The sequence below is a fragment of the Pinus tabuliformis genome, chromosome 1_2, assembly GCF_031772625.1.
Source record: "Pinus tabuliformis cultivar Carrire ecotype Pingquan chromosome 1_2, CPIR1, whole genome shotgun sequence".
In the NCBI taxonomy this organism is placed as follows: Eukaryota; Viridiplantae; Streptophyta; class Pinopsida; order Pinales; family Pinaceae; genus Pinus; species Pinus tabuliformis.
In genome coordinates, this window is record NC_142298.1 from 211,404,607 (window position 1) to 211,476,695 (window position 72,089).

Below are 72,089 nucleotides of genomic sequence, written 5' to 3' on the forward strand. Positions count from 1 at the left end.
GTGCGTACCCCTGTAAAAGTCAAAAGGCGCAAGTTTTACTTCAAAAAACTTACTTATGGTCGATTCTAGAGCATTCTAGAAGATGGTTTGACGTGGATTGAGCGCCTCCAGATGGTTCATGCATCCCAATGAAAGAGGAACTTATCCCATGAAGAGAGGAGCTATCCCTTTGAAAGAGGAGCTTATCCCATTGATGTTGGACCTAATTAACTTCCTCCAAAGCATTATAAATACAGGCATTGGGCCAGAGGGAGGGGAGGTTGAAAGCTGAACATTCCTAAGGGTAGATGCTGCTGAAATTAGGACTCCCTTATAGAGCTTGAGAGGAGAGATTCCAATCCTTTCTTAGCTTCATTTGGAAGTGGGTGAGCTGATCAAAGTAGAGGAGAACTCTTGCTGGACCCTAGGAGGGACCTGCACAACACCAAGGCACTGGTTGTAAGGTTTCTTTTGTTTCCAATTAATACAATTAAGTTCATTTTTCTCAACAAGTTGTTATATATAATTTGTTTCATAAACTCCTTGGTCTTTATGATGAATATGTTTTATTATATGAGTTATTCAGGTGCTATGTAATCATTTGCTTGTTAGTGAATGCAGGCTTCAAGGAGAAGAAGCTCATCTGGATCGGAGAGGCTTGGCTGCTACAAACAACGTTGGACTAAAGGTAAGACTTGAACACCTGGTTGCTTTTATTTTAAATGCATATTTAGGGAAAGATAGTGCTTGATTGTTTTGTTTGTCACTAGAAAAGCCTTGTTTTCTAGGGAGGTCGGTTTTGTCCGCAAAATTGACTCTTTCCGCATGACAAAATGGCGACTCCACTGGGGAATCCATGGATTTGACTGATTTCTCTTTTGATTGATACTTTGATTTGAGAAACCTTGATTTCTTTCTGGTTTTTGATTGATTTACTGTGAATTTGGGTGGAATAGCTTAGGATTGAGTTAGTTTTTATTTTTCTTGTTTTTGAGAGTAGTACGCACCTTCTGCGTTAAGCACAGTGCGTACCTGTACGCACTTCTTCTTTGTACACAGAGCGTGGACGCACCTGTGCAAACAGGCTACCTACGTACCCTGTCAAAAGTTTAGAAAATTTCCATTTTTTCCTTTTTACCTATTAGATTTTGTTTATAGTTTATTTATTGCTGCCCAGATCCACTGGTTACCTGTCAAAAGTTTTCATCTAAGCTTGATTCATTAGCATCAAGGGTTTTAGTGAAGTTCATAGAAATTCTAGCCCTAGGTTTGATTTTTGCATTGGTCTTGTAGTGACTTTGGCTTTAGAAGTTGTAAAAACCTTGGATATCCCTGGTCTTTTCAGTCTTCTTAGGAGTCGGACCATTCGTAAAATCCACCTTTGTGAGAAACCTACCGTTGTGTTGTCTCTTTGCAGAATTTCGAGAAGGCTTGTTTGTTAAGCTGTGAATTTCATTCTTAAGAAAAAGAACAAAAGATTTTTATTTTTGTTTTTGACTGATTTATGAGTCTGCATGAATTAGTCCTTGGTTGAATTGTAACTGAGTAAAACAACCTGGAATTATATTTTGTAGGCTTTTACCTCATTAGATTTGCTTTTAGGTAAATTTCTCTTAGATTTGATTTTAGGTAAAATTCTCTTAGATTTTCATAGATCTTAAAATTGATTTTTGTTAAGTAGTTTTACATGCTTTGTTAAAATAGGAAAAAATACAAAATCTCTTTTGGAAAAAAAGTTTGTTTTAGTTGCGTTTGAAGTCTTTGAAAAGAGAAAGGAAGTTTTCGTGAAATAATTAGTGGTCTTGTGTTGTGTGCTTTGGAAAAGATAAAGAGAGTTTTTCTTTGATTTTCATTGTTAAGAAAGTTGTCTTTATAAATTTTGCATTCTCCAACTCTCTTAGCTAGGAAATTCATTGAAAAGGAAAGATAGTTTAAATCATCTTAGGTGCATCTTTTTAGTGGATTTGAGTCGAGTCTACACATCATCAATTTCATCTCCGCTACCTATTGTCCTAAAGAAAAGCCATAAAATTAATGCTTAAAGTAAAATTAACTTAGTAACTTTTTATTTACTAGGGCTCTGATACACCAACATAGATCAGGCTAGTGTCTTGGAGTAGGAGAGTAATTAACTCTCCAAGACAGTAAAAACAAACAAGTAGCTTATCTTGCGGTAGGATAAATCCAATTGTTACATTTATGCTCTGGGAAAGCTCCTCTTAAAGGAGAAGCACGAGATCGTGTCCGAACCAGTGAGTGGATCAATCCTCCTTCATTGGGAACGACGCCAGATATTCACGTACTACAAATGGTAAACCTCGAATTAACCATTGTCGAGGAGCCTGGGGTCACTTGTCGGTAAACCTTGGATTATTGTCAAGGAGCCGACAAGGGGATTGAGCTTGTTACTCTGCCCTTGCATGTGTATTGGATCGTAGATTGTTCCCCCAGGTATATTTGTTGCTATTGGTGACCTTAGTGACTATTATCTTTAGGATTCTTCCTAAGGTGACGGTGGAGGGAAGATCCCACTGTACCTGGAGCAGACATCGGCTAGACTCACTTGGATTTTCTGGGGGGTTCACTTCACTCGAGATGGTTAAAGTGGAGGAACTTGTGTCAGTCTATTCATTAAGCAGGTTGTCGGGGTAACTGTTCCACCCGCCACTTCTGTACTAAATTTTACGATGTTGGATTTCATCACCAACTAGTGTTTTCAGTCCGGAAGGTTACTGCTTGTGTGTGGTTTGATGCCCTAGATTATTTAGGCGTGTGATTTGAATTTGTTTGGTTCTTTAGAGACTCTAGGTGGTTTGCTTTGAGATTTTACTTTGTTTGCGTGTGCAGTAGTTAAAAGTTTTAACTGTGGCTGAATTACCGAGACAGTCCCGTAGACTTCGAGGCCAGTCTCCTGAGGTTGTAACCATGGCCGATTTGTTGAGGAAGTCCCGTAGACTTCGGGGCCAACCTCCTGAAGACGTCTCGGGTCATTACGATGGTTTGAAAGTCCTCATAACTCCTAGTGGCAGTAAAGTAGGGTCACTTGAAGAAGGAGAATCTTCGTTGGTTGTTCATCCTGATTACCAAACTCTAGAAACAGGTTATAATCCTGAAGCTATTTCGGTTTCTGAACTTGTTGGTAGTTTTTCATCTACTAGTGATATAGGCGAAGAACCTGAGATATCTGAACCTGTTGCTCCAACATCAGGGTTAGTCTCTCCAACTTCTACTGCTCCTAATTCACCTAGGGTAGAAAGAGTCATCACCGAAAATCTTCCTTCTGGTTTGATAGCTATTGAAGAACTTGCTCCAGAAGAAGAAATAGGCATCCCTATCCCTGAAAATCAACCTATTATTGATCTAAGGGAGCGTGAATCCATTTTTTACAGTCCACCTAGAAGTACTACTTGGTATCTTTCTTTAACTAATTATTTGGACAACTCAGGGTTAAGTTTTTCTCCACCTCGTGCTCCTTATCCACGTAGAGGTCTTTATACTCCTGTAAATATGTCTGGTCAGTCGTCCATGTTTACTCAATCGCCTGAATCCTTTTTGTACGACGGTCCTTCTGTTCCCTCTGGGTATCAGTCACTTTCTGGTACTTTTGCGGGAGCATCTCCTCAACCCATTGAACATGGGTTATTAACTGGAAACAATGGTAATAAACCGTTGAGCGTAGAAAACATTCTCATGATGTCAAGTTCTATTCCCAATTCTCAACCTCAAGGTGGCCAGTTACCACCTGGGGGGCAGCGTCAATTAACGCCTGGGGGGCAACCTCAAGGTACACAAATTGTGTCTGGGGGGCAACCTCAAGGATAGTATGTACCCATGGTGCAGTACATTCCTCAAGGTCAACCCCAGCCTCAATATGTACCCCAAGGTCAACCTCAGTATCAATTTATATCTCAAGGTCAACCCCAGTATCAGTACATGCCTCAAGGGTATCTACCCCAAGGTCAGTACTCGAACCAAAGTTTCCAACCACCCCAAGGTCAATCTTATGTTCAAGGAATGGGAAATGTACCTTTCAATTATCAATCCTACCCTCAATCCGGTTATGGATCTCAATATCCTCAACCTGTTATGGGTCAATACCCCGGAATAAACATAGTGTGGGATCCATCGCAAATTCAATAGGTGTTGCAGCAAAATGTACAGTTGTCATCTCAAACTGGACAACCCTTAGTTTCTGGTTCACCCCACCAACCAGTCCAGTCTAATATTCAAACTTCTGCACCTTCGGTAGTTTCTCAGTCTGGGCCTGTTTCGCCTCGTACTCCATCTCAAACGACTGTTGCAACTGCCACAACATCTGTTCAATCTACCCCACCTACTTCTGAGTATCGATAGCTCCGGTTTCTACTGTCTCTGTATCTACTCCTCAGACATCTTTACCATCGTCTGGATCCACGATTCAAACTACGGTTCAGATGCATGTAGGACAACCTGGTTTAAGTACGGTTGTCACAAGTCAACCACAATTCACTTATCAACTGTACTAGGGACAGTACCAATTTGGTCCTGCTATCCAGCAGCCAGTTTACCAGTATCAATCGTGTCCTAGGTACACTTATCAACAACCACAACAACCCCAGTACGGTCTTGTTAATCCTGGTTTTCCGGGAGGATACAATATCCTGAACGCGATTCTTATTCCAAGTTATCCCGGATATCCTCCTCCTAGGGCTGGTCTCGTGACCCAGAGTTTTAGGGATCCTAATCGGCAGTTACCATTTATCGCAACTTTGGACATACTAGACTTGTCACGCCTAACGAACGATCCAATTAATTATCTTCCGTTTTGGCCGCCAATGCCGAACAAGTTGCCCAGTGACATTCCCAAGTTCGAAGGTAAATCTGGAGAGGACCCGTCGAATCATGTGATGACTTAACACCTCTGGTGTGCCTCTAATTCCATCTCGGATGATTCGATCCGCTTACGTCTTTTCCAGCGAACTCTCATTGGTCTTGCGGCCAAGTGGTACATTGAGTTACCACTTGCCTCTTTTTATAATTTTAGCCAGTTAGCTACCTCGTTTTTAACTCATTTTCAGTTGCCGGTCAGATATGATAATGGCACGAAGTTACTAACTTCATTAAATCAATCGACGTCCACTTATATTTCCGATCATATTCATGAATGGAGACGTCGAAGGTGATTAGTGAAAGTTTTTATCCCGGACCAGATCTTAGCTGAATGGTTTGTTAAATCATTGTTACCGAAGATTATTGAAGACGTAGCTAAGGCTGGAGTAGTTACTGAGGAGCAAGTGATTGCTCAAGCCCAGTACCTTGACTTAGTTTATACTCAGTCAGGTACGCTACACGAAAAGATCCCCGATCTTCCCAAGTCAAATCAAATCGTTGCTGCTCCGTCAGGGTCTCATGCTGCTGATGGCATGATTGGTACGGTGAACACTAAAAGCAAGAAGAAATCCTCCAAGAATTCTTCTCCTATCATAACCTTGCCTGATTCCCCGACAGGAGATTCTTCTGCAGAGGTTTCCGCCGATGTTCACGTTGTAGAGTCATCTACAGCTAAATCAAAATCCGGTGGAAAGAAGAAAGGAAAGAAGAAGAATAAAGCAGAAAAAACTCCAAAGGAGAAAACTGAAAAATCGGAAACCAATGACGAAAAGCACAAACCTCGTTATCCATGTCTTATTTGTGAAGAGGAACACTTTACAAGAGACTGCCCTCATCCAGCAGAGGTTGCAAAGATTGTCAAAGGTTCCCAAACTCCTGCTGTTTTGAAGGATCCATTTCCAAAGCAGGATAGTAAAATGATAGGTTCTTCCTCGAGTGCTAGTGAAGAACCCATATTGAAGATGTCCCATGTAAGGATTGTGACTCAATCGCAAGATTATGGTAGTAAAAGTCCTGTTGATGGCAAAGAAGCAGAATCTTCTCATTCTAATCCATCAACCTTAGCTCCTGGTTCCGATCCACTAGAGATCGAGAAGCTTAATCCAGACTTAGTAATCAAACCGCCCGCCAAGGGTATACTTCGAAAGTCTGCTTTCAATCCACATGTGAGAGCGGCCCAGAATTATAACATTGTTGAGGACTTAGCTGTTTCACCCTCAGCAATGTCGGCTTTGGAAGTGCTGCAATCATGCCCAACACAGCGTAAATTACTTTTGTCGGCTATAGGAGCTGTTGATGTTCAGGACCCGAACCTAATAATCTTCGATCTAGAAAATAGTACACCGCGTTTGCCTCATCAAATGGCTTTCCAGATCCCAGTGATAGTAAAAAACAAGCCTATTCATCGGACTGTAATTGATGAGGGAGCTTCCACGTGTATTATGTCAATACAATGTTGGAGATCGCTTGGTTCTCCTTCACTAAATCAATCCCTGACAATTCTTAAGGCCTTCGATGGCCGTGGGTTTCATCCTTTTGGCATTCTACAGGATTTGCCTATAGGGGTTGAAGGAAAAATCGTTAGTCTAGATGTGGAGGTGGTTGATGCCCCTCTAGACTACAACCTTCTCTTGGGTCGAAGTTGGTCTTACGCTATGACAGCGGTCGTTTCATTGGTATTTCGAGTAATCAAGTTTCCACATAATGGAAAGATCGTAACAATAGACCAGCTGGCTTACTTTTCATCTAACCTAGCCTCTTCAGAGAGTATTCAGCATGTCGGTAAAACGACTATCCCATATAAGGATGTTGGAGTAGGATTAGTTAAAGATGCCGGTTTACTGGGAACTTTTCCTTTTCCTCCTATCAACGCATTGTCTTCGTTTGCATCCATTCATATGATTACATTAGAAACCATTGTTTATGATGATCCTTGGATCGTTCCTTCTGAATCTGAGATAGACTCATTTAGTGATGCTATGCCTTTGAGTCCATATGAAATTTCCTATGAAGCCGTGCAGTCTTTTACCAACCCGCATTCAACCAAAAAAGACTTAATGAATTTGGTCTGTGAGGAATCACTTTTCACATCAACCTCGGAGTTAATAGCATTTCCCGAAGTTGTTTCATCTGACGAGAAACTTCGTGAAGTCCTGTGTGTAGGCAATTTACCATGGGGAGATCTTCATCACAGATCTTCGTTTTTACCTGAGGATGATCGTTTTGAAAATGATTTCTCATCAATTTTTATAACTGAATATGTCAAGGAAGCTCAGAATCCCATGAAACATCCTGATTTAGAGCTGAATTTGGGAAACATCTCTTGAACTATTCCCATTGACATTTCAGTTAAGCCTGGAATTGTTGAGAACATTCATATAGGTGCCTCGTGTACAGATGACGAAATTCAGACATACAAGGCCCTATTTCAAGAATTCCGCGACGTGTTTGCCTGGTCCTATGAGGAAATGCCAGGAATTGATCCCGCGATTGTTGTTCATGAGATCAAGACTTACCTGGATGCTAAACCCGTCTGGCAACGTTTGCGTCAGATTCACCCACGAAAAGTGGCTGCAATTAAAGCAGAAGTTAAAAAACTATTGAAAGCAGGTTTCATTTATCCGATCCCGTTAACGGATTGGGTATCGAATATTGTTTCGGTTAACAAAAAGCAGGAAACAATAAGAATATGCATCGATTATAAGGACATTAATCGAGCTTGTCCAAAGGACAACTACCCAACACCCTATATCGATCAAATAATTGATGATTGTGCCGGCAGTGAAATATTTTCCTTTATGGACGGTTTTTCCGGTTACAATCAAATCAATATTCTACCTGCTGATCAACAAAAAACGACTTTCATTTGTCCATGGGGGACATTTGCTTATTGCAAATTACCTTTTGGGCTCAAGAATGCCGGAGAAAATTTTCAAAGGGTGATGTCTTATGCGTTTCATGACATCAAGCACATTGTGCAACCCTATCTCGATGATTTTCCTGCTCATTCCTTACACCGAGCTGATCACCTTGTCCATTTACGAGCAATATTTATGAGGTGTAGGCATTATCGAATTCGGTTGAACCCACACAAATGTGTCTTCTGTATCGAAACAGGTCGATTGCTGGGGTTTGTAGTTTCAAAAGCCGGCATTCGTGTTGATCCCTCGAAGGTCGAAGCTATCATCAAATTGCCTCCTCCTTCAAGTCTTCACCAACTCCAAAGTTTGCAGGGGAAAGCAAACTTTTTACGACGATTCATTCCTAACTACGCCGAGGTTACAAAAGGTTTTACACGGTTGTTGAAACAGAACGCTCAATTCTCTTGGGATGAGATAGCTTAGAAATCTTTTGATGCACTCAAGCACGCGTTGACCCATGCACCGTTGCTGCATCCTCCCAACTACAACCAGGATTACTTTTTGTATCTCGCCGCGTCCCATTCCACCATTGGAATGGTATTAGTTCAGGAAGATGAATTCGGAACGGAACATGTGATATATTACCTTAGACGGTTTTTCCGGTTACAATCAAATCAATATTCTACCTGCCGATCAACAAAAAACGACTTTCATTTGTCCATGGGGGACATTTGCTTATTGCAAATTACCTTTTGGGCTCAAGAATGCCGGAGCAAATTTTCAAAGGGCGATGTCTTATGCGTTTCATGACATCAAGCACATTGTGCAACCCTATCTCGATGATTTTCCTGCTCATTCCTTACACCGAGCTGATCACCTTGTCCATTTACGAGCAATATTTATGAGGTGTAGGCATTATCGAATTCGGTTGAACCCACACAAATGTGTCTTCTGTATCGAAACAGGTCGATTGCTGGGGTTTGTAGTTTCAAAAGCCGGCATTCGTGTTGATCCCTTGAAGGTCGAAGCTATCATCAAATTGCCTCCTCCTTCAAGTCTTCACCAACTCCAAAGTTTGCAGGGGAAAGCAAAATTTTTACGACGATTCATTCCTAACTACGACGAGGTTACAAAAGGTTTTACATGGTTGTTGAAACAGAACGCTCAATTCTCTTGGGATGAGATAGCTTAGAAATCTTTTGATGCACTCAAGCACGCGTTGACCCATGCACCGTTGCTGCATCCTCCCAACTACAACCAGGATTACTTTTTGTATCTCACCGCGTCCCATTCCACCATTGGAATGGTCTTAGTTCAGGAAGATGAATTCGGAATGGAACATGTGATATATTACCTTAGTTGGACGTTAAACCCAACTGAGCTAAAATACTCACATGTGGAGAAATTGGCATTGGCGGCCGTTCAAGCTGTCCAACGTTTTCGTCACTACATTTTACTCTGTAAAACTATAGTCATTTCCGATTGCAACCCTATGATCTACATTTTGACTAAACAATTGCTAGGGGCCAAGTACTATAAATGGATTGTTATCCTGCAAGAGTTCGACTTGGAGTTTGAGAAATCTAAGTCTAAGAAATCTTTAGTTTTCACGGAGTTAATGTGTGACTTCCCGCTTGCTGACACGGAAACTGTGGCAGAGGAGCCCATTGTGGACAAATCTTTGTTTCTAATCAGCACTTTAGATCCATGGTATGGGGATATCATCGTCTATCTCCAGACCCAATCCTTTCGGCCCGAAGTTTCAAAGTCGGAACGTCGGAAAATTCGATTCCAGTCCCAACAGTACAAAATTATTGGAGATACTCTTTATCGCCGTGGGGCGGACTTGGTTTTTCGACGTTGCTTAACACATGAGGAAGCTGAAAGGGTTTTGAATGACTGTCACTCTGGAGCGTGTGGCGGTCATATGTCTGGGTATGCCACAGCCCAAAAGATATTGTGCGCTGGATACTTCTGGTCATCCTTGTTTAAAGATTGTATTACTGCGGTCTGAAAATGCCACAACTGTCAAGTGTTTGATCGAAAGATGCACTCTCCACCTGCTCCTCTCCACCCTATAATTGTTGTTGGTCCTTTTGCCAAATGGGGTATCAATTTTATTACATGTAACCCTCACTCGGCTAGGGGGCATGCGTATATCATCCTTGCGGTAGATTATTTTACTAAGTGGGCCGAGGCGATGCCTACATTCGAGGCAGACGGAAAGACAGCTGCAATTTTTGTGTTCAATCATATAATTGCTAGGTTTGGTGTCCCACAAGCGATAATCACTGACCATGGGTGCCATTTTCGAAACGTTATGATGACAGAACTTACAGGCCAGCTTGGTTTGCGTCACGATAGCTCAACTCCTTATTATCCACAAGCGAATGGTCTAGTTGAGTCCATCAACAAAGTTTTAGTTATCATGATCCGAAAAATCATTGGTATTCATCGGTCGAATTGGCACAACATGTTATTTTCAGCGCTTTGGGCATACCGAACCTCAATGAAAACATCAACAGGGTTCACTCCTTTCCAACTAGTTTATGGTTTGGAAGCTGTGCTACCCATTGAATGCGAAATCCCGTCACTGCAAATGGCCATCGAGTTACTTCCAGCTACTTCCGAAGAGGAGAAGCGTTTATTATACTTAGCTCAATTAGATGAGAATCGACATGATGCCGCATTGGCAATCGAGACTCACGCAAAACGTATGAAAGCTCAGTATGATCGAAATGTGACCCCTCGAAATTTTTCGGAAGGAGACCTAATGTTATTATATGATCAAGCTAATGATAAATTAGGTGCTGGAAAATTCATTCCTATGCGGCATGGGCCCTATATTGTCAAGCGAAAGCTAGCAAAAGGGGCCTATGAGTTGGTAGACTTTGACGGGGACTCTTTAGGTAAACCCAGAAATGGTCTTTACTTGAAGAGGTATTATGCCTAAATGATGGGTATGGAGAATTTTTAGTTAGGTTAGTTTTTCTTTCTAGCTGGTGTGTTTGTTAGTTTAGACAGTGTGCTTAGCTTAGAGAGTGTGTTTTTCGTCGTTATTCTGGCTTATCTTGGTTTTACTCTTGATATTGCAGATGTCGATGCCTCTCCAAACATACATTGGTTTCGCTGATGGTGCTTGTCGTAGTACACAGAATATCTCTTCCGCAGCTTGGGTTATCTATTCGCCCTCTGACGAGTCAGTTTCTATGCATGGGGTGAGCCTCGGTCAAACAACAAACGACATTGCCGAATACAGTGTAGTAATTGAGTTATTGTCTGAATCTATTTCATTTGGGATTCGGAGTTTGATAGTGAGGTTAGATTCTGAACTCGTTGTATTACAGCTTAATATAGTGTATGCCATTAGAAATCCAGTGTTATTAAGGTTATTTTTGAGAGTGCGTCTCTTGGAATGTGAATTTGATTACATTGAATATCAGCATATTCCAAGGTCTTTAAATACGTTAGCAGATGCAATTGCTTCTCGAATGTTAAATAGACATTTGCAATAATCATACATGTAAATTTAAAAACATTTCATCACACATGTTTAACAAGATAAGCCGGTAATAATGATATATATATATAGGAGTGTGTCAAAAAATACATCGTCTTCGATCATAGGTTGAAAAACACCTTATGATCGGCAAAAATGATAAGTAAAAAAAACCAAAATGTCACATGTGTCTACAAAACAACCATCCAATCACTGGTGATGATCTCTATACGACACCACTGCACGGGCCACCCTACACAAGAAACCCCTAAAAGGTCCTGGGACCCCGACTACATAGCGCTGAAGCCGGATTGGAATGTCATCTATAGTAGTCTCTGGTATATCTACTGTAAGACGCTCCAGGTCACTTTCCAACTCAGGCAAAGTCTCTGTGGCCTCGTCCTGTGGGGCCGATGCCGCTGCAACTGGTAGTCTCCTCTCGTAAGGCCGGAGATTGGCTGGACGTCATGGGCCTACATCTGCATTTTGAAAATTATTACTATCAGTTTTGAGACGATATAAAACAAACAAAAAAATAGATAGTTTAAAAAACTTGTGAAAAATGAAGTCACCTGTATCATCCCATTGTTCTCCCGGTGGAAGAACCATGTCCGGATCTCCACGAAAATCAACTCCAGCATAAGGAAAATCCTGTATAGAAAAGACCTGGTCTTCTAACCAGTGAAAGTACTCCGGAGTAAATCGGACAACCTCCATTCCCTCATCAGGATGACGGGCCATAACCGCAACCCATCGCATCAATTTGGGCTCTCGAGGAAGCCCAGCCTCAACAGTGAGCTGTTGTGGGATCAGCATCGGAACCCTCTCTAAGCCAAAACTCACAACTAAAGGCCCATAACCAAAAGTCTTTAGCTGTCCGTTTCTGGCTCTAGTCAGTTGGCCTTTTATATTGGCCAACACAGCATCACACCAGTTGAAAATGGTACCTCGATAGCAATCAATCACCATCCGCATCTGGGATCTAGTGGCAATGTGTAAAGCGGCAGCACCGAAAAGTCTGGTAACTGTAAAAGCAATAACCATAAGTTCAGGACGGGATATAGTTTTGATCTCTATCCCCTTCTCCTGAGTCTGAGTGTTACACCACTCTAGTCGGAGACTAGCGATGGACTGGCCACCCGGCCTAGTCCCGAACAGAGTCAAGTGTTCGCCTCTCTTGGGCAAACCAGTGAGAAAGTAGATATCTGCCGGCTCCATCTCAAGCTGGTGTCCTCCAATATAAAAACACTGGTCCTGAACGTTCCATCTTTCTACCAGCCATTCTAGAAATCTCACTTGGGCCCTCATGCCAGGTATGGCCCAGTATTTATAAAGGCTGCATGCCTTCAAAGCATCAATTGATGGTTGATGATTAATGGCGGCCAGATCAACATCTTCGTGCTCTCTCTCGCGCCAATCAAGCATGGTGAACAATCTACACACCATAAAACATCCATTAGAGTCCGTAAAATCAAAAAAATTTGGTCCATTTTGGAGAATTTGGGGTTTAAAAACTTGTTGCGCGGAGTACGCACCCCGCCTTTAGGAACAAAGCGTGGGTATGCAGGGTCCCTGAAGGCAAGGTGCATACCCCCGACATTTTTCCAACTGAGAAAATGTCGGGGTACGCAGGTCCCTAGTGTGGTGCTTGCGTTGAACCCCAAAGCCTCCAAAAAATGAAATCTGGGGCCTAAAAAGGAATTCTAAACGGATGAAATTGAAGAGGAGGATGTTGAAAATTACCTGGAAGAGATGGCGTTCGGTTTCGACGGTCGGATTCTCCGCAATGTCCATGGGAATTTTCTTGCCAAAAGCCCTTTTTTCTCTCCTCAACAGTAAAATGGTAAAAATGAATTGGTAAAAGCCCTTTTTATAGGTTTTTTGGGTAAATAAATGGTAAATTTGTTTATTTTTCACCATGAAAAGGTATTTTTCAAAGTATTTTTATCTATCTTCAACAGGTATGAGTAATGTGTTGGTTTTTGTGCAGGATAAAGGATTTTCAGGGAAAATTGTCATTTTTTACAAACAAAAACATCAGAGTCATCTTTAAGCCCTTTTCTGACTCCTAAAACATGAAAATATTTCCGAGCATTTCTTTTACGCTCGTTAAAACATAATTAAAAGACGGTCCTCTTATATCCCTTTTCTGACTGTAAAAACATGAAAATATTGCCAGATTTTTGTCGTTTCAAATTCGATATTGGAAATAAAACGACGTGTCCTTGATCGCTTTTTACTTTTCAGATCAGAGACACTAATCATGAAAGTACTCCTTGGTCGTAAAGATCAAGCGGTTCTCTCAAGTATTATTTTATACTTTTTCGGGCTTGAGAGACACAAATTTACGAAAAAGGTCAACCCTAGAGTCTTTTTAAGTTTTTTCAGACTCTCTAAAATTGAAAAACGCCGAGTTTCTCCTATACTGGTGTTGGCTACCTATACCAATAGGTTTCATGTTTCATGATTGGCAGGGGAAGTGCCAATATGATCTACTTTGAGGATGCAAAGATCTCATATTTTGGGTGAAAGACACATATCTACAGTTGGTTGATGTGGTCCTACTTCTGAATGGGTGATCCAACAGTCTAAACTGGGTCATGCCATATTTCAATTTTGTGTTGTAGATTAGAGAAAGAAATCTGTCCAAACAGTTCAATCTTGGCAGATAAAGTAGTTAGGTAGAAAATGAAGGTTCCCAACTATTTAATCTGGGGCCTTGGAAGCAATAAGGCTAGCTTTAGATAGAAAATCAAAAGAAAAAGCCAAAAGAAAAGAAAAGGCACATAAGGGTTTGTAAGTCTAAGTGTACCCTCTTTGGAGTAACAAAAAATGCTAGGCCATAGAGTGGATAGGTAGATGGGGTTGCAGAAACATGATTTCCTTTATGTCACTGGCCCAAGCAAAGGAAAAACATGGTGCCAGTGCAGGTCTCTTATTCAGCAGTTTTTGCAGCAACTCAATGAAGCATGTCTAACTTCCAGATTATTCCCCACCACATTCATTTGCTAGCATCCCAATACTACCTATGTTCATGAAAGAAGTCAAACTCTTTTGTTGATTCTTGTTTCTTTAAAAGCCACATTTCTTGTGTAAAATTCTTTTCATTTTGATCTACTTCCTAAACTAAGTTGATTCCATATAAAACTTAGTGTTTTTCCCCTTCATCCACCTCTTCCACTCATATTAACTCCTAATTCCCTATTTATTTAACTCCATATACTCCTTTTCCCCTATTACTAGGATAATCCTATAAAACAAATCCCAAATATGTACATATTCCCTCCCCCTTGGCATTATAGCCATATGCTTAAATATTGGAAAATCATGCAGGAATAAAGTCTGCTTGCATGTGGTTGTATAAAATCAGGGATTAAATTTGACCTCTGGTCAGTTTGATAACCTAAGCTATAGCCCTTTTCCCTTTACAACCCTTTGAAATCATTTATCCACTTTACCTACAAAAAACCTTGTAAAAAACCCACCTTTACCCCTTATCCTAAGTTTGTTGTAATGCGCATTTCAAACACCAAAAGCACCAAATAAACCCATTTTTCCTTTTATCCAAATTTTGGATGTATAGCGCGCTTTACACCGAAATACATTGAAAAAACGCATATGCCTTTGGTCTTCAAAGTACCACCCGGGTGCGCATTTCAAAAAATATATTAAAATATTCCCCGCCCGCTGCCATATTGTCCTGCCACCTTTTCGACCCGTCGAACGTCGGATCTGGGCTTTCCCATCCGACGACCCTCATCCATATCGGGTCGGCCCCGACGACCGAACGTTACCTCCCGAGAAACTGTCAGAGGGTGACGTCAGGCCTCCGCCACGCGTCGCCCCCAAATCTTATCGGGCCACCCTCTGACAATACCGCGACCGTATCCAGAGCGGTCCGAGCAAACCACTTACCGCTTATTGTTTACTGCTTATCCCGTCGCGTCCTCGTCATCGCTACGTCACGCCCACGTCATAACCACTCAGCACCGTTTCAGCGTCCGACCCGCCAATGCTCCGACCTATCCGCCACCTCACCAGTCCCCGTGGACCACTCACAGGCCGCCACGTCACCCTTCCGTACCCGACCCCACCTTATGACGTCATGCTGACGTCATCCAAAAAAAGCTCCAATAACCCAAAAAAGTCCATATTTTCGCCAAAAATCGTGGTTTTTGTCACTTTGGCCAAAGAACTATTGCTCCGGTTTGCATGAAAAATACGATCTTTTCGCCATCAACCTGCGGAATTCAACTTAAAGGCCGTGGGCACTTCCAATCCACCTGCATTGTAACCATTGCCGGTAATTCACCAGGTATTTATCCGAGTTTCCCATCCGTGCCTGGTTTTGAGTATAATTTACCAAGCAAGCATAAAAAGAGTCAAAATCACTGTAATTACCGGCAATTCTCCACTGACCGGCATCCATTTTCAGTTATAGGGCCGAAATTCACCTACACAGTCCACATTTAGCCAAGTTTTCATTAAAATTACAGTCAGTCCGCGCATTCGTGGACTTGAAACCTGAGCTGCACTAATTCACCGGGAAAACAGTGGTACTAGTCCCAGCAGTTGCTAAATTATCTCTCTTTGGAGCATCTGGATTGTTCTCGCCATAATTCACCCAGTTCTTTCCTTGCAAGTTGCCTCACTCTTGCAAAATACCCCTCTATGTTGCTTTGTCCAGTAGAGCAAATCCTTATACAACTCAGAGTACTATTTAACAATGGAAACACCAGTAGCATTAAATGTCCCACCTCTGAATGCCCCACACAGAGAGTTAGAGTGGAAAGCCCTGAGTGATACAGATTATCAGATGACAGAGACATTCTCAATGAATTCCAAATTTAACATTCATATGCTAAATGAGTTAAAGGCTCAACACCTCAGGGGAGCTGATATTTTAGGGATTTGGGACTCCAATTTGCCCATTTTTAACCTTCCTCAAGTCAATGTCCTTCCAGACTCGATCCATAGATGCTGTGAAAAATATGATCCATGTCAAAGAGCTGTTCTCAGTCCCACAGGTTCAGTCTTGTTCCATATCACCCCTGAGGCCATAAATGAGATGCTGCACTTTCACACTGCAAAGCCACTAACTCCTCTCTCTATGATGGACTTATTAAAGAAGGGGGGCAAGCTGTCTAGTGCCCAGGTCATCAAGATTAATCAGTTATTTATTCAGCCAAGCTCTGAAGCTGTGAGAACACCTCCTATTGGAAATCCATACCTCAATGACTTGGGCAAAATGCTTGTGGACTTGATCAGTTATGTCCTGGGGTACAGGGGAATTGAGGATGTTGATGACACCATTATGGCCATGCTGTCCATATTTTCCCCTGGAAAGCCTCCTGCTGTCCACTATGATTATGCTACATACATTGCCAATAAGATTCATGAGCAACTGATGAATCTAGAGAGGGAGAAGGTGTTCAGATACACCTCATACATATATCATTTGTTCTTATTTTATCAACCTGACAGTTTCCATATTCCTCTCAAGAAACTTGATGCCCAGGGAAACCCAAGGTCTGTAGTATTTTGGACTTCAGTTTTCCATCATACCTCCTGTTCACCATACACATACTGTGAATTCATAGACCTTTTCATCCATCCAGCTATGACCTTGTTATATGGTGTCCCTCATCCAAGATTGACCGATGAGATGCAAAGAATACTCCAGCTCTCAAAGGCCTACAGCATTGGTGATTGGTACTTCTACCAACACCATACAGTAATCAGAATATATGGCTGTGATTTGGACCCTTATAGGCTGCCAAGATATGTCCCGATGAGACTCTTTGCCTTGGTTTATTTCAGGCAATTTGGAAATGCAGACCAGGTCCATTTCCATAGTAAAAACAAGAAGGTGCAACTAAAGGTCAGGAACCAGCTAGGCCCATTTCTTTACAACAAAAGGGAGGAGGGATGGAAGGAAGAAGATATGATCCTAGAGAGCCTCCAATTAGAAACCAGTTTCCGCTGGGTACCTTATGACCCTAATCATTTCATTTCTCTCAGGAGGGTAAAACATAAACTGGGTGGCTATGCTCACATCAGATTGCCTCACATTGAAAAATATGCCAATTTACTAAATTGGAAAGAGGGCACTCTAGAAGAGGCATTCACTAGAGAGAAAATGCTACAAAGAGAGGCAAAGAACATTGAGAAAGACGTTGACTTGGAAACTTGTGGGCAGGTTTCCTCCTCCTATCAAAGGCAACTTGGAGCAGCTGCCTCATTTTCTACAGCCCAGCAGCAAGCAGCTAGAACTGTTCATCAGGTGTCAAGCAAGGGTAAAGAAAAGCAGATGGAGCAGGAACAGCCACCTCCTACAAAAGAACAGCAAAAAGAAGAGCAGCCAATGCAGCAAGAACAAACAGTTGAGGCCCCAATATCCACTAGGCAACAGGTTCAAGAAACTGTGCCTCCTAGGCAGGAAATGACAGTGGAGACCTCGGTGCTCCAAACTCCTCAGAATGAAGACAGAAACCGAAAGAGGGATAGAGAGCAGGAGACTCCCCTCACCACATCCACAACTCAAGGGGAGAAAAGGCAAAGGATGAATCCCTTTTCTGAAGAAGAGATGCCCATCGAACAATCATTGGGCATGGGCCCACCAAGCATGGAGGCATCTGCCAGTTCCTTTCAGCAGGAACAAGAAAGAATAATCGGAGGAGAGATCAGCTCCTCAAGTCAGCAAAGGAGAGCCGAAACAGGCATCAAGCAACAATTCATTGACATAAAAAAGAGAAATGAGCCACTCAGGCTCCAGATCTATAATCAACTGCTTAAAATGGCCCCTACAGATCAACAGAGGCTTATGTCAGCTTATGACATAAATGAGGGGAAAATGACCATGAGTCATTTCATGCCAACCATGCTACAGCCACAGTCAACTGTAGACTATATAAGGACCAACCTTGAGGTTCTTGCAAAAGACATCCACCCTATGGATCAAATAGAACTTCACAAGCAAACGGGTGAGATGGTGTATTCGACACTTGCAGATAAGACCTTCTTGGCACATAGGTTGGAAAATAGCCTAAACAATACAACCGCCCAACTTGAGTTGGAGAAGGCATCCTCTCAGGCCAAAGACAACAGGATAAGGTCTTTGGAGGATATAATCATAGAGCTTGGGCATGACCCAAAGGACCCTAAAGCTATAAAGGAGCTGCTAAAGGTAAGAGATTCAGACATTGCAGCTCTAAGAAAGATGATAAAGATCCCAGCAACTCTTCACCCTCAAAGAGAGGAGGTTGCCTAGCAAATAAAGGACCAGGATGTATCAACATTGCTGGTAACACTGCATAAACAACTTGTCTAGACAGAGGAAAAATTGGTAGAAACAGAGGCTACATTGCAGGCAACCCTACAGCAGAAAGAAGGAGGCCAAACATTTCAGCCCCCTCCACAAGTAATCAACCTTGAGGAACCTCCTCAAATTGTCACTCCCCCTACAGTGCAAACAGTTGAGACAGCTCCATCAACATTAGCACCAGCAACAACATCAGAGCAGGCTCCAATCCTTGACATGCAGAAGCTGATGAATGAGATTCAAGCCCTGGAAGCCCAAATGGCAGAGCTAAATGAAGCCAAGGAGAATTTAGCTAAGCTGAATGAAAAATATGACAAGTCTAAGCAAAATGTAGCTGAAAAAGGAAGAGAAATAAAGGCTCTCAAGGAGAAGATAAAGGAGCTGGAGAAAGAGCTCACCCTTGACAAGGTTGTAGCTGAAATCAGGACAGTTTTATGGGCCAACATTGGCCAATCAATAACAGATCAATGGCAGTATATAGAGACTATTCATGAGCAAATGGAGCTCATAGGCAAAGCACACAGGGAAGTCCAAAGAGCAAGAGCATCTCTAGGCAATATGCCTGAGATAGCCAATAGAATGATCAACATTCTCAATAACCACACAGGTCCTCAGCTGGCAGCAATAGGTATCCCCAATAGAACTGAAACCATCCTGCTGATAAAGAGGGTCCTCACATTAAGAAGCCTGGTACAAACATTGGATAGAAGAAGCCAGGACATGCAAACAGAAGTAAACAAATCCATGGATAAGTTTGCAGCATTACAAAGCAGAGGCCTTCCTGGCTTACTGAACAGCGCAGGGAGGCTACTATCACATGAGAATTATGCCAAAAGGGTGAATACTTTTGCTACCAATCAGATCACTGCAGGATCAAGTACCTCAGAAGAAACAGGGCCAGCATCTGGGCAAAGTCTCTATGACAGAGTAGAGAACTTATTTTTTATTATGAATGAGATCAAACATTTGTTTGAAGTGCCTCCAAACTTCTACAAATATATAGAGGCAGATGAAACCTTAGACGCAATTTTGAGACATCAACTGCCTACACAGGAATGGTGCACCAAAATGATACAGTTGTTACTGTAAACAAGAGGCTTTCATGAAGTTTTTTCATCAAAAAATATAAGTCATCATGTTCAGAAAAATTTGATGCATTCAGTATGTCTGGAGAGGAATGGACTGAGCCAGCTCAGCAAACCAATTCGGCCACTAAAGCAATACTGACAGCTATAGATGACAGGGCCGAGAAAGCTACAGCATGACAAAGGCATAAAGACACATCATTCAACATTAAAGCAGAACGCTCAACCGACTCAGTAGCCTCCCAAAGGTCAAAGAACTTCTGACAGAATTAAAGAGTATTCATTTTGTATTTAGAGCAGCAATAACTTCCTTATCTGCTATTCTGTAAAGTTGGTGAGCATATTTATTTATCAAGTGACTCAGCGGTTCAGATATTTTTGTATAACCGATTGTATATATTCCCCCTCGCATAAGCTTGCAGGGGTTGTTGATTTTCTCTTCAGGAGATACTATGCTGTAAATTTTCAGAGTTTTAATACAACAAAGCTGATGGAATTTCAAAAGTTCTGTGTTTTCTGATGCGTTTTGGTGTGCTTACTGAATGCTACAGGATTCTTGCGTATTTCATGGAACAATAAGTTTCTTTAACCTGTTCGTTATGTTTGTTATTTCCTTCATAAATCATTCATGTTCTGTGTTTCACAATTTAATGGCAAAGAAAAAGAATAGTTTCAGGATTTATTCATAAGAATACCCTGAACTCAATCTATGCTATTATGTATGTTTTCCTCAGTTATAGTTATAAGAGTGTGATTCTTAATTGCTACACTTCCAAACTATACCTTTCACAGTGATTATCGTTCAGGAATTCAAACTTGCTCCTGGTCAATACATCTCTTTTTCACATCACCAACTTAGTGGAAATTTCTTAATTGCCTTCCACTGGTTAAACATGTTTCATCATTACAATTTCAAGTTTGTCTCATGAAATATTTAAATGGCCCTGCTGTTTCAACAATCCCAGTCAACACTTCAAACAACCTGTAACCACAGACTCCATTGCCCAATGGTCTAAAACTGTCTGAAGATATCACCTTAAGTACTGAAAGACATCATTCAACCAAAATTTTCAAACCAAACACTCACCTCATATCTAGCCTAAGATTTTTAAGAACAAAGTTAAACAGTCAAAGAGAGAGCCCTCTCTGATTACAGGTTGGCTAGAACCTGTGATCCAAAGCTTGGTTAGTGGTTACCCCGACCGTATTCCCTCAGGAGTCAAAGGGAACAACCTGGGCGTTAACATAAATGGCAACTCCACTGGGGACCTGGATGAGCTTTGCAACCTCCTATCTGATTCTTAATGCTGTAGATAAAGCCTGAGTGACAGCCAGATAGCCTTAGAAACTGCCTCTGCTTTGCATTTGCAGGAGTATATAAAAGCTGCCTCAGTCAATCTTTATTCAGTATTAGTTTTCATATAGTTGTGCTATAACTGATCAGTCCTTGTCAAAAGATCACTACCTCCTTAGAAATTCTTATAAAGAAAGTTATAGAAGTTGGCTCCTAAGAAGAAAACTCGTTACACAAGATCAAACCCAGATCCTGATCCAGCACCTGAGTTTCAAAATCCAAACTTGATTGCAAGAATCCTCAAAAGACACAAATCAGAAGGGACTTTATCAGATTCAAGTTCTGAAGTAGGTCTCCAAACCGACATTCCAACCCTTGCTAAGGCTTCTCTACATCCTCATACAACTGGCCCACAATCTCCTAGCTCTTCATCCACTTCACAAGGTATCCTTTCAACCACTCCATCAACTACACACACCCCTTTCATCCCAGTTCCTCCACTTGTCCCATTCATCCCTGTTTTCCCTATTGTCCCACCAAACATGCCTAATAGATATGCCCCACTGCAGTTACCGGCCAATCCAGCTCCTATGCCTCAAGAGTACCAAAGTAAGATCTCATACTTTGATGGTACTGGCTCTTATCCAGCCCTTCAACATACTAAGAAAATGCAGGACTACTTTGAAAACTACGAAATAGATGATGATGGGGTTAGAATGAAAATTTTTGTGCAAAGCCTAACAGGGGATGTAAGAACATGGTTTAGGTCACTTATAGCAAACTCAATAGCTGACCCTGAAGCCCTCTATCAAACATTTATCAACAGATGGGAGAGGAAGAAGGATCCACTTCATATTTTATCCGAATACAATACAATTAAAAGAGGTCCACAAGAAACTGTCCTGGATTACTGTGCTCGGTTTAACAATGTCTACAATGCTATTCCCCGAAATCTTAGACCCCCACCGGATCTGGCCCTATATACCTTTCCTGATGGGTTTGATTCAGATATGGCATATCAATTAAGGGAAAGGGCTCCCCGAACTTTGGCTGAAATGCAAGATATAGCAGTAAGTGTAGAAGCTAACTTGATAGCCAAGAGAAATAGGACAAGAACTGAGAGAAAGACTACCTTTAAAGAAGAGCCTTCAGGCTGGGATCAAAAACTGGATGCAATAATGACTGGTATGCAGAGATTAGGTGACAGAGTAGAATCAGTTGAAAGGAAATCATCATGGGAAGCACCACAGAATAATCCTATTAGGAATCCCAATTTCAGAAGAAACCAAAATACTAATGTTGGTAAAGCGAATTCTTAACCAGAGATTAGACCTCCGTTCCAAGAAAATTATAAAGAAGCATCCACTTCTAATGAACAGATAGATGACACCCACATTAACCTAATGGGCCTGAATGATGATCAACAAGTTTTTCTGAGTCAAGAAGATCATAAGGATGATGACATTAAGCAGTTCCAAACCAAGTCAGGTGAGTCATTCGACTTTAAACAAGGCTATGACACATTTGTTTATGAAGTTCAGAAGCAATACAAGCTAAGGAGCAGAACTATAAATGTGACACAGCCTGAGAAAACAAAGGACACTCCACTGCCTAAGAAAACCATTGCCACAGAGCCATTTGACAAAACTGATTCAATTACAAATGAAGTAACAGTTGAAGAAATAACTGAAGCATCTTCCCCAAATCAACAATCAATGGCTACATCACCCTTGCAGCCTAATCCAAGCATTACTTCCCAAAAGATGAGCAAAAAGGACAAGCCTCAAGATCAGAGTGAAAACCAAGAAGAAAATTTGAACAACAAAGAAAGGGTTGTCAACCACAATACCAAGGTCCAATCTGAAAAACCCTTTGACTTAGAAGCTGAAATTGGCAAATTGAAGATAGCCATTCCTCTTTTAGAGCTAGCCAAGCATGACATTTACAAACAACAAATCAAAAAGTCCCTTCAACTTACCCATAATAAAGATGATGTCAATGTGTTGGATGATACCCCAGAACTACTTTTCGGTCTAGAGGTTGATGGAAAGACAGCAGTTACAGGGATCTTACCTTTTTATGTCAGCTTGCATGTTCATGATAAGATATTACACAATGCAATGTTTGATTCAGGCGCCTCTCATAACCTTATGCCTAAATCAGTAATGGAGAGACTTAACCTAGACATTACAAGACCATATAAGGACCTATTTTCATTTGACTCCAGCCAAGTTAAGTGTTTAGGTTTGATAAAAGATCTATGTGTATCCCTTGTCCAGTATCCAAACAAAACAATCTTAATGGATGTTGTAGTTGCTGATATCCCACCCAAATATGGAATGTTGTTATCAAGATCGTGGGGGGCTAAACTCCAAGGTTCCCTGCAATTAGACATGTCATATGCCACCATCTCAGTCTTTGGTCAACCCAAGAGGCTATATAGAGAGTCACTTATGAAATACATGGTGAGTAGTGAAGAAAAGCCTCAAAATTTCCCCATTTATGCAGTCCATTCAGATATGGATTCCTTTATTCTGTTCAATTATGATACAAGTCCTGAGAGTGATAATAAATCAGTCGCACTTGAACAAAATATGCATGAGGTTTAGCAACCGAGTCCCCAAGAAACCAAGATTGAGAAACCAATTGATGAGTCAGTCCTAAAAGATAAACCAGATGAAAGACAAGAACTCCAACTGATAATCCCAAGTTACAGAAAGGATGTTGAAAATCCCTTAAAACAGGAGATCTTATGGTTTCTTGAGTTTGATGGATCAGTCAACAAATTAGGGGCAGGAGCTGGAGTGTGGATTCATAACAAACAAAGCAATCATGCACAAGGTCGGGCTTATAGGCTTAATTTCAGATGTACCAACAATATGGCAGAATATGAGGCTCTTTTGCTAGGCCTCAAACTGGTAAAATCATTAGAGGCCACAAAACTTTCAATCATGGGAGATTCAGACCTTATTATCCAACAAGTGAAAGGCAATTTTGTCACCAATGACAAAAGACTAAGGTCATATAGGTCTGCTGCTATTGAAATGCTTAAAACTTTCACTGAATTTCAGATAACCAAGATAGCTAGAGCCCACAATCTTCATGCACACAGTTTAGCCACATTTTCTAGTACATGCAAATTGCCTTTTGAACCTAACCATAGTTTTACAGCCGAGATAAAACACAGACCTTCTGTCCCAAACAATGTTAAAGACTGGCAAGTATTTGAGGATGACACACAGATAAATAATTTCTTAACCTTGCAGCACGAATTTTCAGGTTTGAACATTGATGTTGATTCTGTGAAAGACATACAACCATTGAGTGAACAGGACCAAATAGCTATATCACCCAAAACAGCAAGTCAAAGGCTTTGTTCAACAAGCTTCGACAAGCAACAAATACAAGAACTTGAACAACTGCATTTGGATGAAATAGCTGGTACAGAGGCTGAAATCATAGAGATAAAGGATAACTTCCTGCCAACAGGCCTAACTCCATTAGAGGACATTTTTGACTCAAATGATGTCCCTAGAAAACCGAAAATGCAGCCCCTCAATGCTGCCATTGAAGAATGCAACATTGGGACTCCTGAAAAACCCAAAATAATAAAATTGTCTGCATCTTTACCTCCTGACCAGAAGCCTAAATACATTGACCTCTTTAAAGAGTTCCAAGATGTGTTTGCATGGAGTTATGAGGATTTGAAATCCTATGACACCTCCGTTATCCAACACACCATCCCTCTCAAGCCTAATCAAAAGCCATTCAAGAAAAAATTGAGAAGGATCAATCCTATGCTTCTCCCTTCAATTGAAAAAGAGTTACAAAAAATGTTTAAAGCTGGTATCATAGCCCCAATCAGGTTCTTAGACTGGATTTCAAATTTGGTGCCCACAAGAAAGAAAACCGGTGAGATTAGGCTTTGCGTTGATCTAAGGAATTTAAACCTAGTATCCCTCAAAGACAATTATCCCTTACCTAAAATGGATCACATTCTCCAAAGAGTGGTGGGGGCTTCAAGAATATCATTACTTGATGGATTCTCAGGCTTCAATCAGATCCTAGTCCACCCTGATGATCAAGATAAGACAGCATTCACAACCCCATGGGGAACTTTCAAATATGTTAAAATTCCTTTTGGATTGAAAAATGCAGGAGCTACATTTCAAAGAGCAATGGACATTGCTTTTGCTAAAGAGATCCATGACTTTCTTGTCATTTACTTAGATGACCTCACACCTTTCTCGAAATCTGACCAAGAACATCTGAAACACTTGAGACAGATATTCATAACATGTAGAAAATATGGGATTTCCTTAAATCCTAAGAAGTCTCTATTTGGTTTGGAAGAAGGTAAGTTGTTAGGTCACATCATTTCTAAGGATGGCATTAGAATTGATCCAGACAGAATACAGGCCATTTTGCAAATGCCCCATCCAAGAAACATCAAAGAATTACAAGCCTTCTTGGGAAAGATCAACTTTTTAAGGAGGTTTATCCCAAACTTAGCAGAATTAATCAGATTACTAAACAACATGCTAAAAAAGGATTCAAAAGTAAAGTGGACAGTAGAAGCAAATCAAGCTTTTGAAGGTATCAAATTGGCCCTTACTCAAACTCCAGTCTTAACAAATCCTCAATTTGACAAAGAGTTTATCATTTTCTCTTTTGCCTCCCAGCATACCATTGCTGCTGTCTTATTGCAAAAAGATGACCAAGGAAATGAGAAACCTATTGCTTTCCTTAGTAGAGCTCTTAGAGATGCACCCCTGAAATATCAGATCATGGAAAAACAAGCTTATGCTTTGGTCAAAGCCATCAAAGACTTCAGGATCTACATCCTGTACTCCCATGTTATAGCTTATGTACCAAGTCCCATTGTGAAAGACATACTCACTCAAGAAAACTTAGAAGGCAGAAGAGGAAAATGGATTGCCAACATTTTAGAATTTGATATTGAGATAAGACCTACAAAACTGATAAAAGGGCAAGTTTTGGCTAAATTAATGTCTGAAACAAATTTTTAAGCCTTGGACATTAACCAACTGGACAATGAACCGGAGCTGGCGACTCCAAAGATCAATGCAGCCTTTGAACAATCCCAGTGGTATTCTGATATCTGTTATATATTGCAAAACCTGTGTGCTCCCCCAGGATTGTCCAGAACCAAATCTAGATTTCTAAAAATGAAAGCATCAAAATTCTGTGTTATAGATGGTAACTTACTATGGAAAAATCATGAAGGTATACTGCTGAACTATTTGAATATGGATGAAACTGATAATGTTATGAAAGAATTTCATGCAGGTGATTGTGGTGGACATTTGTACTGGAAATCCACTGTGGACAAGATACTAAGGGTAGGTTACTATTGGCCTACTCTGTTCTCTGATGTTAAAAAATTTACCACTTCATGTCAAAAGTGTCAAGTATTTGAGGGAAAGAGAAAATTACTGCCCCTTCCTTTGAGGCCTATTGCAACAGAGAAGCCCTTTCAGCAGTGGGGCCTGGACTTCATTGGGGAAATTCATCCTTCTTCTTCAGGCCAACATAGATGGATTCTGACAGCCACAGATTACTTCACCAAATGGATTGAGGCTGTTCCATGTAGACAAGCAAATGATTCTACTATCATTCAGTTTCTGGAGACTAATATTCTTTCTAGATTTGGCTGTCCTGACAAAATTATAACAGACAATGCTGCTGCTTTTAGATCCAAGAAGATGGTGAACTTCTGCCACAGATTTCATATTACTTTGGGCCATTCCACTGCATACTACCCTCAAGGAAACGACCTAGCTGAATCATCAAATAAAAGCCTTGTAAACATCATAAAGAAGGTGTTGGAAGAAAATAAGAAGAATTGGCATAAGAAACTTGTGAATGCCTTATGGGCAGATAGACTAACAACCAAGAGATCCATTGGGGTCAGCCCATATGAGTTAGTCTATGGATTAGAAGCCAAATTCCCTTCATCCTTAGGGATCCCTGTCATGAAACTTCTTCAAGAAAGTCAGGCTGAACCAAATGATATGCAAAGAAGGATCAATCAAATAATATGTTTGCAGCAAACCAGAGACCAAGTTTATAGTAGAGTTCAAGTTTTACAAGAAAAGTTAAAGAAAGCTTTTGATAGAAGGACTAAGGCTGAAGATTTCTTGATTGGTGACAAAGTGCTTAAATGGGATTCAAGAAGAGAAGACAAGGGTAAGCAAGGCAAGTTTGACTCTCTTTGGAGAGGACCTTTTGTCATTCAAGCAGTGCAAGGAAATAATACTTATTTCTTGGAAAGTCTGGATGGCATTGAAGCTGAAGAGGGCCCTGTAAATGGCCAGATGTTAAAGCACTACTTTGATTACCTTCCATGAATATAGCCTTGCTGTTCCCCTGTACATAATCTGATGTATATAATGTTTTCTTTCAGCATGTGAATAGCTCAGTTTGAAAGGTATTGCAGAATCAGGAAAAGGCTTTTAGTTCAGCAAGTTCCACAAGTATGACAGATTCCAATTTTGAAATACAAAGAGAAAGTTTTCAAGTTTTGAAGAGAAGTCACACAGTCAAGGCAGTCTGACCTGCTGTTCTTGGTCTTTCAAGAAGAAAAACCATCCCCAAGTGGAGCCACTGTTAGCTACCTATACCAATAGGTTTCATGTTTCATGATTGGCAGGGGAAGTCCCAATATGATCTACTTTGAGGATGCAAAGATCTCATATTTTGGGTGAAAGACACATATCTACAGTTGGTGGATGTGGTCCTACTTCTTAATGGGTGATCCGACAGTCTAAACTGGGTCATGCCATATTTCAATTTTGTGTTGTAGATTAGAGAAAGAAATCTATCCAAACAGTTCAATCTTGGCAGATAAAGTAGTTAGGTAGAAAATGAAGGTTCCCAACTGTTTAATCTGGGGCCTTGGAAGCAATAAGGCTAGCTTTAGATAGAAAATCAAAAGAAAAAGCCAAAAGAAAAGAAAAGGCACATAAGGGTTTGCAAGTCTAAGTGCACCCTCTTTGGAGTAACAAAAAATGCTAGGCAATCGAGTGGGTAGGTAGATGGGGTTGTAGAAACATGATTTCCTTTATGTCTCTGGCCCAAGCAAAGGAAAAACATGGTGCCAGTGTAGGTCTCTTATTCAGCAGTTTTTGCAGCAACTCAATGAAGCATGTCTAACTTCCAGATTATTCCCCACCACATTCATTTGCTATTATCCCAATACTACCTATGTTCATGAAAGAAGTCAAACTCTTTTGTTGATTCTTGTTTCTTTAAAAGCCACATTTCTTGTGTAAAATTCTTTTCATTTTGATCTACTTCCTAAACTAAGTTGATTCCATATAAAACTTAGTGTTTTTCCCCTTCATCCACCTCTTCCACTCATATTAACTCCTGATTCCCTATTTATTTAACTCCCTATACTCCTTTTCCCCTATTACTAGGATAATCCTATAAAACAAATCCCAAATATGTACATATTCCCCCCCCCTTGGCATTATAGCCATATGCTTAAATATTGGAAAATCATGCAGGAATAAAGTCTACTTGCATGTGGTTGTATAAAATCAGGGATTAAATTTGACCTCTGGTCAGTTTGATAACCTAAGCTATAGCCCTTTTCCCTTTACAACCCTTTGAAATCATTTATCCACTTTACCTACAAAAAACCTTGTAAAAAACCCACCTTTACACCTTATCCTAAGTTTGCTGTAATGCGCATTTCAAACACCAAAAGCACCAAATAAACCCATTTTTCCTTTTATCCAAAGTTTGGATGTATAGCGCGCTTTACACCGAAATACATTGAAAAAACGCATATGCCTTTGGTCTTCAAAGTACCGCCCGGGCGCGCATTTCAAAAAATATATTAAAATATTCCCCGCCCGCTGTCGTATTGTCCTGCCACCTTTTCGACCCGTCGACCGTCGGATCTGGGCTTTCCCATCCGACGTCCCTCATCCATATCGGGTCGGCCCCGACGACCGAACGTTACCTCCCGAGAAACTGTCAAAGGGTGACGTCAGGCCTCCGCCACGCGTCGCCCCCAAATCTTATCGGGCCACCCTCTGACAATACCGCGACTGTATCCAGAGCGGTCCAAGCAAACCACTTACCGCTTATTGTTTACCGCTTATCCCGTCACGTCCTCGTCATCGCTACATCACACCGATGTCATAACCACTCAGCACCGTGTCAGCGTCCGACCCGCCAATGCTCCGACCTGTCCGCCACCTCACCAGTCCCCGTGGACCACTCACAGGCCGCCACGTCACCCTTCTGTACCTGACCCCACCTGATGACGTCATGCTGACGTCATCCAAAAAAAGCACCAATAACCCAAAAAAGTCCATATTTTCGCCAAAAATCGCAGTTTTTGTCACTTTGGCCAAAGAACTATTGCTTCGGTTTGCATGCAAAATACGATCTTTTCGCCATCAACCTGCGGAATTCAACTTAAAGGTCGTGGGCGCTTCCAATCCACCTACATTGTAACCATTGCCGGTAATTCACCAGGTATTTATCCGAGTTTCCCATCCGTGCCTGGTTTTGAGTATAATTTACCAAGCAAGCATAAAAAGAGTCAAAATCACTGTAATTACCAGCAATTCTCCACTGACCGGCATCCATTTTCAGTTATAGGGTCGAAATTCACCTACACAGTCCACATTTAGCCAAGTTTTCATTAAAATTACAGTCAGTCCGCGCATTCGTGGACTTGAAACCTGAGCTGCACTAATTCACCGGGAAAACAGTGGTACTAGTCCCAGCAGTTGCTAAATTATCTCTCTTTGGAGCATCTCGATTGTTCTCACCACAATTCACCCAGTTCTTTCCTTGCAAATTGCCTCACTCTTGCAAAATACCCCTCTGTGTTGCTTTGTCCAGTAGAGCAAATCCTTATACAACTCAGAGTACTATTTAACAATGGAAACACCAGTAGCATTAAATGTCCCACCTCTGAATGCCCCACACAGAGAGTTAGAGTGGAAAGCTCTGGGTGATACAGATTATCAGATGACAGAGACATTCTCAATGAATTCCAAATTTAACATTCATATGCTAAATGAGTTAAAGGCTCAACACCTCAGTGGAGCTGATATTTTAGGGATTTGGGACTCCAATTTGCCCATTTTTAACCTTCCTCAAGTCAATGTCCTTCCAGACTCGATCCATAGATGCTGTGAAAAATATGATCCATGTCAAATAGCTATTATGAGTCCCATAGGTTCAGTCTTGTTCCATATCACCCCTGAGGCCATAAATGAGATGCTGCACTTTCACACTGCAAAGCCACTAACTCCTCTCTCTATGATGGACTTATTAAAGAAGGGGGGCAAGCTGTCCAGTGCCCAGGTCATCAAGATTAATCAGTTATTTATTCAGCCAAGCTCTGAAGCTGTGAGAACACCTCCTATTGGAAATCCATACCTCAATGACTTGGGCAAAATGCTTGTGGACTTGATCAATTATGTCCTGGGGTACAGGGGAATTGAGGATGTTGATGACACCATTATGGCCATGCTGTCCATATTTTCCCCTGGAAAGCCTCCTGCTGTCCACTATGATTATGCTACATACATTGCCAATAAGATTCATGAGCAACTGATGAATCTAGAGAGGGAGAAGGTGTTCAGATACACCTCATACATATATCATTTGTTATTATTTTATCAACCTGACAGTTTCCATATTCCTCTCAAGAAACTTGATGCCCAGGGAAACCCAAGGTCTGTAGTATTTTGGACTTTAGTTTTCCATCATACCTCCTGTTCACCATACACATACTGTGAATTCATAGACCTTTTCATCCATCCAGCTATGACCTTGTTATATGGTGTCCCTCCTCCAAGATTGACCGATGAGATGCAAAGAATATTCCAGCTCTCAAAGGCCTACAGCATTGGTGATTGGTACTTCTACCAACACCATACAGTAATAAGAATATATGGCTGTGAGTTGGACCCTTATAGGCTGCCAAGGTATGTCCCGCTGAGACTCTTTGCCTTGGAGTATTTTAGGCAATTTGGAAATGCAGACCAGGTCCATTTCCATAGTAAAAACAAGAAGGTGCAACTAAAGGTCAGGAACCAGCTAGGCCCATTTCTTTACAACAAAAGGGAGGAGGGATGGAAGGAAGCAGATATGATCCTAGAGAGCCTCCAATTAGAAACCAGTTTCCGCTAGGTACCTTATGACCCTAATCATTTCATTTCTCTCAGGAGGGTAAAACATAAACTGGGTGGCTATGCTCACATTAGATTGCCTCACATTGAAAAATATGCCAATTTACTAAATTGGAAAGAGGGCACTCTAGAAGAGGCAATCACTAGAGAGAAAATGCTACAAAGAGCGGCAAAGAACATTGAGAAAGAGGCTGACTTGGAAACTTGTGGGCAGGTTTCCTCCTCCTATCAAAGGCAACTTGGAGCAGCTGCCTCATCTTCTACAGCCCAGCAGCAAGCAACTAGAACTGTTCATCAGGTGTCAAGCAAGGGTAAATAAAAGCAGATGGAGTAGGAACAGCCACCTCCTACAAAAGAACAACAAAAAGAACAGCAAAAAGAAGAGCAGCCAATGCAGCAAGAACAAACAGTTGAGGCCCCAATATCCATTGGGCAACAGGTTCAAGAAACTGTGCCTCCTAGGCAGGAAACGACAGTGGAGACCTCGGTGCTCCAAACTCCTCAGAATGAAGACAGAAACCGAAAGAGGGATAGAGAGCAGGAGACTCCCCTCACCACATCCACAACTCAAGGGGAGAAAAGGCAAAGAATGAATCCCTTTTCTGAAGAAGAGATGCCCATCGGACAATCATTGGGCATGGGCCCACCAAGCATGGAGGTATCTGCCAGTTCCTTTCAGCAGGAACAAGAAAGAATAATCGGAGGAGAGATCAGCTCCTCAAGTCAGCAAAGGAGAGCCGAAACAGGCATAAAGCAACAATTCATTGACATAAAAAAGAGAAATGAGCCACTCAGGCTCCAGATCTATAATCAACTGCTTAAAATGGCCCCTACAAATCAACAGAGGCTTATGTCAGCTTATGACATAAATGAGGGGAAAATGACCATGAGTCATTTCATGCCAACCATGCTGCAGCCACAGTCAGCTGCGGACTATATAAGGACCAACCTTGAGGTTCTTGCAAAAGACATCCACCCTATGGATCAAATAGAACTTCACAAGCAAACGGGTGAGATGGTGTATTCGACACTTGCAGATAAGACCTTCTTGGCACATAGGTTGGAAAATAGCCTGAACAATACAACCGCCCAACTTGAGTTGGAGAAGGCATCCTCTCAGGCCAAAGACAACAGGATAAGGTCTTTGGAGGATATAATCATAGAGCTTGGGCATGACCCAAAGGACCCTAAAGCTATAAAGGAGTTGCTAAAGATAAGAGATTCAGACATTGCAGCTCTAAGAAAGATGATAAAGATCCCAGCAACTCTTCACCCTCAAACAGAGGAGGTTGCCCAGCAAAGAAGTGACCAGGATGTATCAACATTGCTGGTAACACTGCATAAACAACTTGTCCAGACAGAGGAAAAATTGGTAGAAACAGAGGCTGCATTGCAGGCAGCCCTACAGCAGAAAGAAGGAGGCCAAACATTTCAGCCCCCTCCACAAGTAATCAACCTTGAGGAACCTCCTCAAATTGTCACTCCCCCTACAGTGCAAACAGTTGAGACAGCTCCATCAACATCAGCACCAGCAACAACATCAGAGCAGGCTCCAAGCCTTGACATGCAGAAGCTGATGAATGAGATTCAAGCCCTGGAAGCCCAAATGGCAGAGCTAAATGAAGCCAAGGAGAATTTAGCTAAGCTGAATGAAAAATATGACAAGTCTAAGCAAAATGTAGCTGAAAAAGGAAGAGAAATAAAGGCTCTCAAGGAGAAGATAAAGGAGTTGCAGAAAGAGCTCACCCTTGACAAGGTTGTAGCTGAAATCAGGACAGTTTTATGGGCCAACATTGGCCAATCAATAACAGATCAATGGGAGTATATAGAGACTATTCATGAGCAAATGGAGCTCATAGGCAAAGCACACAGGGAAGTCCAAAGAGCAAGAGCATCTCTAGGCAATATGCCTGAGATAGCCAATAGAATGATCAACGTTCTCAATAACCGCACAGGTCCTCAGCTGGCAGCAATAGGGATCCCCAATAGAACTGAAACCATCCTGCTGATAAAGAGGGTCCTCACATTAAGAAGCCTGGTACAAACATTGGATAGAAGAAGCCAGGACATGCAAACAGAAGTAAACAAATTCATGGATAAGTTTGCAGCATTACAAAGCAGAGGCCTTCCTGGCTTACTGAACAGCGCAGGGAGGCTACTATCACATGAGAATTATGCCAAAAGGGTGAATACTTTTGCTACCAATCAGATCACTGCAGGATCAAGTACCTCAGAAGAAACAGGGCCAGCATCTGGGCAAAGTCTCTATGACTGAGTAGAGAACTTATTTTTTATTATGAATGAGATCAAACATTTGTTTGAAGTGCCTCCAAACTTCTACAAATATACAGAGGCAGATGAAACCTTAGACGCAATTTTGAGACATCAACTGCCTACACAGGAATGGTGGACCAAAATGATACAGTTGTTACTGCAAACAAGAGGCTTTCATCAAGTTTTTTCATCAAAAAATATAAGTCATCATGTTCAGAAAAATTTGATGCATTCAGTATGTCTGGAGAAGAATGGACTGAGCCAGCTCAGCAAACCAATTCGGCCACTAAAGCAATACTGATAGCTACAGATGACAGGGCCGAGAAAGCTACAGCATGACAAAGCCATAAAGACACATCATTCAGCATTAAAGCAGAACGCTCAACCGACTCAGTAGCCTCCCAAAGGTCAAAGAACTTCTGACAGAATTAAAGAGTATTCATTTTGTATTTAGAGCAGCAATAACTTCCTTATCTGCTATTCTGTAAAGTTGGTGAGCGTATTTATTTATCAAGTGACTCAGCGGTTCAGATATTTTTGTATAACCGATTGTATATATTCCCCCTCGCATAAGCTTGCAGGGGTTGTTGATTTTCTCTTCAGGAGATACTATGCTGTAAATTTTCAGAGTTTTAATACAACAAAGCTGATGGAATTTCAAAAGTTCTGTGTTGTCTGATGCGTTTTGGTGTGCTTACTGAATGCTACAGGATTCCTGCGTATTTCATGGAACAATAAGTTTCTTTAACCTGTTCGTTATGTTTGTTATTTCCTTCATAAATCATTCATGTTCTGTGTTTCACAATTTAATGGCAAAGAAAAAGAATAGTTTCAAGATTTATTCATAAGAATACCCTGAACTCAATCTATGCTATTATGTATGTTTTCCTCAGTTATAGTTATAAGAGTGTGATTCTTAATTGCTGCACTTCCAAACTATACCTTTCACAGTGATTATCGTTCAGGAATTCAAACTTGCTCCTGGTCAATACATCTCTTTTTCACATCACCAACTTAGTGGAAATTTCTTAATTGCCTTCCACTGGTTAAACATATTTCATCATTACAATTTCAAGTTTGTCTCATGAAATATTTAAATGGCCCTGCTGTTTCAACAATCCCACTCAACACTTCAAACAACCTGTAACCACAGACTCCATTGCCCAATGGTCTAAAACTGTCTGAAGATATCACCTTAAGTACTGAAAGACATCATTCAACCAAAATTTTCAAACCAAACCCTCACCTCATATCTAGCCTAAGATTTTTAAGAACAAAGTTAAACAGTCAAAGAGAGAGCCCTCTCTGATTACAGGTTGGCTAGAACCTGTGATCCAAAGCCTGGTTAGTGGTTACCCCGGCCGTATTCCCTCAGGAGTCAAAGGGAACAACATGGGCGTTAACAACTGGACTCATTAAAATTTCACAGTAAAGGACCTGTTCAATTACAAACAGGAACGAACCACTCCTTCTTAGGGTTCGAATCTAAACTAAGTCGGACTCATCCGAAGGATGAGCTTATAATCAGCAAATGTTATCCTCCTCAAGCTTGTAAAAAATAAAGAGGTACTTGCCAGAAATGGTGGGGGAAAAGAGAGAAAAATGAGCCTATTTGTTATCCTTTGTCTCGGAAAAACCTTATCGCCACTCTTGAACACGACAATTTTCATTCACCTGGGTTGGGAAATCCTTTGCATAACAGTTGGTCAAACCACATTGAAAGTCTTCAGCCAGTTTCTGGGTATTAACTTTGGGTCAATTGTCACCAAGCCATCTGTTGTGTCGTTATGTGTTCAAGAGGTCACTGCAAATAAACCATTCATCTGCAAAATATCTGTCACCCATCTTGACCATCCCTGAGTCAGTCCTTACAGCTACATTTCTTAAACTTGATCTATGATTTCATGTTGTGGGCTTGCCTACAACGGGTCACTTTCTATCGACATCAGCACATTATCTAGAAAGATGATCTAGGAATCATCAGTACCTTGAAATCTGCATGCCTCAATGGCAGGTCTCTCGCCTTTGACGACAGTTTACATCATTGACTTTCGATCGAAGGATTCCGTGACATGTTCGACATCAACACATTCATTCGCATCTCATGGATTGTACTGGGTACTTTGAGAACCATTGACATCACTGGTGGTCTCTCTCACACTTGTTAACAGTTTACATCATTGACTGGTAATCAAGTGGTTTCTACCATGTTCGACATCAACTCATTTATTCGCATGGATAGAATCGTACTATTTTGGGAAACAGAAATGAAGACCCTGGATCTAGTTTCCGCCATCCAGGCTGCGAGGAGTTTTGTATTCATTATATAGAGACTAATTATAAACAGATGGCTGCGTCCATACTGTGTCTACATGTGTCTATGATTATGACGTACTGCGAAATCATTCCTATATCAGAGCAGTAGTTAGTTTGTTAGTTAAAGTTTTTGGTCTGAGTATGGGAATGCCTACCTCAACGATGATATGATCTCATATATGTATTTTGTGTTGAATATTTCCAGGTTCCGACTGGGCTCTCCACAAGATAATCTTCGAAATGATAAAGTGCTTCACCCATCCTAGATGATATAAAACCCTAATCTACTACAGACTTCGCACTTTAGGGGGCAATCTATTACACTAAAATTTGTCACCATGACTATTTGCAGTCAGTATGGCTCCATCAATAACCATACTGTCCTCCTTGGAAAGTCTTATACCTTTGCTCCTCATGTCAAACTCCAAAAAAGAGAGAAAGTCTTTAAAAATCAATACAACTCTGGTTACGCAGTTTCTCTTACTCTTACCTGCGTGTACGCACCTCAAGTACATAATACCTGCGTACTTGTACGCTCTGTCTGTAAAGGGGTGGGTGCGTACCCTTGTAAAAGTCAAAAGGCGCAAGTTTTACTTCAAAAAACTTACTTGTGGTCGATTCTAGAAGATGGTTTGACGTGGATTGAGCGCCTCCAGATGGTTCATGCATCCCAATGAAAGAGGAACTTATCCCATGAAGAGGGGAGCTATCCCTTTGAAAGAGGAGCTTATCCCATTGATGGTGGACCTGTTTAACTTCCTCCGAAACGTTATAAATACAGGCATTGGGCTAGAGGGAGGGGAGGTTGAAAGCTGAACATTCCTAAGGGTAGATGTTGCTGAAATTAGGACTCCCTTATAGAGCTTGAGAGGAGAAATTCCAATCCTTTCTTAGCTTCATTTGGAAGTGGGTGAGCTGATCAAAGTAGAGGAGAACTCTTGTTGGACCCTGGGAGGGACCTGCACAACACCAAGGCACTAGTTGTAAGGTTTCTTTTGTTTCCAATTAATACAATTAAGTTCATTTTTCTCAACAAGTTGTTATATGTAATTTGTTTCATAAACTCCTTAGTCTTTATGATGAATATGTTTTATTATATGAGTTATTCAGGTGCTATGTAATCGTTTGCTTGTTAGTGAATGCAGGCTTTAAGGAGAAGGAGCTCATCTGGATCGGAGAGGCTTGGCTGCTACAAACAGCGTTGGACTAAAGGTAAGACTTGAACACCTGGTTTCTTTTATTTTAAATGCATATTTAGGGAAAGATAGTGCTTGATTGTTTTGTTTGTCACTAGAAAAGCCTTGTTTTCTAGGGAGGTCGGTTTTGCCACAAAATTGACTCTTTCTGCATGACAGTGCAAGCTCCATAAAAAATGGCATCTTAGATGAGACATTATACGACTAGCATGAGCAGTTTTAACGCAGAATTCAAGCTCGTTAAAAAATAAACATAAGAAATGAGCAAACCTTCCCCAGAGTTTAATCTCATTAAAAAATGAACCAATTTTCGGTAAATAACCATTGTGAATGCATTATCATCAGCTTTTGAGCCTTGGTCATGTTCTCATCATCACCTCCACTCTATTTAGCTGATCATTCACCTCCATTTGATTGTTTACCCCTTTTGAGGAACAGCCGCGAAGATTGATCCTATTAGCCATCCTCGTGACACTACCGTGACTGGAAAATTCCAAACCTTACCTAGAATCAGCTACTACCTAAAAATTATCACTCGTTCCTCAAAAAATGAGTCTCCTTTAAGCTCTTTTCAATTGACTCGTAAAATATGAAAAGATTTCCGAGTAATTGGCCTCTCCAGCTCGTTAAAGTGACCGGAAGTGTTATCCCTCCTCTAGATTTTAATCTTTTTGGACCTGAGGGATTATTACACAAAAATATTGAGCGCTTGTCTTGTTTGGATCGTTAAAATTACCGAAAATTCATCCCTTTTGTATTATTTTATACTTTTTCAGGCTTAAGGGATTATATGACGAAAAAGGATCACTGGAGTTTCCTTTATGTCCCTTTTCAAACTCTCTAAAATTGAAAAGGACCTAGTTATCTTTGTTGTTAAACTTGTTAAAACCGAATAGTGACAAACTTGTTTGTACAGACAAGAACGAGTTTCACTGTCGCTAGGTTCGTTAAAATATAGCGACAGGTTTGCCCGAAGGGAAAATTATAGAACAAGCATATGTTATCCTCCTCAAGCTTGACAAAAATAAAGAGGTACTGGTCAGCAATGACCGGGGAAAAATTGGGAAGAAAACTTGAAGAAACATTATTTGTAGCAAGTCACTCTTGAACATGGCACTTTCACTCCGCATCCAAGTTAGGTTGGGTTGTTCCGTTCACTGGTCATATCACCATTGGTCCATCACACCATCCACATTTGGGGTTAACGCTATCAATCCACCATGTCAGTGTTGCCGATATGTTCAAGAGAAGTCGCTCAGAGAATTCACCTGTGTCTCATCTGCTGCAATACATTCACACTCCTTTCTTTCATGACTGCCACCCTGAACCCTGTATCATCAGACTGTTTTCACCTCCAAAATCATTTACTCCATTCCATGTCGTAGATGTGGGATTCATTAAGGCCCTCGTACGGTGGGTCGCTTCTTGTCAACATCAGCTCATTATCCAAGAAGTCGACTTAGGAACAACCCTTTCAGTACTTTGAAGCTTGCATGCCTCAATGGCAAGTTTCTCACTTCCGGCGGCAGGTTTACATCAATGGTCTTCGACCGAAAGATTTTGCGTGGTGTTCGACACCAAGTCCCTTATTCACACCCCGCGAATTGTACTGTAGTAACTTGAGGGTCATCATCATTATCGGTGATTCCTCTCGCACCTGTTAACAGCTTACATCATTGGTTGGTAATTAGGCGATGTATTTCCATGTTCGACTCCAGAACATCTTTCACATGGATCGACTTGTACTTCGAGTGAAGATTGAACGAGTTTGAAGACCCCGGATCTAGTCTCATCCATTCGGGCTGCGGTATATTCAGGAAAATAAAGACATCAAATGTACATTGTTGCTGCACAGATGATCATCCAAATCAAAGGATGATGACTCTATCAGAATCATCAGTCTCCCGCGAAGACGGTTGTCTGTCTTATGTACATGAAAATGAATTTATAAAGCTGAGCATGGGAATGCCCGCCTCAGCTAGATCATGAAAAATATTATGAAGATAATTTATTGTATTGTATCTTATTATAGGTCGCCTTCTAGGTCGAAAAAACTTTGGATCCTCATGATAAAGCATTTCCCCCGACATCAAAAGATTAACGACCTCATGCTTTAGGGGGCAACTGTTATAGAAATTTTTGGGCACTGCAACCCCAATCAAACATGTCCATAAACCAAGGGCTCATATGTCCCTAAAATGGTTGTTCCATCCCCTAAAAGAACAAGGAAAGCTGATTACATCATCTCCTAGAAGTTCTCCATGAAAAATTACTCAAAACTGGTCAAAACTAGACCATCTCACCTGCTCCATGGTCAAAGTGTGATGCATCCCACCTAAATGCACACGGGAGGTGCGATTCATACTGAAAATCCCTTCTATGGGGTGCAATGGGTGAGAGTTGACAAATGGCAGAGACAGTTTGCGAGGTGGATGATCATGGAATCTTCCAGAAACTTCTCCTGTGACACTTGCCTCTCTAAATTTGCCCAGGGATGAGTAAGAGATCATCAGTCTCCAAGTGGAATTAAGAACTATCAGAGAGAGGACACTAATCAAATCCCAGAAGCTAACTCATCGCCCTGCAATCATCTATATCTGGATCCCTCATCCCAGAGATCTGGAGGCAGAAATTTTGTATCTTGTAAGGAAGTGTTGTTGGTTTCATGTTGGAATATCATAGTGTTGGGTGATCTAATCTTTTCATGAGGTGAAAGAATGGCTTTCATGTTGGAGGATGATGCTGGGTCAGAACAATTGGTTGTAATCCTCTTTGCTATTCTTGATTATTAATAAAGCTATTCAAGTTTTCCTCCACATTCTTGTATGTTTGATGATATATGCATTTGTGTGGTCAATATACATTTGGTCCTATATTGTTTATGATTGTAGATCTCTGTTCTTCGATAGTATTATGCTACTTTGATTCCACAGGTGATCTTTGAAGCTGGGTAGACAAGGGAGAAGCGGCAAGGATCTGTCAGAAGGGAGAGGAACCGAGGAAGGAACCAAGTGCAAGACTGAGGTTGGTATCCTTCATTCCACTCTTATCTACTTTTCATAAAGGAAAACGAAAGTGGTTTTAGTTTGTTTTTTTCTAAGATAGCTACCAATCTTAGTGGGACTAGCAGATCTGAGTGGACACTAGATTTCCCGATAACAATAAGGTAGTGTTTTGCTCAGGAACTTGTCCTTGTGTATTTCCATCATTATAGATAATAAATGAGTAAAGATCTGAATGAACAGAGTACAAGGGATAATTATTAGGTCTCTCCTTATTCGTAACCATGAATTTCATGAGTCTCTACTGATAAAGTCTCCTATTCTGACCAAATACCAGGATGGTAACATAGGTCATATCCATCTGTAAGGTTCCCTGGAGTTTGGCTCCCCATGAAGGGGAAATCAACATGCCATATTTGGGAGGTATATCAACAACAATTATGTCCATTAGGACACTTTTGGCTCGTATTTGGACTAAGTTGACAAATAAATCCTTTATAAGTCCAAGTCACTTTACTGGAATCAAATGAATACAAATATTTATACCTTATGGTCATATCTAATCCCAATTTCTCCATGATTACCTTAGGCATAAGATTGTGGGAGGCCCCTTAGTCAAGCATAACATTGTGTAGAAGTAACATAAAAGGGGGGTACATCCCCCTCTTGAAGTTTACCATCGACTTTAGGGAAAAAAATATTTCAGGTTGATCATCTAATAAATTGAATGTACCACTATTCTCTCCTATGCTCAGAGCTTTCATTACCTGCGATCTATAGGAAGTTTTATTCATTAATTATGTCAAAGGAATGGGTGTTTTGAGTTTCGCCAATTCATTTTCTATGCTAATGATGTATGAGATTTATTAAAATTGGCAGCCTCTTTTTTATCAGCCAAATCCTTTTGGGTTATGTCTCTTTGTTGGCTAGTAGAGAGGTCACTAGTTTGAATTGATTTGGATGCAGTATTATGTTTTTTCTAGATTCGAACATCAGGGTTCTTTCTGGAAAGAATATCAATGTTCTTCTTGGTAGGTGTTTCAACTGAATTTTTGGTTGGAGTATCAGGATTTTTCCTACTCCTCAGATTGTATTTCTTATGGACTTCCATGTTGAAAAATGTGCAACAAGAAATGTTAAATTTAGAATGTGCTAAAAATAGACCTACTAAAAATAGCAGTTTGGCCAATGAGGTCATTGGCCACATTGGGTGAGAGGTGAAACTGCTAAAAATAGAAAGTTCTAAAAATAGCATTTCTGGGTCCCTTCCTATTTATAACAGTCCCTAGTCTATCTATAAGAAGTAAAAATAATTTTGGTCTTAACAACAATTGGAAATATTAACTAATTAATTCATTTGAGTTAATTAGTTAAGGAAATTCGAATTTGAAGTCTTTGTGAGCATGAAAATTTGTTGTCCCACGGATTGAGGAATTTATCCTTAATTTCCTCCACTGAATGAGGGAATAAGTATGAGTTCTGTAATGAGAGAATCAGTTGACTTAGTTATAACTAGTCAAGTCGAGTTAGATTATTTTAACAAGTTGTAAAAATAATAAAATATACTTTGTTAATGCTTGCATGCATGTGAAAACTATTATTTTAGATAACTGAGGATTCAATCATGGATAATTGTTGCATGTCAGTTTTGTCAGAGACCCAGTTGAGATCAGATATGGGACAGTGTACTATCAGATGCTTGACTATTTCTAGTAAGTAGTTTTTGTATGATTGAGGAACTAGTGTCCTCAAAGATTGCGTAGTTGGACCATAGGTTGACTTGGTATGTTTGCAATTAATTGCATATTCTTTTTCTATTATTTCCTAAGAAAACTACACAAGGAAATAGGGATTGGACCATAGGTAAAGCCTTTATATACAAGGCTTGATTGGTTCATGAGACATATCTTCATATCTTCATAGTTCATTGAGAACTGGATAGCTTAAGAGTTGATTCTTTGTATTGTGAAGAGGATTTCCACTTGATTGATAATACATGGTTGGGGTTTTATGTTGGTGCTTTCCCTTGGATATATCTCGTGTTATTTGTGATTATTTCTCTTGATCAGTTATGCATGTTTCTACTTGATGTTGCTCATGAATTCGATTATGCTTCCACTTAATTTTTTGTAGAAGTAGAAAAGGTATTATGCTTTAGGACATTACATATATGGGTTTGTTCTACACGTGAAATTTCTACATGGTATTAGAGCACAGGTGATCAAACAAGAACAATATACTAGTAGGAGAAATTTGAAGTTTATTATTTGGGATATAGATTTCAAGTACTTATCACATATATTTCATCGATGGCGTTCTATGGTTTGAGGCTTGAGCTCAAACTATATAGCTTGGAAGGATCACATGGAGGCAGTTTTGGAAGATAATGGCCTTAAGGATTTCATTGATCAAGAAATTCCTAAGCCTACTGACAAGACTGAGCAGGTGGAATGGAGGAAGTGTGTGGCTAGAGCTAGGAGAATTCTCTTGGAGGGAGTGCGAGATCACATTGTCTCGAGCCTCCATGGGAAGGAGACTCTGCATGTAACGTGGAAAACATTGAAAGATTTATATCATAATAGTAGTGATCAGAGAAAGTTGGCACTGAAGGACAAACTTTGAAAGATCAAGTGTGAAAGGGATGAGACGATCTCTATGTATCTGACCAAGCTCATCACATGCAGGGATGAGCTTGCAAGTGTATGGGTCGTGACATCGGATGAGGATATGGTGAGTCTATCACTCCTTGGCCTTCCTAAGAGCTGGCATAGCTACCAAGACTTGGTGAATGGAAGGGAGAAACTACTAGATTTGGAACGACTATGGTCGGATTTGATGCAGGAGGAGATCAGATGGAGCACCAGAGACAGTTCTTCATCCACGCATGATGAGGAGAAATGTGCCTTAGCAAGTAAGGTGAATAAGGGGAAGGATAAGGTTTCTCTTTCCAAATCTAGTTCTTCCAATGATGGGAAGAAGGTTGACAAATCGAAAGTGTGATGCTTTTGTTGTCATGAGGTGGGCCATTATGCTGCAAATTGTCCATGGAGGAAATCCAAGAAGGGATTTGGGGAAGGATCTAAAGGTGAGGCACTTGCTTCATAGTTTGACTTGGATTTCACACTATTCGCATGCATGGTTTCATCCATGGTGGGAAGTGGTTGGTTTCTTGATAGTTGAGCTTCTTTCCACATGACTGACGACAAGAGTTTGTTCAGTACTTTGGAGGGGAAATATCTCCAGATACTCATAGTGATGGGTAATGATGAGGAGTATAGTGTCTCAGGTGTAGGCACGGTTATTTTTCAAAGGGAGCATGGATCTTGCCTTACCTTGACTGATGTCAAGTATGTACCAGGACTGAAGAAAAACTTGGTTTCGATCACGATGCTGGAAGACAGAGGCTATGATCTAGTATTCACTAAGGGAAAGGTTTTCCTTAGACACATCATCACTAGATAGGCGAAGTAGATTGGTTCAGGGGTCAAGAACCTATATGCTCTTGAGTTTCAAGATGCATGCAAAGCCTTGAGCAGCAAGTCAACTGATGGAGACTTGGTGGTTGAGATGGAGGGTATATTACCTCTCAACACGCAGAGCCAGAAGAAGTCACAAATGATTGCGGAGGAGCCATGATTGGTGCAGCAGCTTTAGGAGGTTGTGGAGTAGCCACAACAAGGGAAGCTGAGTGGAGATTGAGTAGAGACATCTACTCATGTAGAGACCTCTAGTAGGGGTAAACTTCAAGCCAGGTGGGCTGAGGGATCACATGCAGCCATACCTCCAGGTAGGAGGTGGGGCGATATAGAGTGATCATCCCAAGGAGGAGGGGCAAGATCCTTGAGGTACCCAACATCTTTGATGAGACCTTGCTACAAGAGCCTCGATGTGGAGTAGCAGGAATTGACTGATTCAGTAGAGATAGATGTGGATGGAGTGGCAGAGAGAGTGACAATGCAGGGAATCCCAGGACAGTGCATAGCTAGTAGGCTGCAACAATGCAAGAGGCACAAGTGTTTTGCACAGTTCTAGGTGGCACAGAGAGGTGTACAATGGTGCGAAATGCATGGAGATGTTGTAGTAGCACATATGTCAGAGAGGGAGCACTTGTCAACAGCAGGTAGAGCTTCAGCATTAGAGTATGTTCCTAGCCCAACAGAGTGGTCAGTTGGGAGTGTTTTCGTTCCAAGTGTTGTTGGAGAAAGTGAATCGGGTATATGTGTTGCATGCAAAACATTCCAGAGTTACAGGATCAGGTTCGAGAGAAAGCCTTTCTTGTTGAGAGGGAGTGTTGAAAAATGTGCAATAAGAAATATTAAATTTAGAATGTGCTAAAAATAGACCTGCTAAAAATATCATGTCTAAAAATAGCAGTTTGGCCAGTGAGGTCATTGGCCACATTGGGTGAGAGGTGAAACAGCTAAAAATAGAAACTTCTAAAAATAGAATTTCTGGGTCCCTTCCTATTTATAGCAGTCCCTAGTCTATCTATAGGAAGTAAAAATAATTTTGGTCTTAACAGCAGTTGGAAATATTAATTAATTAATTCAGTTGAGTTAATTAGTTAAGGAAATCTCAATTTGAAGTCTTTGTGAGCATGCACATGAGTTGTCCCATTGGTTGAGGGAATAAGTATGAGTTCTATAATGAGAGAATCAATTGACTTAGTTCTAACTAGTCAAGTCCAGTTAGATTATTTTAACAAGTTGTTAAAATAATAAAATATAGTTTGTTAATTCTTGCATGAATGTGACAACTATTATTTTAGATAATTGAGGATTCACTCATGGATAACTATTGCATGTCAATTCTGTCAGAGACCCAGTTGAGATCAAATGTGGGACAATATACTATCAGATGCTTGACTATTTCTAGTAAGCAGTTTTTGCACGATTGAGGAACTAGTGTCCTCAAAAATTGCGTAGTTGGACCATATGTTCACTTGGTATGTTTGGAATTAATTTCATATGCTTTTGCTATTATTTCCTAAGAAACCTACGCAAGGAAATAGGGATTGGACCATAGGTAAAGCCTTTATATACAAGCCTTGGTTGGTTCATTAGACATATCTTCATATCTTCATAGTTCATTGAGAACTGGATATCTTGAGAGCTGATTCTTTTTCTATTGTGAAGAGGATTTCCACTTGATTGATAATACATGGTTGGGGTTTTATGCTGGTGCTTTCCCCTGGATATATCTTGTGTTATTTTTTATTATTTCTCTTGATCAGTTATGCATGTTTCTACTTGATGTTGCTCATGAATTCTATTATGCTTCTGCTTAATGTTTTGTAGAAGTAGAACAAGTATTATGATTTAGGACATTGCATATATCGGTTTGTTCTACAAGTGAAATTTCTACATTCCATAATGGAATTCTCAAAACCTTTCTTATAATCTTCTGATTCATAATGTTATGTTTCATCCTCAGATAATAGGAAAATGTCTTGTTATTCTTGAGTAAGAAAAATAGAGTCATTATTATTTAATCCCATTAAATTTATTTGAGTGTCCTCTATATCATCAGCTACGTTAGCTTCCTCATATGTATAATTTTCTTGAAAAGGAGTTCTTACATGTTGGTTTGGACCTTCTAGGTCCCTTTGTTTGATATGGGGTTGATTTCTTCTAAAGTTTGGATTCCTTATTCGCCCAGTTTGATTTTCTCTCAGATGAGCCCTATTAGTTATAATGAGTCTATCCATCATTTTCTCCACTGCTTTCAGTAGACTATCTATTTTATAATTAGTGGAAGAAGAAGATGAAGGTTCCTATTTTATTGTTACTCTTTTTTCAAAATTTAATTTATCTTTTTTTGGCTAGTAAATTTGCCTCAACTTTGAGTGCATTTTCTTGCATTTCCTCTAAGGTTGTGGGATCTCTTTCTCTGGGTTGATAAATCATATCAACATTGAATCCTTCTGGGAAATGTATCAGGGCCAAGACCACGGGAGGTTTAATGGTAGTCGAGTTTGCATTGTAAACATTATTAAACCTGTCACAATACTCTTCTACAGTTTCATTAGGTCCTCTCTTAAGGTTTTTGTATTCATTAAGGATCGAGGACTCTTTTTGGTTTCCCACCTATTTAGGAAAGATTAGTGAAATACAACAAGGTCAACTATATTACCTGCTGCTAAGTTTTTGAACCATTTTCTTACTTCTCCACCTAAGTCGTGGGAAAACAACCTTAGTTTTATATCATTCTCATCTATTTCATGAAGATAAAAAAAGTCATTCATTTTATCTATGTGCTTTTGTGCATTGATAGCACTTGTGCTATCGAATTGGGGAATCCAGGTTTGATAGTCTAGGATCATATCATGCAATGGGGTAGGTAAAACCAAAGGAGCATAAGGAGAAACCATGATGTATGGTCTTATGGTAAGTGTAGATATAGGATTTGTTGGAATAGGTTGGGTTACTCTTTGTGATACTACTTCATGACTAGTAGAAATTACAGAAGAGGTAGGGTTGACTGATGTTGGGTGAATAGATTGGGGAGAGCAAGTTGATGATGCAACAGTAAGAGAAGAAAGTTCAATAGATTGTTGAATGTAAGATTGAGGTACAACTCTCTCAAGTGCTAAAATAAGACCCTGCAATTTTTCGAAGTTCTAGAGGGCTTACTGATCCAAATCAGGTTCAATAGATGGTATTATTGGTTTGTAAGGTGAAAGAATGGATTCATAAACCACTATGTGATCAACAAAAGTTTCAGGCATGGTCCTAAGAACACTGTGTTCAAAAGGATAGTCAAACTGCATATCTTGTATGGTGTCAAGGCTTTTAGGAAGGGAATTTGCCCTAGAAAGGGGGCTATTGCTTCCTTGGCTTTTAGCTAAACTTCCTTTTCTTAGTATGCTTTCAGGATTGTCTAAATTTCAGGTGGTTCTAGATCATGATTGGCTCGAGTATGAATTCTTTTTGGAGGTAGATCTTAAAAATGAAAACAAACTCTAATACTTTATTTCCAATAGTTTGATCCTTAGACTTATTGAAATAAATATGTATAAACTAGGGAAATTAACCTTATGAAAATGAACTGAAGAATTATTTTTAAGTCCTTGGTATGGGCGCTAGAATGTTAACACTCTGTAATTTTCTGAGGTTGCAGAAGAAAATCACAAAGGTAACCACAAACCTACTTTGGAAGTTGGGATCTAGCCTTGCCAGCTTCAGAGAGGGCTCTATCTATAAGGTTTAACTTTGATGTATTGAAGATTAGGCTAGTTATGAATTTTAAGGTTGGATTTTTATTTGAATGGTTGGTTGATAACTAGATTACCATTGGGCTATGGAGTCTGTTTCATAAAGTACAGATCGATTTCACTGTTTACAAATAGATATCACATGGCAGGGTAGCCAAAATGATTGGATTCTTTTAGTTTATGAAATGGGGAAGGAAGCACAAATTAAGATTCACTTTAGATATAGACCATTATTATTTGAATTCTATATTTAAATTTCAATAGAAAACATGGAAATTATTAAATCCGCTAATGCTTCAACAATGTACAATAGTGTTCTTCTATATGAAAACCAAACCTTGATACTTCTCAAGATGAAGTATTTATAACATTTTTACAAAATATCAATAATACTTCTCATGTCAAAACTCACTAGGATGTATCCAATAATTATTAAATTGAATCTATCTAACTTATTACAAAAATTTCAAGGAAATTCAAACTATCTGAATTGGTGGCACTAAATTGGTGGAACAACTCATTGTCTGGCCCTCGAATTTTGTTGTGCTATTGACGTTGAGCTATGTAGCCAAACCTTTTGTTTACTCTAGTAATTCACATAGTTCATCCCAATGTTATTTAGTCGGGATAGCCGTCTTCAGTAACTTTCTGTGAACTTTGTCGACTTCAGTATATTTAGCAAATGTCAGCTTGGAAATGAATATGTGTTTAATTGCATACTGAATATCTAGGTCATATGCCAATGCTTCCAAGAACACTTTTCTTGTCATACTGAATCTTCCAGTTCCAACCTTTTGACTGTCTCTCACCTTGGTCATTAGTTCCTCACTATAATCAGACAATGTGTTGATCTTTTTATTAATAATAATAAATTTGGAAGTCCTTTCTTGTAGAGGGGTTCCAGCTTGGTGAAGAATCTCTATACACTAGTGTCCATAATCTGACATTTTTCATCAAGGTGTCTCATTATATTTCTCTTAGTCAACACCTCCTTGACTTCCAATATTGTTTCTGTTCTAACTTGAATCTCTAACTCTTCTAATTCCTACTTGTTTTTGGAGTTAAGGAATTTGATGAGCTCAGTGGCTTCAATGGGTTTTTCACCTAATTGCTTTCTGAATTCTTCGATGAATTCATTGGACCTTAGAATTAGCTCCTATTGTTAAAAAATTATTTGTATTGAAGGCCAAATATGTATCATGTCTTCATTGATCCGCTTCCAAATATTCTCTTTTACCTGTGCCAATGCATTACCCATGTCACAGTCTTTTTCCATCTTCTGCAATCTCTCAGAAAATGTTTGGGATCTCTGTATTTCTGTTAGGAGGGAATTATAAAATCTTACTTTCTACTCCTATAGGACTTTCACCTCCTCTCTTAGTTTCTTTATCTCTTCTCCCTGTATAGACATGCTTTTCATGGATTCGGGAAACTTAATTGAATCATTTGTAGTTGTTGTGGGAAGTATGTAGAAGAGGACGTTCCTACTATTTTGGTTGCTATAGGGATACTTGTTTAAAGTATAGATGCAGTTGGTACTCCATCAAGAGAAAATATTGCTAGTTGTGAACTCTGTTCCTTTTCTTTGATCGGCTTGTCCATCTCTACTTCTATCTCCTTGATCCGTGCATTCTTCTTTTTGTAACTATCTCTCTCTTAGCTCCTTTTCCTGGGGATCTTCAGTCGCGGGCAAATTCAATTGCTTTTTTAGGGCTGCTATGTCAACATTCTTCTTCTTAATTATCTCCTCCATGGCCATTGAGTTAGCAGGATCAAAACCTGCTTTGATCACCATTTCCTCCAAATATTTAATTTTGTTGTCCTTAGCGAGAGAGGACACTTTTTCCAGTTTAAGCTGAGACTAAGCATTGTTTAAAGAAAGTTGTAGTTTGGAAGCACTGAGAGAAGTCTCTGTAAAGTTTGAGTAGACCATTTCTCGAGTCTACCTATGCATATCCATTTGATCCAAAGGATGAATATCCTTTTCCTCAAACTCAAAGGTATTTTTTTTGAAGTCCGTTATTGAATTTGGTTGTGGAACCTAAGCCTACAAGAATGCCATATGCATTCTTCCCTTCTGTGTGTCATAGGTTGAAATGAGCCTGTGTTGGATTGAGGAAGAATGCTTCCTGAATTGAGTAGAGATGTTGTCATGAATGGCTTGATTCCTCTGTTTAATTTCATTATATCTCTGGAAAATATCCAGCTACCTCTATTCTGTTTTCTAGTTGAGGATGATGGAGAATCACTGGTACAACCATCAAACTTAAAAGTTTCAAAGCCTCAAAGTAAAATTGTATCATGTGTCTCCTCCAATGGTGGGAAGTCTATCTTGTAGCCTGTCTTAACCTTCTTTGTATATATATTGAACTCTTTGGCTGAGACTGCTATAACTGAAGGAGAATATTCCTCTCTCAGTCTCTTATCAGTCTTTTCTCTAGGTATAGGAGTCTCTGAAGTTGTTCTAGAAAGTGCCTACTCTTCGGCCTCTTGCTTCTACCCAAATGTGTTGGTTCATGTACTTCTCTATTTGTGTCCTTTGGCTATGCATATATGGAGATTCCTTCTGCTCCTCTCTTAACTTAGAAATTTCCCCAAAGGGGTCATAGGACCAAGTAAAACTAAGAGGGAAATTCATTTGTTTGAGCAGGAGGTGTGCTTCCTCTCCTACTACTCTATCGTTGCAGATGAAAGGTCCTATCTGTGTCTTAATTCAAAATTGAGAGTTCTTCTTGGCTTCCACCAAATTTATTTTGTCTGAGTGAATTATTTGTGCGATGTAATCCAAGGCAAATATCCTCATTGGAAGGTACTTGGGCATCTTATATGGTGGCAAATCTGAGCCATAAACTATGATCTTTGTAAATGACTGGTATAGGTACCAATCTCTTGTCTTCACCTGTTCACTGAGTTATCACACTTTCTAAATATCCTCATTGATCCTTGGAATCTGCTAACCACTCAGCAAACAAGTTGCTGGATACACAACCTAAAAAAAAGTTCTGTAAAACTGAATTCCTGTGATTGTCCTCTGATCATGGAGGTCTAGAAGATAATGGACTGAGGATCTCCTTGCTGATCAAGCTTCTGCACTGCAAAGGGAAACCTATATGTTTGAAATAAAATGAACATATACATAAGAATAGAAGAATATCAAAACATTCCTTCAGTTAGAAACTAAGGGAATTGTTCATGAATTACATTTTCCAAGAAGTGACCATAGTCAAAGGTGACTAATAGTTTGTCTTCTGTTGAAAGGGTGGATAGGAAAACTAAAATAGGCTCATCTACCTATTCATTTGAATAGTAACCAAGAAGGCAAGACATTACAGAGATAATTTTTCTGGTTGTTTGAGGGAAAATAGAAGAGAGATAAGGGGGATTCATCTTGGGGAGTTGAGAATCTTCTGGAAGGAAGACCTCAAAAATTCTGGCTCTCTGAGGAAAGGCAAATTTTTGGTATATTTCTTTCATAGCTTCAATGGAAAAATGGGTGAGGGAATCACTGTAGGGGACCTACAACATTTTTTTTATGCTCTCAGAAGTAATGGTGAAAAGGATTTCACCACTGGGGGAAATGATAGCTCTCTTACTTGAAAGGTAAGAGGCATGACACTTTAGGAAGAATTAGTGGAAGTAATAAGATTGGGGGCAAATGAGTAGGGGTAGTCTGGAATTCCAGAGGCTAATTTCATCTGATTGGTAAAGGTGATTGTCATGAAACCAACAATGTAATTTGAAGAATTCGAATTCACACTGTGTCTAGGCTATCTTATAGTATCTATCAGTAAGAGGGATGTGGTCTAAATCCAAAGGGGGAGTGAGCATGGGATTCACCACAGTGGAAATTTTTTGGGCCATCGTGGTAACAGGATGAATGCGGGAGAGATTGATATAGGGAATTTGCGGAGGATCTCAGTAATTCTCAGGAAAACACTAGGTGGGAGTTCCTGTGTAAGCAATCATAGATAGGCATTTCGTTTGTGAATAGTTTTTGATATGCACGAAACATAGGGAGGGATAAATGTACAGTGGGTAAAAATAAAAAAGGATATGCTCGCGGTAGAAAATAGAGATTTATATTTCATAGACAGAGTAAGACCATTGGGTCAATGGTTGTGAGTTGCATTTTCTCTACAACGGAATAGAGGAAAGGCGAGGAAATTGCAATGGGATGGGTGCAACATTGGTCGATGTGGTGATTAGGATAGGCAGATGAAGGCACAAGGCCATTAGATGGAAGTGATGGGAGGATGGATACGTGGTGTGATTGGAATGGAGGTTGAGTAGGGACGTGGTGGGTGAACGTTGGAGGGAAGGTAGGTTGCAACGAGATGGTGGAACTCACTTTTGGAGGGGGGTGTAGGCTGTTTATGGTTTGAGATGGGCGGGGGGGGGTCCAAAATTATGAGGAGAGGACACGAGCAGCGGGGAAATCTCTTTTCAGACTACCCATCACCATTAAATAGAATCACTGTGGGGGGGGGGGGGGGGGTCTGAAAAGTCTTAAGGGCCATTTGATTAAAATAGGATGGTGATCAGGGATAGTGATGTGTGCAGCGTTTAGTGCTGACAATCTCACAACACGTTTCAGAAAAATAATTTTTACACCAAAGTCCAAACTTTGGATAAATGACCAAATTCACCAATTTCATAATAAATAAATATTTTTCCTACCCTAATGCAACTTTAAACAAATGAGGGTGTATTTCAATGTGCAAACCCTATTTATTTTGTCATTCTTAAAGGACTAAGAATAATTATTTCAAACAACTAAACTGATCTAGCAATTGCATTAATCCAGATTAATCTATTGGATTAACTTATTCACCTATTCTACGTATCTAATCTCAATGAAGATTACACTGTTTGGCTAAGTTATTTACTCTATTCTAATTAACATAAATTGAAATTTTCTTGAACATGATTAAACTGTATGTTTCAAGCAAAAACGTATTATGGCATTTAGACAAGCTCCACACAATTTCATGAATTTATTCTTTACAAAGCTAGTAGACTATCAGTGGAACTTCAACTAGCATCACTTTCACATTTATTCATTTATTGTTTTGTGGGATTCTTTTATCATTTCTTTTTCTTTTTCTTTTTTTCTTTTTGTATTTATATCCTCTTTTCATTTTTATTTTCATTTTTCTATGTCTTTTTGGAAATCATTTACAGTAAGCAATATTATCTACAATCTGAAATACTTGAAGCAATTATTCAATCATCATTTGATCCTATAAATTATAGGACCCTAACAGTGGCTCCAACTGGTTATGGCACTTCATGGTGAATTTTCAAGAATAGTATACTAGTAGCCTTGAATCATTATCTTCAGTGTTTGACTACATCTGATTTTTTGTGTTTGTTGTAGTTATGGTGGAAAAATGACTAAAAGCTTAGGGCCTTCTCCATGGCTTCAATTTTCATACATAAGATACCCACTCATTACACTACAAAGTAAATGGTATATACAATGGGTGTGATAAAAACTGCTATTTAGTCCTGTAAAACATAATGCTTTAGAATCCTACCATTGACAGGTCCTCCAGGTAACTATGTTCCATCTGTGTTCTTTAGCAAAAATGCACTGTTACCTCTGTAAGCATAAATGATGTAAGGTCCCATCCACATATTGTCGAAATTACCATGCTTACCTTTCTCTTCTCTTATGGAATCCAATTTCAGAACATGATTTCCAATCTAAAAATCATTAGCCTTAATTATTCTGTCAAATGTATTCTTGAAGCTTTCTTGGATCAACTAAGTTTTGTTATCAACTTCCTCTCTTGACTGTTGCAAATGAATTGTCTAGTTTATTCTCCTTTGTAAATTATTTGGTTCAATGTCCAATTATTGTAGCATTTTGAAAACAGGAATTCCCAACGAGGTTGGAAAAACAATGTCTATTCCATAAAATAGCTGGTACGGAGACATGCCTATTGAATTTTTGGTAGTAAGCATGTCCGCCCACAATGCATTAACTAGCTTGTTGTGCCATGATTTCTTATTATCTTGCAACAACTTTTTAATAATATTAAATAAGGATTTGTTGGAAGTTTTTGCCAGTCCATTTCGCTGAGGGTAATAGGCTATACAATGTCCCAATGTTATTTGGTATTTTTTGCAAAAATATACCATCCTCTTTGACCTGAAAGCTGCAACATTGTCAGTAATAATTTTCCTAGGGCATCCAAATATTGCAAGGATATTGTTCTTAAGGAATTTTATGATGACTACATCAGAGGCTTGTCTAGTCGATATGGCTTCTATCCATTTTGTAAAGAAATCAGTGGCTATAATAATCCACTTATGTTGGGAAAAAGAGGTAGGGTGAATTTCTCCTATAAATTCAAGGCCCCATTGCTGGAAAGGATTTTCAACAGATATAGGCCTTAAGGGTAAAGGCAATAGTTTCTTTTTTCCTTCGAATATTTGGCATTTGTGGCATGATGTACCTTTCTTTTGGAAATCAGAAAATAAGGTGGGCTAATAGAAACTTGCCCTCAAAATGTTATTGGAAGTAGTCTTCCAGTACAGGTGTCCGTCGCAGTGTCCTTCATGAAACTCTTGCATGACTTTATCTGCTTCATTCTTCAACAAACAATTCAGTAAAACTCCACCAGCATCTTTCCAAAACAGATTTTCATCCAAAATACAAAACTTGATAGCTCTAATTTTAATAAATCTAGCTTTTATTTTAGTCAAACCAGGTGGAGCTTGTAAATGATGTAAAACATAAATAATGCCTTCATACCAGGGAGAGGTAGAAAAAGCTTCTGCTACCTATGGAGTCGCCAGCTCATCTAGTTCATTAAATATTGCTAGAAAATGTATATCTAAAGCATGTAAGTTAGATTTTGCCATGAATTTTTCCAAGCCTTGACCTTTGATGAGTTTAGTGGGTTGTATTTGAATATCATATTCTAATATAACAACAATCCACTTACCTCTTTTCCCATCAGGGTCATTTTGGGTCAGTATATCTTTTACTACTACATTTGGAACAAAAGCAATAATATGTGAATGAATAATGTACTCTCTAAAATCTTTTATGCCTTTTACTAGGGAAAAAGTTTGCTTTTCCATGATGTCATATTTCAATGCTACATCTCTCAAAGATTTTCTAAATAAAGAAATAGGCTCTTCATGGCCTTCATTATTTTTCTACAAGAGAACTGCAGTAATTGTATGCTCAAAAGCAAATGAAAAATTAGGAAATCCTTTGTAAAATATGGACTAATTAACACAGGAGCCTGAGTTAAAGCATGTTTTACCTTATTAAATGATTATATATCTTCCATATTCCATTTCACCTCAATGCCTTCCCTTAACATGTTGGTTATATTCTTTAAAAGTTCTTCTAAATTAGGAATGAATCTCCTCAAAAAATTTATCTGTCCAATAAGAGATTGAACTTCCTTTACATTTCTAGGGGGATTAATTTTGAGTATAACTTCGATTCAACTGGGATCTATTTTGATTCCTTCAATTGAAATTATGTGTCCTAGCAGTTTTCCTTCATGCAAACCAAACACTGTTTTCTTTCGGTTGAGGGAGATACCAAATCTCCTACATTTTTCAAAGACTCTTATGAGATGATTTAGGTGTTCCTCATCTATTTTTGAAAAATGAGTGATGTCATCCAGGTATATGACTATGAAATGACCCATTTCATCAGCAAAATAATATCCATTTGTCTTTGAAAAATAGCTCTATCTTCATTAGACCAAAAGGCATTTTCACATAGATGAATGTTCCCCAGGGTGTAGTAAACGTTGTCTTCTCTTGATCGTCTGGGTGTACTAAGACTTGGTAATAACCAAAAAAATCCATCTAACATGGAAATTCTGATGGATCCAACCACCTTCTAAAGAATGTCGTCCATCTTGGGTAGAGGGTAATTGTCTTTTAAATAGGCTTTATTCAGATTCCGGAAATAAATATATAACCTGATCTCACCAGTCTTTTTCTGAGTGGGAACCAAATTGGATACCCATTTGGAATATCTGAAGGGCACTATGGTATTTGCATCATACATTCCTTTTACTTCATTTTCGATAAGAGGCATAAGATTTGGGTTGATTCTCCTTAATTTATGTTTAAAAGGTTCATGATCTTCTTTTAAGGGAATCTTATGTTATATAATTCTTGTGTCATAGGATTTTAAATCCTCATAAATCTAGGTGAAAACATCAACGAATTCTTTGAAAAATTTAGTGCAATTTCACTTCTCAGCTGTGGGTAAGGATTTGGACAGTTTTATCATTTTAGGCTCTTGTTCAGTCCCAATATTGTGTTCCTCAATACTAGCTCCAGTGGGTTCAATTTTGGGTTTCTTAGCTACATCATTGCAATCAAACAAATCTTCTAACGGAACTAGCCCTCTAGGTAAGACATTATCTTTGAGCTATAACATTTATGTTTCTTGTTTCTCTTCATCTATTTCATTCAATTCTAATTTATTCACACTAATATATGCAGTATATTCTACATCAAGTTCTATATCAATATTAGCATCTTCAAATTCCTCTTTAGACTACAAAGAATTCTCATTCTGGGCATCATTTCCAAAATTCTTCCAGTATCTAATGTCATCAGGTACAGTAGGTCTATTTTTCACTTTGAAAATATATTGGTGAGTAGGAGAAAATGATAATTTACAAGTACTTGCCGAAGTAGCAATACCATTAGGAAGAATGTTTTGATCTCTTAAAACCACAGACAAAATATATTCAGTAAAAGAATCCGGAAACTTCAACACAACATTCCTATATTCTCTCATCCTTGGATGTTTTGCAAAATATTTTCCTTTGATTTGTTTTATTACCAACTCAGAATCTCCATGAATTGCAATATGTTTAACACCCATATTCTTTAAAAGTTGTAACCCTAAGATTAAGGCTTCGTACTCTATTACATTATTAGAACACTAGAAATTCAATTTATAAGAATGACCCTCTGAATGATGAGTGTAAGAATTGAAAACCCATATACTAGCACCTACCCCTTCTTTACTAACAGATCCATCAAAACTCAAATTCCATAAAACTTCGTTTGATTTATCCTGTTCACTGATTAATGTTTGACATTCCTAAGTGTGACATAAGGAAGTTTTTTTATCAGGAACTTATTCTTTTGCATTTCCATCATTATAGATAATAAATGAGTCAAGATCTGAATGAACAAAGTACAAGGGATAATCATTAGGTCTCTCCTGATTAGTGACCGTGAGTTTCATGAGTCTATACTGATAAAGTCTCCTATTCTGACCAAATACTAGGATGGTAGCATAGGTCATACCATCTGTAAGGTTCCCTGGAGTTTCACTCCCGGTGAACGGGAAATCTACATGCCATATTTGGGAGGTATATCAGCAACAACTATGTCCATTAGCACACTTTTGGCTGGTATTTGGACTAAGTTGACACATAAATCCTTTATAAGTCCAAGTCACTTTACTTTACTGGAATCAAATGAATACACACCTTTATACCTTCTAGTTATATCTAATCCAAATTTCTACATGATTACATTAGGCATAGTATTGTGGGAGGCCCCTTAATCAAGCATAACAGTGTGTAAGATTTTATCATGAATGGTTAAAGTAACATAAAAAGGAGGTACATTCCCCTCTTGAAGTTTACCATCGACTTCAGGGCCAAACAATATTTCAGGTTGATCATCTGATAAGTTGAATATACCAGTGTTCTCTCCTATGCTCAGAGCTTTCATTACCTGTGATCTATAGGAAGTTTTATTCATTAATTCTATAAAAGAAATGGGTATTTTGAGTTTTTCCAATTCATTTTCTATATTAATGGTGCATGAGATTTATTTAAATTGGAAGCCTCTTGTTTATCAACAAAATCCTTTTGGGATATGTCTCTTTGTTGGCTGGTGGAGGGGTCATTAATTTGAATTGATTTGGATGCAGTATCAGGTTTTTTTCTGGATTGGAACATCATGATTCTTTCTAGAAAGAATCTCAACATTCTTCTTGGTAGGTGTTTCAACTGAATTTTTGGTTGGAGTGTCAGGAGTTTTCCTACTCCTCAGATTGTATTTCTTATGGACTTCCATAATGGAATTCTCAAAACCTTTCTTATAATCTTCTCATTCATTAGGTTCTATTTCACCCTCGGATAATAGGAAAATGTCTTGTTATTCCTGAGTAAGAAAAATAGAGTCATTATCATTTACTCCCATAAAATTTATTTGAGTGTCCTTTGTATCATCAACTACGTCAGCCTCCTCATATGTATAATTTTCTTGGAAAGGAGTTCTTACATGTTGGTTTGGACCTTTTGGGTCCCTTTGTTTGATCTGGGGTAGATTTCTTCTAAAGTTTGGATTCCTTATTTACCCAATTTGATTTTCTCTCGGAGGAGTCCAATCAGTTATACTGATTCTATCCATCATTTTCTCCACTGCTTTCAGTAGAATATCTATTTTATAATCAGTGGAAGAAGAAGATGAACGTTCCTATTTTTTTTTTTTCTTTTCTCAGATTAAATTTATCTTTTTTGGCTAATAAATTAGCCTCAACTTTGAGTGCATTTTCTTGCATTTCCTCTAAGGTTGTGGGATCTCTTCTGTAGTTTCATTAGGTCCTCTCTTAAGGTTTTTGTATTCATGAAGGATCTCTAGAGGACTCGTTTTGGTTTCCCACCTATTTAGGAAAGATTGGTGAAATACAACAAGGTCAGCTGTACTACCTGCTGCTAAGTTTTTGAATCATTTTCTTACCTCTCCACCTAAGACGTGGGAAAACAACCCGAGTTTTGTATCATTCTCATCTACTTCATGAAGATCAAAAGAGTCAATCATTTTATCTATGTTCTTTTGTGCATTGATAGCACGAGTTCTATAAAATTGGGGAATCCAGGTTTGATAGTCTAGGGGCATATCATGCAACTGGGCAGGTAAAACCAAAGGAGCATAAGGAGAAACGATGATGTATGGTCTTATGGTAAGTGTAGATGTATGATTTGTTGGAATAGGTTGGGTTACTCTTTGTGATACTACTTGATGACTAGTAGAAATTGCAGAAGAGGTAGGGTTGAATGATGTTGGATGAATATATTGGGAAGAGCATGTTGATGATGCAACAATAAGTGCAGAAAGTTCAATAGATTGTTGAATGTAAGATTGATGTACAACTTTCTAAAGTGCTGACACAAGACCCTGCAATTTTTTGAAGTTCTGGAGGGCTTGCTGATCCAAATCAGGTTCAACAGATGGTCTTATTAGTTTGTAAGGCTGAAGAATGGATTCATCAACCACTGTCTGATCAAAAAAAGTTTTAGGCTTGGTCCTAGAAAGACTGTGTTCAAAAGGTAAGTCAAACTGAATATCTTGTATGATGTCAAGGTTTTCAGGAAGGGAAATTTCCCTAGAAATGGGGCTATTGCTTCCTTGGATTTTAGCTAAACTTATTTTTCTTAGTATGCTTTCAAGATTGTCTAAATTTCAGGTCGTTCTAGATCAATATTGGCTTGAGTATGAATTAGTTTTGGAGCCAGAGCTTAGAAATGAAAAACAACCTCTAATCCTTTATTTCCAATATTTTGATCCTTAGCACTCTGTAATTTTCCGAGGTTGCAGAAGAAAATCGCAAAGATAACCACAAACGTACATTGGAAGTTGGGATCTAGCCCTGCCAGCTTCAGAGATGGCTCTATCTGTAAGGTTTAACTTTGTTGTATTGAATATTAGGGTAGTTATAAATTTTAAGGTTGGATTTGTATTTGAATGCTTCGTTGATAACTAGATTACCATTGGGCTATGTAGTCAGTTTCGTAAAGTACAGATCAATTTTAGTGTTTACAGATAGATCTCATAGGGCAGGGTAGCCAAACTGATTAGATTCTTTTAGTTTATTAGATGGGGAAGGAAGCATAGATTAAGATTCACTTTAGATATAGAGCATTGTTATCAGAATTCTATATTTAAAGTTAAGTAGAAAACATGGAAATTATTCAAAGCTCAGAGCAGAGTGTAGAAAAAAAAAATTGTCCTTTAATTATATATTGAATAATTCAGATTAAGAAACAAATATGTGTGATAAATAGAGAAATATAAACACATAGAATGATATAGGCACTTCACCAACAACTTGACACAAGAATCCTATGAAAGAGGTTTCTGTATTACTGGTAAATCCATTGATGCTTCAACAATGTACAATAGTGTTCTTCAATATATAAACCAACACTTGAAACTTCTGAAGATGAAGTCTTTATAACTTATTTACAAAATATCCTATCAAAACTGACTAGGATGTATCCAAGAATTATTAAACTAAATCTATCTAACTTATTAAAAACATTTCAGGCAGATTCGAACTATCTGAATTGGTGGCACTAAATTGGTGGAACAACTGGCTGTGTGGCCCTCAAATTATGTTGTGTTGTTGACATTGAGCTGTGTAGCCAAACCTTTTGTTTACTCCAGTAGTTCACACAGTTTATACCAACATTGTTCACTCGGAATAATCATCCCCAGTAACTTTCTGTAAACTAAATCGACTTTAATATATTTAGAAAATGTTGGCTTGGAAATGAATATGTGTTTAATTTCATAATGAATGTCAAATTCATATGCCAACACTTCCAAGAATGCCTTTCCTATCATAACGAATCTTCTAGCTGCAACCTTTGAATTTCCTCTTGCCTTGGACATTGGTTCTTCATTGTAATCAGACCACGTGCTGAGATTATCATTAATAACTAATAAATTTGTAAGTCCTTTCTTGTAGAGGGGTTACTTCTTGGTGAAGAATCTTTGTACACTAGTGTCCATAATCTGACATTTTTCATCAAGCTGTCTCATTAGATTTCTCTGAGTCAACACCTTCTTGACTTCCAATATTTTTTCTGTTCTATCTTCAGTCTCTAACTCTTCTAATTCCTGTTTGCTTTTGGAGTTAAGGAATTTGATGAGCTCAGTGGCTTCACTTGGTTTGTCACCCAACTACTTTCTGACTTCTTCAATGGCTTCATTGGATCTTAGAATCGGTCCCCGTTGTTCAAAATGATTTTTTTCAAGGCCAAAAGTCTATCATGTCTCCATTGATACACTTCTAAATTTTCTCCTTTACCTGTGCCAATGTATTACCCATGGAACAATAATTTTCCATCTTCTGCAATATCTGGGACAATGTTTGGGATCTTTGTATTTATGTTAGTAGGGAATTATCCAATCTTACTTTTTGTTCCTTTAGGAATTTCACCTCTTGTCTTAGTTTCTTTATCTCTTCTCCCAATATAGACATGTTTTCCATGGATTCGGCCAACTTAATTGAATCAGCTGTAGCTGATGTGGGAGGTACTTTTTATAGACATATTTGGGCATTGCAACCCCAATCACATATGTCCATAAACCAAGGGCTTCTAAGTCCCTAAAAGTGTTGTTTCATACACTAGAGGAGCAAGGTCAGCTGATTACATCATCTCCCAGAAGTTCTCCCTGAAAGACTACTCAGAACTGGTCAAAACTAGACCATACAGACTGCTCAGTGCTAAGGGTGCGATGCATCTCACCTTCCACATGCAAAAAGTGCGATGCATACTAGAAAGCCCTTTTGTAGGGTGCGATGAGCGAGAGCAGATAAATCGCAGAAGCAATTTGCTAGGTGGAGACCCTGAGAATCTTCTAGAAGCTGCTCATTTGACACTTGCCTCTCTAAATTCACCTAGGGATGAGTAAGAGATCATGAAATCTCCAAGTGGAACCAAGAACTATTAGAGAGATGACACTAGTCAAAATCCCAGAAGCTGACTCACCCACCTGCAAACATCTATATATGGATCCCTCATCCTAGAGATCCAGAGGCTGGAATTTTGTATTTTGTAAGGAAGTGTTGTTGGTTTCTCTGTGCAACATTGCATTGTTGGGTGATCTAATATTTTCATGAGGTGAAGAGGGATTTCATGCTGGGAGGATGGCACTGGGTCAGATCAATGGGTTGTAATCCTCTCTTCTACTACTTCTATCAATAAAGCTATTTGAGTTTTCCTCCATATTCTTGTATATATCTGAATCTTGTATTGACATATGCATTTGTATGGTTAATATACATCTGATCCTATATTGTTTATGGTTATAGATCTCTATGCTTTGATGGTATTATGCTGCTTTGACTCTCCAGGTGCTCTTTGAAGCAGGACAAGTAAGGAAGGAGTGGCGAAGTTCTGTCAAAGGGGAAAGGAAACAAGCAAGGAGCCAAGTGAAAGACTGAGGTTGGTACTCTCTACTTCTTTCTCATATATCTCTCATTAAGGAAAACACAAGTGACTTTAGTTTGTTTGTTTCTAAGATATCTACCCATCTTAGAGGGACTAGTAGCTCTGAATGGACACTAGTTTTCCCGATAACAAAATGGAGACTCCACTAGGGAGTGAATAGTTTGATTGCTTGTTTATATTTGTTTGCTTTATAAACTATAGATGGAGCCTGAAGTTAAGCCAGCTAGCCTTCGAACTTCATTTGCTATGCAAGTGCCAATTAGATCAACGCTGCTTTAGTGTATCTCCGGGTTTTATTTATAAACTGAACAACTGACTTGCAAACATCCTAAATTCCCTGGTGATAGCTCAAGTAACCTCATTAGATCAACCCCTATACTTTGTGTTTACTGACTATCATTAGCTCAGCCTAAATCACTGAACTAAGCTACAAACTGCGACCAAAGACCAAGTGAAAGTCTCATCCCTGGATCATTGCACTGTCTCCTTTTGAGAGTCTGGATGCATCACACCTCCCGTGTGCTGTAGGTGAGATGAATCCCTGTTTCCCTATGTTATAGTGCGATGATCAGATAAGACTGTTTTTGCCTCCATATTTTGGTTTTTTCTTCATTGTCTTCAGTTTATTCAGGAGTTTTGTTGTCTGTGATCAGTATACCATTGTTGAAACTCCCTTCCTTTGCATTATTCAGCCTCCATTGTACAAATAATTGTGAATGTTTTTATGTATTTTTCACCATTTACAGTTCTCCTTTACAAAAAAGTAGCTTAATCGAACTGTCATCTTTTGATTTGGAAGTGTCGCAAGTGTCTATTTCAGTCAAAGAAAAAAATCCTACTCTTTTTTATGGTCGATTACACTGTTACTCTTGTACTTGATTTGAATTAATAGTATTTCAAGTGTTGAAAGTGTCGCTCTTAGCCTTCCTTCCGTTTTTTAAATTCGAAATCGAAAAGAATCGTCTTAGCCTTCCTTTTGTTTTTTGAATTCGAAATCGCAAAGTATCGTCTTAGTCCTCCTTTCGTTTTTTGAATTTAAAACCACAAAGTGTTGTCTTTGACTTCCTTTTGCCTTTTGAAGAGAAAATTGTTAGTACTGCTGCTTTGAGAGAAAAGAAAATTCAAATTTGTACTTAGCATTTTTTTTTGTCACTCACACATTAAGAAAGTGGAAAACAAATACAGGCATGTGCATTTGCATTTAGACTGCTTGTTGATTTTGATTTAGAAAAGTGCATCTTATTGTGTGCTCTCTGCCCTATGTTGAAAGAATTTCACTTCTCCTTCCTTAATAACTAGGATTTTCATTGCAACAGAAGAGTAAACAACTGTTTATCATATTAGATTTCATATTTAGGAGTTGTATATCTACATCATGCGGTGAACCTTAAAGGCAAACTTCTTAAGAAAGATCAATTGTAAATTAAATTCAATGAGCATAAAAGCGCTTTGGAACCTGTTGATGCCCCGAAAATTGTTGTATCAACATTGGGGGATAACCACCCGGTCCGGACCTTAATACAACTCATTTTCCGTTTGGAATGGTGGCTTCGACTGGGGATAATGGGACCAGTTTCCCAGCAATGAATAAACAGAATGAATGAATGATTGATTGACTAATCTAATGATAGGCGAATAACTTAATTTATCAGTGAAATAAAAAGAATTACTACTAATACCGGGAACTATTGTACTTTGAAGTGTAGCGCTTGATGATCTATGTTTATTAACAGGCATGTAGATGACTCCATCTAATAAACATGGACATTTACTCATTCAAGGATTACTTTGCTTAAATAGTTAAACAAGGTGATTAACGCAATATTGCTACACTCATCATTTATATCATCAATACATATATGATCAAAAGAAAAGCATTACCATAAACATCCAATAGTGGAGGGAATAAAGAAATGCTGTTAAAACACATATATATATTTGATAATAGCAAAGGCGATCAAATAACAATTCATATAAAAAGAATGGATTCAGACATAGATAATAGTACCATATGAGCTGCGAGTCACTCTCCAATATCAATCGCTATTTGAAATTCTTCCTCTAACGGAGAAATACTTTCAAACAAAGACAGTAGTGCACATTTGCATAAAAGCTTCTTTGCCAAAATCAGAATGATTGGTCTAGTTTTATAAAAGAATAAGCCTGAAGCACAGTAGTGCAACTTCAGGTTTTAAGTCAAGTACAAAACCTTACGACCCTTTCTAAAAACATGAAAGGGTCTATAAATACTGAATTAAACTAACTATCTATGAAACTGAAATCCAACTTAATTGGTATCAAATGATTTTGAATATCTCGTTCTCAGCAACCTGGCAGTCGGCGGCATGAATGATCAAGTAGGTTGTTTGCCTTTAAACTTGAGCTGACTTATCGCAAGAATTGGCTCCACTTCGGGCGGTTTGTTGAGGCGAGAGTTAAGCTGGGCGGCATAGGTGGCATCCTAAATATCGGGGATGATATACCTGATTGCATATGTAAGGCATTTGAGGGTGGCTCTTTGACTGTGTGGTTTTACCAAGAAGAACCAATAGGTGTCCCATGTTAAATTGTTAATTCCAGCAATTAATCTTCCCTTTTCCTCTAGATCTGGATAACATGACTGCTCCAATGTTTTGACCGCTGTCAATTTACCCGGAGTGCATTGGGAAATCATGTTTGACAAGTAGAGAGTATTATTAGCCAATTCAACCAAATTACTTGTGGTTGATTTGCATCTTGAAATTTCCCTCTCTGCTTTCATTAACTGGGACTTCCATTCTGCAAACAATATTTCTTTATGTGACTCTAAAACTCTTGGTAAATTTGCCGCTTGTCCCTGATCGGTATCTTGCCAGTCAAGAAATTCAGTTAATGTTTCTTCAGCTTGATCCAATTCCATTCTAGCCTTTTCTGTTCGTTTACTTATTGATGCTGTCAATTCGCATAGTGGTTCCGCTTGGGTGATTTGTTGACATAGAAGCTTGATTTGTGCTATTAATGCCCTATTTATCTGTAACGCTTCTAATTTGAATTCGGCTATTTGTGGAACACCCTTTGTCTTCTCAAGCTGTGCTGATAGTTGAATAATTTGCTCATCTTTTGACTTCAGCATTTGTTCATTTACTGCCCTCAGTTGTGCCAAGGCTTCAGAAAATTCTTTCTGCTTCTGGATTGCGCTGTGATCAATCCTCTGTTTCTCTTCCCGTAATTGATTATTTATTTGCTGTTGTGTTAAAAATTGCTGTTCTGCCTACTCCGCTTTCTGCTGTGCTTCTGTTAGCTGTGCTTGCAACAAAAAGATTTCCTGGTCTTTTGTTTTCAATAAAAGACTCACCTCTGATGCCTTGTCTATTGTTGCTGCCGAATAGGCTCCAGCATATTGTGATAATTTTGTTAGGTCATCAGAGGGGTCAAATTCCTCATTCCAAACCACATTGCCCGTGATCGTCTGTTCTGGGAAAAGGGAAGGTTGATCAGTCCTTCTTCTCTTCCTCTGTCGTTTTACCATAGCTTTGTGTCTTGGGCTATAGAAGACATCCAAGGGAGGAATTTCTTCTATCTGCAAAATAATTTGATCGGAGGGGTCCTTTGGGATTATTTCTACTTCCTTTGAACTGGGTAGGCCACTGGTTCCACTTGGAACCTGTTGTGAAGTGGTTCCTGTGTATCTGCTGCTTTCGAAGTTTCGGTGTCCATTGAACATTCAAGACTACTGATAATTGAATCAAATTGCTGCCATTCCTGGAGCAATTTGGGATCAATTTGAGTATCCACATTCACCTCTATGTTGCTCTGTTTCTGCTCTTTAGTCTGGGTTTCCTCTCGCACCTTCTCCTATTCTTTGTTCTGTGTTTCCTCCTGCACTTTCTCCTGTTCTTTTGTTGTAACCGGAGGTTCCTTTGAATGTTGTTGTTCAGGCTCGCTTGGTCTTGTTGCTGGGTTTGTTGCTAACAGATCTAGAGGCAGAGTTTGCAACCTCTGTTCTCTAAGTCTGTTGAATTCAGCTAACCCTTCATCTTTGTATTGCATTATGGCCAGCGATCTAACCTGATACATTGATTCAGCTGAAGAGAACAGGTCGTCAAACTTATCTTCTACATGATCAAACTTTGTTAATTTGGCCTGTTCAAGTGCATTATAGGCGACTTTGTTGGGATCAAATCGCCTATTTGGGAGAGTCGCTAGAGTTAATGATTTCATTTTCGTAGCTTCTTTTTCTGCATGTTTGAAATCATGCAAAGTGTAGACACCACATCTCAGAGGAAAGGAGGGCCAAACCTGCTTCTTATTTTTCTTGAGAGTTTGTGTAACTCCCTCAGCAATAATCTGATAGGCTATCTCCCTTGCCAGCAGTTTATCAGGTATGTACAAAGGAAGAACATGAGGTTCGACTTGGCTGCCGAAAATTCTTACATAAGTAAATTTCTCCTCTCCGAACCATCTTCCTATTGATGTTAAATCAATCCCTGCTTGGTAAGAAATTTTGGGAGCAGGTTTATTAAAAATAGAATAATGAATGGGTAACATGAAGCCGTTGAAGACTTGGTACAAATGGTGCTTATAGGAAGTCTTCCACAATTTCTGATGGTATATGTGAATAGGCGTGGGGTCTTGTGGAGTCCACCTCCAGCCGAGTACAGGAAACTCAGAATTAAAACACAGGGTATCTAGTATATAAGCACTATAGTAGAATGGGGGAATAATCCTTTCTAAGACGGATGTTTTAGTTCTAAAACTAAGAACTGTTGTCGCTAGCTTATCTGACAGTATGGTTGCCCAATCCATTATCTCACTATTACATGCCGCTTCCATCAAGGGAACCATTTCTATAGTGAAATTAGCAGAATCGTGCAACCCCCACAATCTACACATCATTATCCCAGCATAACAATACGGAGAACATAGAGAATCAACAAAGTACTTACCGGAAGTTTCATGCTTGTGTTTCGCCAGATTTTGCCTCCATTCCCGAATGGGTTTGGATTCAGTATCGTTCTCATTTCTGAATTTCTCCAGAAATGCCTTGTTGTATTTCTTCTCTGGCTCAGGCAAATGATACATTTGCCTCAAATCATCAGCCTTGAATGAACCAAAGATTCTCCCATCTCTGGTGCAAAAAGTTCTGTCTGTGATTGGGATTTCCTCAATTGCCCACTTTACTACATCCGTATATGGGAGAATTTGTTCCCGAGCCGCTATCCGATGAAGGAAAGAGTCGGCCAAGTCTTTCAAAGTACCATCAGATTTTCTACTGGAACCCGCTGTAGCTTGTACTGCCGTCACCTTTGGTTCTTTGGCTTCGATAAAATTATAGGTACTTTGCCAAGTGGTCTTGGCAAGTCCTGAACATGTAGTATCAGATATTAATCCTTTCTTTTTATTTGCTAGAACAACGACGGCTTGTCCTGTGGCTAGTGCAGTGGAAGCGACTGTGGTTTTCTTAAACTTCTTCCCCATTCTGCTTGAATCTATTACTTCGGAAGAATTCTGCACAGTAGTGGAAATAAGCGTAACACAGAGAATTGGTAGCGAAAACCAAATATGAGTGAGATATATTGATCAATGCATGATGAGGGATTAGTTTAAAGTGGCCGCGGATACAATCTATGAGAGGATTTTTTAAGCTTACTATTTCATTAAATGGCCATTAAAACCTGTCAATCCTTTAAATGCTCATCATATCTCTTATCGGCCGCATGATTTGTTTAAGCGTGCCTTGGACGTTTTGGCGGTTGAGCGCAGGTGAATCACTGTTTGAAAGATAAGGCCTTAAATACGAATTAATCGTAATACCTCTGCTTTAACGGCTTTTCGAAGTTTGCGCTTTTGGATTTATTGCAAACGGGTGTCGGGGAAAACATAAATCCTCATATTGACACCTTTTGAAATCCCCGATCTTCGATAGCGATATCGCATCGCATCGAATTGGGAGTATGGGCACTTTAAAAGCATGCATGGTATATCATCGATCGCCGATAGCGATATCGCATCGCATCGGGGCGAACGGGAGTTTATCGCATCGCATCGGATCGAAAGGCACTTTAATTATCAGAACTTATGATTGCCGATGTCCAATAGGCTATTGCAAGTTATCACATCGGAGAAAACCAATGGGCCTTTAAGTTATGCCTCCTTTGTCATTGCGATATGCGATCTTGCGATCGCTTTATCGCAATGATAAAAGATTGATTATTTATATTATAAGACCAAAATTGTTTTGTCAAAAAGGTTTTTTGTAATGTTTTCATTTTGTTTTCGAATCTTTTTGAATAATACAAAGTTGATACCAATCAAAACTAAAAGGGACCCATTTCATATGATAGTTTTGTGAATAAAAATGATATAAAATGGGGGGTTGTTGTAGAGCACAACAATTGGCGATTCGCTGGAAGAAACAGTTATATCTGAAAAGTATGGAAATTTTTGAACTTTTTCAAAATAGAGTTCTAATCAAAGGGGAAAATTCTAATATAACTAGGTATATATGCATTCCGAGTAAGATGAAACTATCTTTGCTAATTTCCTCTCTTATTTAAAATTAGATACATTCTAAGTTTTAAATAGGCCTCTATTGGTTTATAATGATAAAACAGAAAACCTTTCCAAATCAGCTTTTATAGTTAACTCGTCTGTCATAGGTAGAGCCTCTGTTGCCAACAAACGTTCATAGTTTCGACAGGGATACCTTTTAACCATATTATTGTCCATTATCCCGTCCATTTAAGAGTGTGATTAACAGAATGAATTCAAAACATTTTTTCATATTTTGTATTTTCTTTCCTTTTTCTATTATTGCTAAGATAAAAAGCCATTGTCCTGGTTTGGTGGCTAGCTGTTTGACAATGCCATTCATTGGTAGTAATCTAACCGAACAAGCTGGCTCGTGATGAGACCCCTTGTCTTATAATTCTAAGCCATTACCCTGTTTTGGTATGCAGTATTGGTAATGTCGGTTAAACTATTTCCCGATGATCATGGTAAGCAGGCTTGTAATAAGACCTCTTATCTTTTATATCAAATATTTTAGAATTACACTCTGAGTAACCATAAACTTTGGTGAATGGGATGGACAATTTTCTCCTTAAGAGTAAATGGATGACAGGGTAAGAGTTGAAGATGCTGAAATTGGATTAGTTTCTGTTTTGATATTGATAACCTTTTTGTGACCAATTTGAAAACAGAAAATGATTTACAATACTTCTAAACTTTGAGAAGAGTTCACAAAAATTGAAGTGTGGTTTCGGAATGCAATTATACCTAGTTTCCTAGAAATTGTTCCTCTTATCTAAGACTTCTATTATTTTAAAAGTAAATATCATCACTACTTCTGTTGAGCAAATTTTAAATACAGCAAAGGTCAATGGAAGATACCTTACAACTTTATTTTCTAATGGTCCTACAAACTACAAAATTCTATTAAAAAGGAGAAGGGGTTACCTTCTCAATTGAAGAATTTCTTTAAGATAAGGCCATTAACAGGGAGAGAATCTCTCAACCTTATAAATCTTGTAATATGAAGGTCGAATGGCCTATCTTCTCACAGATCTAAAATGGCCCAAGCCACATCTTTTGGAACTTGGTGTGTTTTCCCTTGTCTTCATGGGCTTTGTCCCATTTCAGAACTAAATCACCGACTTGAAATTGTTTTGAACCGGATGAGACTGAATCAAAGGATGACTTGATGATTTGCTGATGTTTTGCATGAATAACCTTGGCTTTTCTCTTTCCTCTTCTAATTTTAGAATTTGGTCATGTCTAAGTTGAATAGAAGAAGAAGGGCTTTCCTCAATAAACTGAACTAGGGCTAGGGAAGGAAGAACAAGATTTGTTGGTAGTACTGCTTCTTTTCCATATACAAGGTTGAACGGAGAAGATCCTATGGAAGCCTTATGTGTTATCCTATCAGCCCATAGTGCGAATATTAAGGATTTGTGCCATTTTTTATGATTCTGTTCGATGGTTCGCTTAATAATTTTAATCATGTTTTTATTTGTAGACTCTGCTAAACCATTACCCTGGGGATAGTAATTAGCAGAATATTTTAATTTAAATCCCCTTTTAATAGCGAAATCAAACATAGCATTGCCTGAAAAGTAAGATGAATTATCAAAAACAAGAGCATTTGGGACACCAAACCTGGTAATGATGAATTGATCTATGAATTCAATGATTGCCTCAGAATTTGTTGTCTTCAAAGGAATTGCTTCAACCCACTTAGTAAAATAATCAGTAGCAGTAAGGATATACTTATTCTGTTTGGAAGAATGTGGAGTGATTTCTCCAATGATGTCCAATCCCCATTTCTCAAATGGTTGTTAAATGTTGACTGGTTTCAAAGGGAAAGCTAGTTTTCTTTTCCTTCCACTAGAAGTTTGACAATTTCGGCATTTCCTTACATATTCATGAGCATCTCTAAACAGAGTGGGCCAGTAATATCCAGCATGAATGATTTTATGGGATGTTGTATCAACTCCAAAATGTCCTCCTGCTGGTCCGTCATGTAATTCCTGCAAGACCTTTTGTGCTTCAGGTTTTTCTGGGCATCTTAATAAGATTGAATCATAATTTTGCCTAAAAAGCACATCATCAATAATTGTGAAATTTTTTGCTTTCAATCTAATGGCCCTTTTGTTTTTGTAAGACATGTTAGAAGGTGCATACCCATTTTTCAAATAAAATATTAAGTCAGCATATTGTGATTCCGAATCAGTAATACTTATCTGGTTGATTTCTTCGGTTTGATCTGTATCACCTGATTCTGGAATGTTGGATGCTCCTGTCAATAACCTGCAAAAACCTTGGCCTCTAACAATATTTGCTGGTTTAATTTCTAAATCATATTCTTGAAGTGTTGTAACCCAGTTTTCCCTTTTTTCACCTAGTTCTCTTTGGATTAATAGTTGCCTTACTGCAGGGAAAGGAACTATAACTTTTGTGTGGGATTTTAAAAGGAAGGGTCTGTAATGTTTGACAGCTTTATATACAGCAAAGGCTTGTTTTTCTACCTCGGAGTAATTCAATTCAACACCCTGAAGATTTGAACTATAGACTGAAATGGGTGCTTCGGAATTGTGATCATTAATCTGTGTGAGTACTGCTGCATAAGATAAATTGGATGCGATAGTATACAGTGTGAAATGATTAGAAAAATTAGGAGTATTTAAGGCTGGGGAATTGATTATTGATTGTTTGATTAAATCAAACGCTTCCTTTTCTGTTGATCCCCACTTAAAGACTGAATTTTTCTTAATCATAGTTCGAAGTGGCAAAATGATTTGAGAAAAGTCTGGGACAAATCTTTTGACAAAATTGATTTGGCCTAAAAATGACTGCATGGATTTTTTATTATGAGGGAAAGGGATTTCAGAGATTTCTTTGATCCTATCAGGATCAATATAAATGCCATGTTTAGACACAATAAAGCCTAAGAGCTTTCCTTGGTCAAGAGCGAAGAAAGATTTTTTAGGGTTAAGAGAAATACCATATCTTTTGCAGCGTTGAAAGATTTGATTTAAATCCTGCAAATGATTGGACTTCTCCTTAGAAAATACAGCAATATCGTCTAGGTAGACAACTACTGTTCTGTTAATCAACCCTTTAAAAGCTATATTCATCGCTCTTTGGAACGTCACTCCTGCATTAATAAGTCCGAAAGGCATTTTCTGATATGCATATGTTCCCCATTTTATTCTGAATGTGGTTTTGAGTTGGTCATCAGGATGGACCAAAACTTGGTTATATCCTGAGAAACCATCTAGAAAGGACATTAACTCAGAGCCTGCTACTGATTGGAGTATCTGCTCCATAGTAGGTAATGGGAAATTATCTTTTAAGCTCGCCTTGTTCAAATTTCTGAAATCTATACAAATCCTAATGTCGCCATTTTTCTTTCTCACTGGCACCATATTGGAGACCCAGTTTGAGTGCCAAACGGGAAAAATAATCTTAGCTTTCAAGAGTTTATTAAGTTCAGATTTTATTTGACTCTCTAAGTTCGGATGTATTTTTCTCAACTTCTGCTGAATTGGTTTCTGTTCGGGAAGCATTGGAATGGTATGCTGGATGATGGATGTATCATATGTCTTTAAATCATCATATTTCCAAGCAAAAACATGTTTATTCTTCCGTAACAGTTTAATGAATGCTTCCTTTTCTTCCAAGGAAAGTCCTAATCCTAAATTAATGTTTTGAGGAGTTTGCTCAGTGCCAAGGTTTATCAATTCAAACCTTAGGGTAGAACTTTGGAGCTTTGTATTAGTCACAGGTTTAAACATGTCTTTAATATCATAAAGATCTTCAAGCTTCACCACAGGCTTAGGGATTGAATTCTCCTCAGGTTTACCTCTCATTTGATAGTCATGCTCGTTTTCCTTGATGATTTGATCATCATAGGACTTTTCGGAAGTTAAAAACTGTAAAATGTCTTCATCATGGTTGAATACTCTCCCATTAGTTACATTGTCGAGAATTGATGGCCTAAAAAGCAATTCTACTGAAAATCTATCTGGGGTATAGTCTTCGGAAGGTAGGAGCTTGGAAGCAACATTGGCTAGCAGGTCAGCTGCCGAATTTTGAGACCTGGGAATAGAAGAAATATTGAATGCCGAAAAGTGGGAGGTGAGTTCTTGTACTAGTGATTGATAATGTTTGAGATGGGTGGAAAGACAATGAATTGTATTCCTTACTTGTTTGATAATAATTTCAGAATCTCCAAACAATTTCAAATATTGGACCTTGAGGCCAA